General features: G+C 46.4%; 3 protein-coding genes, 3 non-coding genes and 2 pseudogenes across 7 annotated transcripts; 3 read left to right on the top strand and 5 right to left on the bottom strand.

Moving 5' to 3' along the window:
- The first annotated feature begins 5,084 nt into the window (after window positions 1–5,084).
- On the top strand, window positions 5,085–6,744 carry LOC125541030 (cytochrome P450 89A2 pseudogene; annotated as a pseudogene).
- Window positions 6,745–12,924: 6,180 nt separating this feature from the next.
- On the top strand, window positions 12,925–16,406 carry LOC125535758 (protein GAMETE EXPRESSED 1). Its single transcript, XM_048698833.2, has 6 exons — window positions 12,925–14,413; window positions 14,488–15,202; window positions 15,300–15,486; window positions 15,577–15,739; window positions 15,830–15,906; window positions 16,021–16,406. Exons 1-6 carry the CDS (start codon window positions 13,683–13,685, stop codon window positions 16,260–16,262), a joined length of 2,115 nt encoding a protein of 704 aa, XP_048554790.2. The 5' UTR covers window positions 12,925–13,682; the 3' UTR covers window positions 16,263–16,406.
- A 153-nt stretch (window positions 16,407–16,559) lies between these two features.
- Window positions 16,560–22,653, bottom strand: LOC125535759 (putative serine/threonine-protein kinase At1g54610). Its single transcript, XM_048698835.2, has 7 exons — window positions 22,174–22,653; window positions 21,774–22,058; window positions 21,349–21,666; window positions 19,995–20,222; window positions 19,349–19,449; window positions 17,325–17,442; window positions 16,560–17,201 (listed from the first exon to the last, which is right to left on the bottom strand). The coding sequence occupies exons 1-7, from the start codon at window positions 22,540–22,542 to the stop codon at window positions 16,920–16,922; spliced, it is 1,701 nt and encodes a 566-aa protein (XP_048554792.1). The 5' UTR covers window positions 22,543–22,653; the 3' UTR covers window positions 16,560–16,919.
- Window positions 22,654–40,820: 18,167 nt separating this feature from the next.
- On the top strand, window positions 40,821–42,095 carry LOC147983882 (putative wall-associated receptor kinase-like 16; annotated as a pseudogene).
- Window positions 42,096–43,530: 1,435 nt separating this feature from the next.
- On the bottom strand, window positions 43,531–43,611 carry LOC125541957 (small nucleolar RNA snoR77Y). The gene has a single exon (XR_007297747.1). It is a non-coding gene; the product is annotated as a small nucleolar RNA snoR77Y (small nucleolar RNA).
- Window positions 43,612–43,691: 80 nt separating this feature from the next.
- LOC125541950 (small nucleolar RNA snoR31/Z110/Z27) lies at window positions 43,692–43,778 on the bottom strand. The gene has a single exon (XR_015617842.1). It is a non-coding gene; the product is annotated as a small nucleolar RNA snoR31/Z110/Z27 (small nucleolar RNA).
- A 44-nt stretch (window positions 43,779–43,822) lies between these two features.
- Window positions 43,823–43,916, bottom strand: LOC125541976 (small nucleolar RNA snoR31). The gene has a single exon (XR_007297765.1). It is a non-coding gene; the product is annotated as a small nucleolar RNA snoR31 (small nucleolar RNA).
- A 253-nt stretch (window positions 43,917–44,169) lies between these two features.
- On the bottom strand, window positions 44,170–48,003 carry LOC125535760 (putative nucleolar protein 5-2). Of its 2 annotated transcripts, none has more exons than XM_048698836.2 (10): window positions 47,858–48,003; window positions 47,632–47,723; window positions 47,475–47,516; window positions 46,807–46,986; window positions 46,566–46,730; window positions 46,177–46,377; window positions 45,798–46,094; window positions 45,414–45,614; window positions 45,203–45,334; window positions 44,170–44,800 (listed from the first exon to the last, which is right to left on the bottom strand). In XM_048698836.2, the coding sequence occupies exons 2-10, from the start codon at window positions 47,707–47,709 to the stop codon at window positions 44,414–44,416; spliced, it is 1,683 nt and encodes a 560-aa protein (XP_048554793.1). In that variant the 5' UTR covers window positions 47,710–47,723; window positions 47,858–48,003; the 3' UTR covers window positions 44,170–44,413. The 2 variants fall into 2 exon arrangements, with proteins under 2 accessions (XP_048554793.1, XP_048554794.1); XM_048698837.2 differs by having other exon boundaries at window positions 47,853–47,960.
- Window positions 48,004–70,723: the final 22,720 nt, after the last annotated feature.

The raw sequence follows: 70,723 nt of genomic DNA on the forward strand, positions 1-70,723 counted from the left end.
ATATCGAGTTGATCTTCGTGTTAACCTCAAGCCTCAACAACTGTTTAATACGAAGACGTTCAGTATATGCTCTTTTGACTTATGTAGCATGCAGAAACAAACATCGCAGACATAACAATCTATAGTTTTCACCCTGCAAAAAAAAACAATCTACAGTTTCCTTCTCTCTTTTTTTGCCCGATAATCTTATAGTTTCCTTCCCTCCTTTTTTGCGGGATAACCCTATAGTTTCCTTCTCTCCTTTTTTGCGGGATAACCCTATAGTTTCCTTTTCTCTTTTTTGCCGGATAATCCTATAATTTCCTTCTCTCTCTCTTTTGGGGGGTAATCCTATAGTTTCCTATAATTTGATGCTTAACACAGTATGCTTGTGTTCCTTCGATTTCAGGTGAGATTAACTAAGGAAGCTATCTGTATTTGGGGCAAAATGTTGTGACATAAACCAGCTCCATCAACACTCGGTTTAATTCCCTGGTACATTAATCTCTCTTGCTTGGGAGGGGCGTTTTGCCTCCCGGGAGCATTTGCTTCTAGATGAACAGTGCCGAAAAAAAGTGGTAATATGTTTTTAAAAAATTCTAGATTTTTTGTGGATGTTCGCGTTAGTGTCGAAAACATGCTTGACAATTTTCATGCGAAACGGAGCAGTAGTGTTTCTTCGGTGATTAAAAACAAATTTGAGATGACATTTTGAGGTAACATTTGGTGTTCAAATTTGTTTTTTTGCACAGGCCAAAATGTTTAACCTTTTGCCTAAAGATTTGCATGTAGCATTTGGATGTGACTATAAATACATAAAAATATCTGTTGTGATTTTTTTGGCATTCGAAAATTGTTTTTCGCGCAGGAACACGTGATCCCGGGAGCCAAATTGGATTTCCGCTCTTGCTCTTATTTTCATGATAGTTGAATGATATATATATATATATATATATATATATATATATATATATATATATATATATAGTGTTACTATTCATCATCCAGGGTGCAGAATAAGTTATTCTTCACCCGAGGTAATCTTACGATCATTTCATAATTAAATTACGTTTAGAATTCAAATAGTTACATTCCTATTGATTCACTACGTAAAATTTGACATAAACAAATAAAAATATAGGTCATAAGACAAGAAAATTTGTAGTTTATGTGTATTTTAGACTATGTTTTTACGTTTGTAATTTTACATAACATAAAATATTTTTTACGGCGGTTATATATTTTCTTACGGTCTCTTTTTACGTCGGAAATAAGACAAAACTTACGGAACATAAAATTACGGTGCATTGATGGTAAAATAGAGGGGGGTGAAGAATAACTATTCCTCAACCAGGGTGATGAATAGCGCGACCCTATATGTGTGTGTGTGTGTGTGTGTGTGTGTGTGTGTGTGTGTGTGTGTGTGTGTGTGTGTGTGTGTGTGTGTGTGTAACTAACTCAAAATGGCCTAAAACTAATGTTTTTTGTTCTACCGCGACAACCCGTTTTTGCTGGCATGACATCTTCCACAGGAATCGAATTCCGTTGCCATGGTAGCATTTTTCTGTCATGGCATCCTATTTTCTCTCTGTTGCAGCCCACGAGCAATCTCCTTGTTATTTCAAAAATAACTTTGATCATTAGTTTCACCACATAACGTAGGTTACATGTCATAAAAGTTATACCATTGAATTAGTGTTGAAATGTACGGTACATTCTTTGTGACAAAATGTTTACATATTGTTGTGATGAAATTTATGATCAAAGTTTAAACATGCAAAACAAGAGCATTAGAGCAACCCTAGCAAAGTTGTCATATCAGACAATCGGCATAATAATCATTGTTATGGCGATTTTGGGCCAAAATAACACTGTAGCAGAGTCGCCATATGCCCCCCGATCGGCATAATTTATAGAGAATGCGTTGTATCCTGCCTGCGAGCCTCCATATTTGGAGGTTGTGAGCATTGGTTTGGAGCACTCGGCATCCGTCAACCGCTCACGTGGGAAGGAAGTTTCACCCTAGAATGTTCCTCCCATTTTTCACCAGAGCGTGCCCGTTTGCGGGTACATAAACCCCCATCCACCCCCTTCGCTAGCGCCACCACATTCACCGTCTACCCCCATCCCCGTCGTCGGCACACTAACCCCATCGACCCGCTTTGTCGTCTTCCACCCCACGCCATCTCTTCCCCCATTACCATATCGATTCCATTGCGCCCTCCCCACAGACCTTTCCCCGACGAGACCGAATGGGGGTGCACTGAGAGATAGTTTCGACAGAGGGCGTGGGACCTCTTCGAGTGCGTCGAGGATGACGCACGTCGTAAGGCTGGATCAACTGTCGGTCGCGCCCGCCTCTCCTCCTCCCTTTAGTACTTCGACCATATCAATGGCCGTCTGCCCATAAATGGAGGCCACACTCAGATTGGCCTTAAAAAATGATGGTGTGTCCCGCATCCAGGACGCACGGGCATTCGTTGATCGATGGAAGTCGTGGGATCCAAAATATTCATTGCATAATTAACATATGAGCATCACGACCGAAAATCCATAAACTGTTATTCAGTTGCATCTATAGCTAATAGTCCATCCAAGGCAAAGCACATTTGGCTCTCGGGTGTAGGTGCACCCTGTATGGGAAAAATAAAAAAATAAAAGTCAAAAAGTTACTCCCTCCATTATTATTTACTCCGCATATTGGATTTGACCTAAGTCAAACTTTATAAAGTTTAACCAAGTTTATCGAAAGCAATCTAAACTTCCACAATAACAAATATATATGGTATGAAAATATATTGAATGACGATTCTAATGGTATTGATTTGGTATTGTGGATGTTAATAATTTTTTGTATAAACTTGATCAAAGTTTAGAAAGTTCAACTTGAAACAAAGATAATATGTGAAGTAAATAAAAACGGAGGGAATATGAAACTTTGGGGAACAAACTTGACCTTCTGTTGTGTTCATATGAATGGTTTCACCAATGAATGACTTTCATTGTATTTTGGGTGGGAAAAAACAAAATCAACACTGCATAAGTTAGTAGTCACCCTTTTTGTCTTTGAAATTTTGATTTTTTTTAGGGAAATTTTTTGATTTTTCCCTGAAGTTGATGAGATTTTTTTTCTTTGCGGAGCTTTTTATATGAGAGGTCAAGTTTCTTTCCCAAAAAGTTGCGAATTTTTTGACTTTCCCGAATTAATATTTTTTGACTTTTCTGAATTGGTTGCACGTCTCTCTCTTCCCTCACGCCCTGTAGACTGTGTCTCTGGTAAAAAGTTTTGTCACATGCATGCTCAGTCTGTCTCACCGTCTCACGCGCATTGTCCCTAAAATGTTTTGTCACATGCATGCTCAGTCTCTCTTGAAAGCTCTCTCACATGTTGCACATGCTCGCATGATGTTTTCTTGCTTACATCAGCCACCATGATGTCATATATCTATCAACCCACATATTTTTAAGATATCTTCACTGGTTTGCTGGGTGTTCATATGGGATGCAAATCCAAGCGCTGTATTTTGAAGGACTTATATCAACCCACATATTCGTTTTCACTTGTTAACTTTTAGTTTAAATCTCAATCATTACACTTAATCAAGGGATTAGATAATTTTACCTATGTCTATCAGGGTGGTGGCTTGTTTTCTCTTATTTCATATTTTGGGCGGATGGAGTAGACAGATCCGTTCCATAATGTAGTATGTATAAAGTTTTTGAAAAGCATACTTTATAAACTTTGACCAAGTTTACAGAGAAAACTATTTATTTATATATATATATAATATTAATTATATAAAATACGAAACTACATCTTATAATCACTCTAATGATATATGTTTGGCATTTTAGATGTAAATATTTTTCTTCATAAACTTGGTCAAAATTTGTGATGTTTGACTTTTTAAAAATACACATGCACTGCATTATGAAACAGAGGAAGTACAGGGAGTACATAATAGGCTGATAATATTAAAATTCACAATGTATAAAGTTAGTACAAAGTTGAGTCACTTATTTTAAGACAAATGCAGTACTATATTTGAATATCAGGTAATTTACACTCGGCATTAGGCTATATAATGAATTTTCCTGTAGTGTACCATTCCCTTATAACGACCCATCTACCAAATATGAGTTTAAGAAGTATCCATAAACTCAGGGTACGGTGGAGTGTAGTACTTCAACGTCGACCCTGAAACCACTCGTATCTTTTTGGATGCAGTTGTTTCAACCCGGCAAGCTATCCAACACCGAAATTCATCAGTACACGTCGCAGTTCGGACCCTAAAGGCTTTGTGGAAGTTTGGACATGAGTCACATAGGACTCCGACACCCCGGCCCATTCAAAACTGAGGCGGATCCCGCGCCTTTGTAGTTGGTTGCACTGTTTTCGCGGCAAAATCCCTCTATCTCTTTTTCCATCCAACCACTCTTCACCTAATTCCCGTTCTTTTTTGCCCACTCTCTTCTTCCCTCCCGCCTCTAACGCATGGACTCGGAGGAGAACCTGTGTAAAAGATGTTGGTGGTGGAGGATCCTAGCATCACGCTCCTCCGGAGATGAGAAATCCGGCGGCCGAGAAGAAGCTCATGCTCAAAGAGAAGAAGGTCATGCTCAAAGAGAAGAAGCCATGCTCGACGAGAAGAAGGTGGAGATCGCAGCCGCTTCGGAGGACGCGAAGATGCTACCTTGAAGATGGGGATTTAGATAAGGACACAAGGATGATCGTGTAAGCCATCCATTTCAAGATGCTACAGCGGCAGAAGGATGAGTTGGAGAGGGCGGATGCGACAGAGAAGGACGCGACATCGTCCGAGAAGGCGGCAGCGACAGATTGAGCATGGAGGCTCGAATTGCCAGTACAGCATGGTAGAGAATCTATTTTTTGTTGCATGAACCACCGGACTAGTATTTTTTCTATGATCGGGCATGTAAAAAACTAAACATATTTGCCTATTTTTATTGTGCTTGGGCGATGATGTGATCTTTTCGGGCGGATTTGAATTTCAAATTTATTTTGCTAGCGGGCAGTATGCAGATAGTTTTAAATGACTGGCTCCCGCATCCGTGTCGACGGCTGATCTCCCGATCCACAGCATGCTCGGTTTGTGGGCAACGTTGGAGATACACTGCAACATACAGACCACACCAAAGCCCAGTGTCAGATCCAGAGCTTCAATAATGGAGCTCACGAGCTGGCCATGGCAATCCCTGCTCCTGTTCAGCACCCTCTCTCTCTCGTCTTGATGCTGCATAGCCGTCGAAAAGTCAAGGAGCTCCCTCCAGGGCCGCCGGCCCTGCTGTTCCTGGTCAAGTTCTTGGCGCTCCGGCGGTCCATCTTTGACCTTCCCCAGCTCATACGCGAGCTGCACGCGCGCCATGGCCCAGTAATCTCCGTGCGCGTATTCCGCCCGCTCGTCTTCATCTCCGACTGCCACCTCGCTCACCGTGTCCTCGTCCAGAGCGGCGCGACCTTCGCCCACCGCCCGGACATCTTCGAGCCGGGACTTCTGTTCACTTCCGGCGCCCGCAACATCAATGCAGCGCCGTACGGTCCCTACTGGCGCCTCGTCCGCCGCAACCTCGCCACCGTGATGTTGCACCCGGCCCGTGTCAGCCTCTTCGCGCCGGCGAGGCGGCGGACGCGCGACGGGCTCGTCGGCGACCTCCTCGCAGTCGCAGGCTCGCGGCCCGTCACGGTGAGGCCATTGCTCCGTCGAGCCATGTTCGAGCTTATCGCGTACATGAGCTTCGGCGTCAGGCTTGGCCCGGAGGTGCTGGACGAGATACAGGAGCTGCAGCTGTGGATTGTGCGTAGCATTCTCAGCTACCCCATCTTCTACCTCTGCCCATCCCTCACCAAGAGGCTCTTCCGCAAGCGGTGGGCTGCGCACCTGGCCGTGCGCCGGAGGCTGTGCGAGATCTTTGTCCCGCTGATCCACGCCAGGCGGGCGCGGGACGAGGAGACGCCGGCGCCTTGCTACGCCGACTCCCTCCTCGCGCTGCGAGTGGCCGAGGAGGGCGACCGCCCGCTGACGGACGACGAGGTGGTCAGCCTGTGCTCCGAGTTCTTGAGCGCCGGGAATGACGGCACGGCGACCGTGCTGGAGTGGATCATGGCGGAGCTTGTAAACCACCCCGAAATGCAGGCCAGGGTCTACGAGGAGGTCAGGAGCAAGCCGGAGCTAAGCGAGGGCGACCTGCAGGCACTGCCGTATCTGAACGCCGTGGTGCTGGAGGCGCTCCGGCTGCATCCGCCGGTGCACTTCCTCATCCCGCACGGCGTGCAGAGCGACGGCGCGGAGATCGGCGGCTACAGGGTGCCCAGGGGCGCGGAGGTGAACGTCCTGATCGCGGAGGTGGGGCGCGACGAGACGGTGTGGACAGCAGCGCGGGAGTTCCGCCCGGAGCGGTTCTTGGACGGCGGCGAGGGGTGCGACGTGGACATCACCGGGAGGAAGGAGATCAAGATGATGCCGTTCGGCGCCGGCCGCAGGATTTGCCCCGGGTACACGCTCGGCATGCTTCACGTGGCGTACTTGGTGGCGGGCCTCGTGAGGGAGCTGGAGTGGCTGCCGCCGGCGGACGGGGAGCAGGTGGACATGGCCGAGGTACTGGAGTTCACCACGGTCATGAAGCAGCCCCTCCGTGCCCGCACCATCCCAAGGTGTTGAAGACTAGTCCGCTGCCCTATCTGCTGCACTACATTTACATTTACAATCAGCAGCGTCACTTGACGAGCTTACTGGAGAAAATGGAAGATCTAATGTAATTTTTATTATGTAAGATATTTTGTATTTCCGATGAATTTTTATAATAGATTTAATTCTCTTCGTAAAACAAAATGTACGTTCTATGTACGTACTACAATCAGCAGTAGCTTGAAATCTTTGCAGAGCATGTAGGCTGGTTGACCAGGTCTTTCAAAAATGGATTCTACGTACATGATGTTTGGTGTTACAAAAGCAAGCAGGGATATTTCTTCTTGGAAAGACACGCGAGTCTTTTCGAGGAAAGACATATTGAAGTAGAATTAAAAGAAGCACAACCCATAAATTAACATGTCACAAATATAGTTTGTAACTTTTAAAAAAATGCGAATATTGAAATTGCCTTAGCTGCATTACAAATCTAATATACTAAAATTTAACATTTCATTTGTATGCACTTCTACAACAATTGAACTTTGCAACTCTATGAATTTTAAGATGGTCCCTTTTAGAGGATCTCCAACAGCTTCCGAAAAACCTTCCCATGTGAGTGTTTATTAGAGCTCTTCCAAAAATGTATTGGGTTTCATATGTGTAACAAATTCCAATACAACTTCTTCTATACTTAGTCTTATTGAATTGATGCTCCAGCCAACTCATCCTAGTACAGTTCACTGGACTGCAGTTAAAAGAATCTTGAGGTATTTAAAGTTTACAATGGGACTTGGAATTAAAATTATCAAGTCGCCATCTATGCTAGTAAGTGCATATTCCGATGTAGACTGGGCAGGGTGTGTTGATGATAGAAGGTCTACAGGTGGATTTGCTGTGTTCTTGGGATCGAATCTTGTGTCATGGAATGCAAGGAAACAGGCTACAGTTTCACGATCCAGTACGGAAGCAGAGTATAAGGCTCTTGCTAATGCTACAACTAAGATCATGTGGATTCAGACTTTGCTTTATGAACTGGGAATAAAAACTCCACAAGCCGTAAGGTTATGGTGTGATAATATTGGTGCAACCTATCATTCAGCAAATCATGTATTCCATGCACGTACAAAGCATATAGAAGTTGACTTTCATTTTGTCAGGGAAAGAGTAGCTCGAAAGCTACTAGACATCAGATTCATTCCTACAGGGGATCAGCTAGCGGATGGATTTACTAAACCTCTCACAATGAGACGACTGGATGAATTCAAATACAATCTGAACCTAGACAAAGCTCCTTAAGTTTAGTTTGAGGGAGGATATTAGACGGATAGGTAGCTTGGGTTTAAACATGTAATCTCTTTCTATCTCTTTCTCTGTTCTCCCTCTTGTATCGGTCTCCTCGAACCAGGACACATCCTAGCGATCGTTCGTAACTTGTACGCCACGGCCAGCTATCGTCTCAATCAATATAACCCCGCGGTCTGCTACGGCAGGTAGATACGCTTCCATATTTTACAGGCCTGACATATATGCCCCCACTGGCCAGTCTCTAATCCCTCTCACTTTCTCTCTTACATGATAGAAGGCACTGATGGCGGCGATGAGGCAGGCTGACGGCGTTAAGGTGGAGACAGGCAATGACGAGGTGGTGAGTGTCGGTCCGTGGTGAGGTGAGGCATGCATGGGTGGGGAACGACGATGATGCAGCCGCCGTCACGACGGGTACGCCGAGGCTGCCTGCGACATGGCATGGACGGCGGCGAGGCGGGACGTCCACTGATAATGGCTGGCACGCGCAAAGGCGTGAAGGTTTAGGCGGTTGCCTCCCGCCGTCAATTGGATTATAGAGGAAGATGGGTTTTTTGTGATCATCAATTTTTTGGGGGTAAATAGAAATTAATACAGTAACCCCTTATAGGATTTATATATTAGCGGTGTGCCAGTAAATTCTCATAAAAGGTGTGCTAACTTACATATCACGGGTCTGGTAACTTGGGTACCTTCGGGCATGATAACTTTTAAACCAAAAAACGTCGTCGGGAGATACCAACACGACATCTAGTTTCGAAGATCTCGTCCTGGCAGATTTGATGATGAAATTGGATTTTGAATCGGACCGATGGTTTAAGCTATACAACATTTTTGGATTTTCGAAATGAGGATAATATAGGATGACGTTAGTTTCTTTTTTACTCTAGTGCATGCATGCATGTGCACATGGGAGAAGGTTGGGAACTTTTTTTATTGTCTGCTAGATTCTGTTTGAATAACATGGTAACTTACGTGTCATAAACATAAGGAAAACGTTTACTACCGGCGCACCGGCCGAAGCTTTCGGCCGGTCACGTCCAGGCGCGCGAAGCTACAACGACTGAAGCTGGGGATGGGCGGGTCCACCACGTTATCTTTTTCCCCACCTTCCATCTCCCGCATCCTTCTCCTTCCCTTTTACCTGGTCTTTTTTCTCTCCCCTCATCCTAGCTTCCATGGAAGTCCTGCTCGGCGATCTCCTCCGATGAGCCCTCCCCCCCCCCCCTCTCTTCTTCTCCGGCGAGTATCCCCGAAGCCAACCCCTGAGCCAGTGTCCTCCCCTCTATTCCCTCTCTCACCTCCATCTACTACTGCTCCGTGACGGCTGGAGTTGCAACGGACGTGGCCGGCGAAGTTGCGTCCATGGGCGGAGCTGCACCTGAAGAAGGTGCTACAACCAGCATCCGCCAGAGCTGGTGAAGGCGACCACAGGTGTTGCAACTAGCGATAAAAAAATCTTCAACCAGAAGGACGATGAAAGCTGGGTCGGTCCCATAGAAGCTGCAACCGGCGTCTAAGAAAGCTACATCCGTTGATGGAAAAAGCTTCAACTGACAACAGAAAAGGCTTCAACCGGTGGCGACATAAGCTACAAACGATGTGAAAAGCTACAACCGGCTACGGCGAAGCTGCAACCCATCGCCAGTTTTGCTACAACCAGCCTTTTGTGTTTTGCTAGAAACCAGCGCCCACTCCCCGACCATGGCCGACGACCCCCAAGTGTGCTACAACCAGTGACCAAAAGTGCTACAACCGATAAGAAAATTTGCTACGACGGGGCGAAGCTGAGGTGTTGCAACCGGTGACAGGCCAGAGCTATGAACTGCGACCACCGGTCCGGCGAGCAGCGACCGTGGCGACGATGAGACGATGGTTTTTTCTTCGAGCACATCTTGATTTTGCTACTACCAGGTAACGTTTTTGCTACATGCTTTGTACACAGAAAACTACAACCATCGACAAAAAATGCTACACCCTTCCATGAAAAAAGCTTCAACCGAAACCATGGAGAAAGCTTTTCAACCAGGCGCTGAAATGAAAATAGTTTCAATCGTTTATAGAAAAGCTTCTACCGTAGAGGGAAAAAGTTTCAACCATTGAGAGAGAAAGCTATAACCAGACTCTGCACAATCAGAAAAGTTGCAACCGTTGACAGAGAAAGCTTCAATCATATGTGCGAAAAGCTTTAACCTGGTGACCGGGGGTGGGCAAGACGAAGATGCTACATGTTGGTTTTTGCTGGAACCATACTTTTTTTGCTACAACCGGTGGACATTTTTTCTTCTACAGACAATCCGAGGAGAGATGCATCCTTTTGTGAGCTCGCCGTCTAGGCGTTGTGTCCGGCGAACCGTCGTCACTGGAGCGTGGCCGTCATGCACTTGAGTTGCGAGCGGTGTCACTGGAGCTGCAAGCCTGCAACCATGGGCGCATGCTGCTGCATCCACAAAGGGGAGAAACACATGAGGTGACACAGGTGAGGGCGGCAACCGGCGGCGAGGGCAGCAGCCGGTGGTGAGGAAGATGAGGAGACGCGGGAGGTGGTCGGCGCGAGCGGGGGCGGTCAGCGCGTGCGAGGCGGTCCTCTCCCTTTTCCAGCACGGGAGGTTGACGATGGGAGAAAGGCGAGGTCAGATTTGACGGTTATGCGCGTTTAGATCGTACCGCTCTGGGCCGACCACCGAGTAATTGGGCCGGCGCGGGCGCCCAGCGTTGCCCTAAACATAATAAGTTACGTAGCCCAGGAGTGATAGATTCTGTTCAAAATTTCCGTCTGAGAGATAAAACATTTTGAATATTTAGACTAGAAAGAATCTTTTTGCCGACATTGCATGCATGCCCAGATTCAATGTGCTCGCTCGATGGGAAGGGACGCGCGGGTTAGAGCATCTTCAGCCGTGCCCCCAACAGGCCCTCCCCAGGCGTTTTTGCCGCGCCGGCGCCGAAAAAACGGCCCAGTCGCGCCCCCAGGACGCCAAAAACGTCGGCTCGGGCCTTTTTTCCGTCCGGTGGTCACAGGACGAACCCGGCGCACTGGGGGGCAGTTGGGGGCTCCGACGCAAGGGAAAAGCGCAGCTGGCCCACGCCGTCAGGGGAAAAGTCAAGGTTTTCTTCCCCGACTCGCCTCCCACCCCCCACGCCCTCGGCCGCCAGTAGCTTTATCCCGGTGCCGCCCGCCACCTTTCACCACTAGATAGCCATTCCACGCCGGAAAAATAGCAGAGCTTCGCCGCGGCAGCCCCTCCAGCACCAGTTGGACGTTTCCGGCCGCGGATGGGCAGTTTAGCGGCGGGGACACGCCCACCGGGCGCAAGGTGTTCGGCGATTTGCCTGCCTCGGCGATGGACTCGGATGACGAGGAAGCGCTCGCCGCGCTGCTGGAGGAGGAAGCCGAGGCCGACGTTCAGGAAGAAGAGCATCTCATGGTGCTCGCCGCCCTCGCCCAGCTGCTGGCGAGCAATGAAAAGCCGCGGCGAGGTGGCTCGGCGCCGGGGAGGGTGAAAGCAAAGAACCGGCATCGTTTCGAAGGCTACTGCATGCTCTAATCCGACTACTTCACCGATGCTCCACTTCACGGCGAGAAAACATTTCGACGCCGTTATCGGATGAGCCGAAAGCTCTTCCTCGGGATTGTGAATTCCATCCGGGAGTTCGACAACTACTTCAAGTGCAAGATGGATTGCACTGGCGCACTTGGATTCACCTCCATCCAGAAGTGCACGACAGCGATGAGGATGCTTGCATACGGAGCTCCTGGTGATTCATTCGACGACTATGGGCGCATGGCCGAGTCCACCAGCATAGAGTGTTTCTACAAGTTCTGTCGGGCAGTGGTGGCAGTGTTTGGACCGTAATACTTGAGAACACCCAATGCGGAAGACACTGCTCGGATCCTAGCACAGAATGCAGCAAGAGGATTTCCTGGGATGCTTGGAAGTATCGACTGCATGCATTGGAAATGGAAGAATTGCCCATTTTCTTGGCAGGGGATGTACAAAGGCGGTTGCAGTGTGGTACTTGAGGCGGTGGCCACACGGGGCCTCTGGATTTGGCACTCCTTCTTTGGTATGTCAGGAACTCACAATGACATCAACGTGCTGCAGTGCTCTCCTGTCTTTGCCAAGCTTGTTGAAGGTCATTCTCCTTTGGTGAACTTCGAGATCAATGGGCGGCACTACAACAAGGGGTACTATCTAGCTGATGGCATCTATCCCAGATGGTCGACATTTGTGAAGACGATCTCAAACCATGTGCCAGGAGGCAAGAACGCCTGGTTTGCGAAGGTTCAGGAGGCTTGCAGGAAGATTGTCGAGCGGGCATTTGGTGTGCTCCAATCTCGATTTGCTGTTGTCCGGTACCCCGCTCAGACCTGGTCGAAAGATCAAATGTGAGAGATTATGACTTGCTGTGTCATCTTGCACAACATGATAATCGAGAGCGAGCAAGAAGACCTAGTGTTTGAGACTGAACCATACTACAGGCAGGGTCCTCTAGTCGAAGTTGATCCCCAGCTACCAGCAATCTGGACTGCCTATCTCAGTATGCGTCAGGAGATCCGAGACCCACAGGTGCATCATCAACTGCAGCAAGATCTGATAGAGCATCTATGGAGGCTCAAGGGCGACGCCGGGCGCTACGTGTGATGAAATATGAGTTTTTATTTGTTGAACTATATAATTTGTATTGAACTATTTGTTGTTGTACTATTTTGTTGTAGTATTTGATATTTCTGTGATAAAATATGTGATAAAAAAATTTATGTGCATAATTGAACGCCAAACAACGGCGAGCCACACCGAATATGGGCCTATTGTCGCCCATATGGGCTCTTTATTCACTAAGATGAGGCTGAAAAGTGTGCCAATTTCAACGCCTGAGGGCGACGACTGAGCGCGAAACCGCCCCCGGCGCCGATTGTATCGCCGGCTCGTCAGGGGGCGATTTTTATGCGTCCTGGGAAGCGAATGGCTAGAGATGCTCTTACATGTGTGAAAATTCAAAGTCAAGAAAAAAGAATCGCTCGAACCGACTCGCCTTCCTGTCTTGCCGCGAACGAAACGATCAAGGACGCGGAACCGCCATCGGCCAGGGCATCCATAAATACGGCCCGGGGCTGACGGCTCATTCGTTTTCCCCCTCGCCTTCTTCTTCCTTCTCCGCTCCGATCCGCCGCCCACTCTCATCTCATCTCCGGGCAGACACGAGGGATCGCCGGCAGGAGACGGTTCAGTTCGAGCTCGAGGCCGCGGCAGCTCGTTCGTGCCAACGTACGTGCCGGATGCCGTAACTGGTTTCTGTTCCGTACTACGTTACTGCTCTGTTTCTTGCTTCCTTGCATGATCGTGATGCAGAGCAGCAGAGGAGCCATGAACCGCGCGTTTTAGCCTTTTCTGAGCCCGCAAATCACGCCTGGTCGCCGCCGCCGCCGACTGGTCGGACGGGCAGAGAGAAGCACCGCCGGAGAAGAAGAAGAAGAAGAAGAAGCTGGATCTGGGAGAAGGGATCAGGAGCACCGCAAAATGAAATTCCACCGCTAATTATAACCTAACTAAAAAGAATCTGTTTAACTTCTGGATTCAGGGTTTGCTTTGCTCAAGCAAGATTTACATCTTTCGACGCATCAGTTCCTTCCCCTCTTTGCAGTTGATTCGTTTGCTCTGTGAGTAATGCATGCGACGGAGATGAACGTCACGACCAATTACTGCTTACTACTGCTGCTAGTGCAGGCATGCGTCTGTGTCACTGATGATTCACGGCTTGGATGGAACGGGCTTCAAAACTTGCCTGCTTTGGTCTATGCAAATGCAGCTCCGTTTAATCACAAGTTTACAGCGCGTCTGTTTTGTTTGCGTCGATCGAAACAGTAATAATCTTAACAAAAATTCGCAGTGCAGGCCTGAACATCACACTCCCAAAATCATTCAGAGTTCCAATCCATCCAGACTGGTACATTTCGAGATGAGAAGCACAGTCCATCCTCTTCTTGTTGTGGTGGCGGTGGCGGTGATGATCCTGTCGCCGTCGCTGTGCCCCGCAGCCACTGCATGGGGCATCTTCTCCTCCTCCCCTAAACCCACGGGCCAGACCGTCGCCGCGCCAACGCTGCCGGACGACGGCGGCGACGGCGGCGGCAGGATGGTGGTCGACTTCTCGATGGAAGGCGGCGGCGGCGGACCGAGGGGCGTGGAGCTGCTGGACGGCGCGCGGCGCAGGATCGCCGGCCCGGCCTCCTGCTGGGGCGAGGCGTACCGCGGCCTCTTCGCCAGCTGCGCCCACATCATGGCCGACAAGGAGCGCCAGTCGAGGCTCGCGTGGCGCCTCAGCGCCTGCTACCAGCAGGACTCCGGCCGCCCGCCGCTGCCGCCCTGCGACGACCGCTCGCGCATGGTGCACTGCCGCAAGCGCCTCTCCGAGCACGAGGAGAAGGTCTTCCTCGAGTTCTTCCTCGAGACCAACACCCTCTGCCACCAGCTCCAGTACGCAATCATATCCAATCCGCCATGATCGTCTTCTTCCTCTTCTTCTTGATTGATTTGTGAATCGTGCGCAGGGCGGAAGCGTTCAAGCAGAGCACGGAGCGGCTGGTGAACGACCTGACCCGGGCGGCAGCGGCGGCGAGCGAGAAGCTGTCGGCGATCGAGGAGAGGTCGGACCAGATCATGCAGGAGTCGAGCAAGCTCCAGGGCTCCATGTCGTCGATCGTGTCGCAGACCGAGAACCTGGCCGCCGCGTCCGACAACCTCAAATCCCGGATCGGCGACGTGCTGGCGCAGTCGGCGGCCATAGCCGAGCAGTCGAGGCAGATCGCGGCGGCGCAGGCGGGGCTGAGGGAAGGGCAGGAGGAGATGCGGGGCCGGATCGACGCCGGCATGGCGCGGGTGGAGGAGGAGTACGCGCGGCTGGGCGAGGAGATGGTGAGGCTGAAGGAGGAGGCGGCGGGGATCGAGCGGGAGGTCAGGGCCGTCGGCGACGCCATGGCGGCGCGGATGGAGGGCCTGCAGCGCACCGCGGAGGAGATCGGGACCGCCGCCGGGCAGTCGCTGGAGAACCAGCGGGAGCTGCTGGAGGGGCAGGCGAACGCGACGCGGGCGCTCGGGGAGCTCCACGGCTTCCTGAGCCGGGCGCTGGAGGAGAGCAGGGAGGCGATGCAGAGGCTGGCGCGGTTCGGGCGGCAGCAGCAGGAGGAGCTGCTGTCCCGGCAGGAGCAGCTCCGGCGCGCCCACGACCTCCTCATGCGCAACTCGGAGTCGATCCTCCAGGCCCAGGTCTTCTTCTCCCTCCTCTGGTCTGGTACTCTGGTTTGCAAGACGTGCTGAACCGCCATTGATCCGGAGCTCGATCGGTCGATGCGCATGCATGCAGGAGGAGTTCAGCGCGAAGCAGGCCAGCATCTTCGCGGCGCTGGACAAGCTCTACGTGCTCCACAACGCCATCCTCGTGGAGTCGCGCTTCATCAAGGCCTTCGTCTTCTACAGCTGCGTCGTCTTCCTCCTCTACCTCCTCACCAGCGCCAAGCAGACCTTCGCCATTAGAGGCCAGCTCTACTTCGGTAACACACATCTTCTGCAGACTCCGATCATCGTTTCCTTCGCTCCATCGGATCATTTCTTCATGCGTTTCTTGGATTTGACCAAACCAGGTCTGTGCATCACGCTCGTGGTGGAGGTCGCGCTCATCAGGCTGGGGGGCGCCGACGACGACCTCAGCAGGCCGTTCTGGGTCGTGTCCAAGGTGCTGCTGCTCCGGTCGGCGTTCCTCGCCGCCGCCGCCGCCCAGATCCTGCACGCCATCTTCGCCTTCAAGTACGGCAGCCCGTGGAATCCCGATCTTGAACCGCAGCGTCACAGTACCAGTACGTTGATCTCATCTGATTTTCCATTTTTATGCTGCAGGGATTACGAGGTGCTGAACCATGAGCTGCTCCAGACGCTGGTGGAGAAAGTCCGGGCGATCGAAGACAACGCCGCCGGTGAGCTTTTCATCCGCCGTCCCTTGCCCGCCAACTGGTGTTTGGATTTTGGAACGTAATGCTGGCGCCGAATCTGAACTACTAGTAAGTACTTATCATCATCCTCTGGTCCAGGAGACAAGATGTGTCCATGGGGGACAGGCAGTGATGATGAAAGTAGCCTCAGCGACTACTCGTGGGTCTTCGACGAGCTGCAGGACGACGTCGACAGCGAAGTCGACCCGGACTTCGTGCTCCGGGAAGATGACATCTGCAGGAAGGGCCACGGTTTCCGGGAAGAAATCGGCGAAAACTCACTCTCAGCGCCGATCGCCATGAGGAGATACAACCTTCGGGCACGCATTACCCCACGGTGACAGGCACGGAAGTAGAACATATATGTGCAGAAATATTGCCCGAAGTTGAAATTGTTAAATGTCAGCATTTTGCTGAAGAACTGAAGGACAATGCGACAACTTTTTTATAAACTAATGTCCAAGTTGTCTGAATCTACAACTTGTGAAGTCATAAAGGGAAAACAAAAAGCTTGGACAAAACATCAGATTAAAGAAATATTCAATCTAACATGAAACATAACTCGAGAAATATTCAATCTAACAATGAAACATAACTTGAGAAATATTCAATCTAACAATGAAACATAACTTAAGAAGTGTCCAATCTAACATGAAATATAACTGCAGTAAGAGTTAACAGTAAGTTGCAGTGGCATGCCAAGTAGACCTAAAAGTTCCATTACTCACTCAAACGAATCTAACATGACATATAGCTGCTTGTAACAAATGAAAAAGGACAACCTAATGTACAGAATTCGACTAACTGAGCTCCCTCTCTCCCATCTATACACTGCGGTTTGAAAAGAATCCGTACATGGAATGAATTCATGGATCTTGAAAAAATTCATCGCTGCTTGCCTTGGTCGTATAATCAGATCTCCCCAGCTTCCAGGAACTGTTGCTGAGTAAATTGTCCGTATTGAAGAATTTCTTATGCACCAAATATCACATAATGTATCACCGAGCACGGGCAGTTGATGGTTGTTTCGAAGAGCGTCCGGACTTGTGTTTCCGTTTCTGGTTGCCCCCAGGAGGGTCCACCAGCGGTCCAGACCAAGTAGGCACGGCGGTCTTGTCGTACGGAAATACGGTACTGAATGAAGACGGGTCTGGGGGCTCAAATGTAGGTTCCATGTGATTCGAACAACCCAACGGATAGCCGAGTGCACCATCTTGATGTGGTGGAGGGAACTTTTCGCTCTTGCTCTTCGCATTTGCATGCGTTATTAGCCTTCTTTTCTGTAGAAGGGTAAAGTTGAGTCCAGATTAGCATTTGCAACAGCGGACATGGCAAGCAGAAAAAAAGGCTCATGCAGAAATGAGAAACTGTAACTGGTAGGGAACCAAGATAACTTGACATACGTCGATATTTGCTTGAAGTTCAGCATTTGCCTCTGGTGCTGGAACAGCCCTTGGCCGATCCCGCGTCCTTGTCTTCCTAGCTCCATCACCATTAGGTCTACTACCAGCAGCTCTTAAACTGTTTTTCATCCAATGAATAAGCCAGTAAGCAATTTATACAGTGCAAAAGCTCAAGCTTATATCAGCCAATGAACAAGGTCAAGAGGTGGAGAAATAGAAGATATTTACAAATATTTTCGGAAAGAAGCTTTAAATATACACCAGAAAGGTGAGACAAATTGTTATATGACAGCATGACTCATGATGATGTCTAAGCAATTATTCCCAACAAGCTCCCAGGAATACAGGAATCTTGGCAGTTGGCACGATAGTCGAGACTTACTTTTTAGTACTACAAATAAGTATACGGCTAGCACCCACTGAAGTTACCTTTTGAATTAAAGAAATGTTATTTTTCTTCCTTATATCCTGCTGTGCTGTACAGTGTTGTCAAGTTATGCTTTCCTGTTATCAAGTTCATCGCAGCATTCTGCAGAAGTAGGCTCCTACGGCAAACTAGATTTTAGAATACTCCTGTAACTGTATTCCTAACTCTACTCTATAACTTCCAACAATTTCTTCGGCACTCTTTTCTCTACTATCTTATATAAATTGGAGTTTCTCTACTACTATCTTATAATTGGAGTTGGTGGTGGTAGAGACGAGTTCACCTCCCAACTCCATCCCAATCCACCTCATCCATCCAGGGCCTACCAGATCCCTTCTGTCCAACAAGCCACCCTGTCACTCATGTTTTGCATAGTAAAGTACTCCCTCGGTTCCAAAATAGATGACTCAACTTTGTACTAAAGTTAGTACAAAATTGAGTCATCTATTTTGGAACGGAGGGAGTATTTTATAAGTACATGACATTACATTATTCTTTTTCGCGGCATGAACCAGCCAGTCAATCCACCAGAGGATTTTCTTCCTGCAGCGGCTCCTCCCCAATCCGCATGCTTCGACTGCTACTCCAAATTTCCATTGTCCTAACTTTCAAATTTCAAAATCCAACCACGGGTATGCCGCTGCAAATCTTACCATGGTGCTCCCATGGTCACTGTGGTTACGCAAGTGCAGCGTTGCCTGCTTGATTGAATTTCTTTTCTCCACATTGTTGCAAGTGCAAGTGCAATTATTTTTGTGGTTCCATAGCAACGCACGGGCGAATGCTAGTTTGTTTCAACGGCCCATCTATGCCATATGACTCTGACTGTGCATGCTTTCTAAAACCACTACGGCCCTGTTTGGTAGCAAAGTATTTTCTAAGTTTTCTGTGAATACTATAGTTTTTTTGATTATCACAGTTTTATTTACAGTGAGCTGTTTGATTGCCCCTAAAAACTGTGGTTTTAATACTACAATATCGGCAAAACTGCAGTTTTTTCTCTGCATAAAAAAAAGAACTCAAGACCTCTTTTTTTAAAACTGAGCAACCGAAAAGAACAATGCAATGCGTCTAGCTTGGCTGTGCGGTTGTAGTTTGTGCAGCTTTATGACATGGTGAAGTTGCTGCCGGGTGCCCTCTTTGGTAACCTACAAGCCCTGAGCGTTGGTGTTCAGTGGAGGTCACTTTGTGCTATCTTCCGTTCTTATGCATCCAGATGGCAACGACTAGCTAGCTAGAAAAATGGCTGCTCTATTGCTGTGTACATGGCCGTTCTTAGTCTGGTCAGGCATGCAACTACGCTGGTAAACTGAATTGTTCGCTAGCTAGCATTTTTAAGTCGCTGCACCAAACAGGTTCTCAGTATCGTGAATACTCTGAAATATTATGTTGTGTCAAAACCACGGTATTTGATACCTACAGGATAAATTACTGTAGTTTTTTGATACTTTGGTTTTTACAATACTTTACATGTTTACATTTCTATGTTGTGAAGAGCTTAATGACATTTTAGAGCATCCACAAAGATAAGGCAAACGCAAATGCAGAAAATCAACACAAGTTTCTAAGGGAAGGAAGGAGTGTTAGGATGACAAACCGTCTAGCTTCTTCATCTCTTCGTTTTGCATCCATCTCTTTGCTTGGTGGGTATTGGGGCAGACTTGATGGATCACAAGCACGAGGTTCCGTTTTAAAGAACTGTGTTGGTAGTGTAAATAGATGTAAGTTATCAAATACGGTGTAACAACAAGGAGCAGCAATGTAGATACTTCATAAAAAATTAATTAAATAACTAGCCCTCTACCAAAGTGTTGGCAAAAAACTTAAATTATATCAAAATTAGAATTCGGGTTCTGTCTTACAAATACCATGTTAAATATCAGAATCACATGATAAACTCTAGACAAATTTCGAGCATAATTTCATGGACCTATATGAACCTAAAAGTTGAAACTCTGAACAGAGGAAAAACAAGATGCGGTGATCTCAATGAGATTCCAATGAATTGGATTCAACTCTAACATCAAGAGGGCATATAACTAATCAAATATCAATATTGCAAGTTTAAACGGATACAGAAGACGCAATAATCTAATTTATTGACGCGGCGCATTGAAGTTCCATCTATTGCATGACTAATTTATTTGTCATCCTTGTGTCAATATCCAACGAGTTGAGAATTTCATTCTTGTTACCAATTCACATCAAATAGGAAAAGAATGGTAAATACTCAGAAAACTTACATCACTATTTAATGCATCAGTTGCTGTTAAACGATCGGCAGGATCAATTGATAGGAGTGTTTCAATCAGCCGAAGTGCTGATTGCGGGAAATCTTTGAATGTCTCTGCTATTCGCCTTTTGTACGGCTGCTGGGGCTTAAATATGGTTGCATGAGGCAGCTTTGATTTTTTCCAATATTCTTCAGCGGGGGATCCGCATAGCTTAAATATTTTATGCAACTGTTCTACCTGAAAAGAAGACATGATTAAAAAACATTGTAAGTATACAATTAAAATAATGTGGGGATAAAGTATTACTATATCACTTAAAAGTGTAACACAAATAGAATTGAAGTATTCATGACAGATATGAACTGCAAACATGCAACAAAGTATTAGGCACTGATTCGGTATGCTTTAGCAACAACAACAACAACAACAACAACAAAGCCTTTAGTCCCAAACAAGTTGGGGTAGGCTAGAGGTGAAACTCATAAGATCTCGCAACCAACTCATGGCTCTGGCACATGATAGCAAGCTTCCACGCACCCCTGTCCATAGCTAGCTCTTTGGTGATACCCCTGTCCACACATATTCGGTATGCTTTAGCATTTCCACTAAACTTTCTGAGACAAACTCACACATATGATTTTCAAGTATGCAGTCTAAATATTTGCAAAGATACTGGTAGCCAAAATTTCAACTCCATTCTTGTCCAAAATGACAGCTTTTATAGGACCAAAGGGCATATATGATAAAAGAGTAAAGGTTATAACAAAGTAATAAGAGCTAGAATAATCTTTAACATTTACTCCAGTGGTTTTTATAGCAGTGATAACATAAAAATTGTTCTTCACCATGTTCTATGTTGCCACATTTCGAGGAAAACTGTTATGCCCGATGACCAATAAAGAACAGGGGCGTACCCAGGTTCAACTACCCGGATGCACAGGACACGGGTGCAAGATTGTTTTCTTGGTAATTTTTGTGTATAGTATAGTGTGTGACACCACATTTTTGGATGGGAAATATGTGTGGTTTTACACTGAGACACCGGGTCAATTTCTCTCTGGGTCCGCCCCTGATAAAGAACAACATAATATGTGTGGTTTTACAGTGAGACACCGGGTCAATTTCTCTCTGGGTCGGCCCCTGATAAAGAACAACATTTGGAAGTAGTGCTTATTCTATCTGAACATGCTCTAAATTGTATATCATTTTCATCAGCAAGGCCATCTTGCACGAGACCTGCCTTAAAATGTTAACAAGGTTTGCATGGAATGGTTGACAAGCTATGAACAACCAGCAAAATCACACTTGACAGAATCAACTTTAGTAACATTTGTGGGAAAAAGGCAAGTGTTCCATAGCTAACCTCGGTCCGTCCCGGCATAATAGGCTTCCCAGCCAGCAGCTCGGCAAGGATACATCCGGCACTCCACAAGTCCACGCCCACTCCATAATCTGTAGCACCCAACAGCAGCTCTGGTGGCCGGTACCAGAGTGTCACCACGCGACTGGTCATCGGTTGCTTATGGTTCGGGTCGAAGAACGACGCCAGACCAAAGTCCCCAATCTTGAGCACACCGTCGTCATCCAAGAGCAGATTCGAGCCCTTGATGTCACGGTGCAGCACTCCCTGGTTGTGGCAGTGCTCCAACCCTGACAGCAGCTGATGCACATAGCACTTGACCTGCGGGGCATAAACACCTCGGTCAGACTCGATTAGCTACACCACAGCACACTCTAAGTAATATAATTTGTCACTATGTGGCTGCTCCAGCTAAGTGGGATCTTGACCTGGGGCAGTGTGAACTTGATGTCGGGGCTGGCGGCGAGGCCGGCGAGGTCGTGGACCATGTAGTCGAAGACGAGGTAGAGGCTGCAGGACATGCGGGAGGTGACGAGGCCGTAGAGCTTCATGACGTTGGGGTGGTCGAGGCGGCGGAGGATGAGGATCTCCCGGGCCATGAACCGCACGCTCTCGGGCTCCAGGTTGTCGAACCGCACCTTCTTGAGCGCCACGATCTTGCCGCTCAGCGAGTCCCGCGCCTTGTACACATTGCTGTACGTCCCCTGCCCGATCTGAAACACCGCCGGACTCGCTCGTCAGACCCAAAACAAAACAAAAAAAAAACACGAAATTCCTCCGGCGGGCGCTGCTGCCGCGGCACGGATCACGGGGGAGCGGGGGGCGCACCTTGTCGATCTTCTCGAAGGTGTCGGCGCGGCGCGGGGTCCAGCCGTTGATGGCCTCGCCGGCGACGGCGGAGAGCCAGGCGGGCCAGCCAGCGGCGACCTGCTCGCCGCGCGCCTTGTTGGCGAAGCTGCCGCCGAGGCGCACCTCCGGCCCGTGCCGCGACGACCGGGACCGCCGCTCCCGCTTCACCGGCGCGGCGACGGCGACGGCGGCCTTCTCGCCAGCCTGCTGCCCCTCCCCCGCTGCCCCCGCGGCCGCAGCGGCGGCATCGGGGGCGGCCCCCTCCTGCTTCGGCGGGGGGTTCCGGCGGCGGGCGGCGTCGGGGCTGGGGGTGGAGGCGGCGGAGGGGCGGCCGTGCACGCAGCCCATGGGGACGGACGGACGGGTCCTCACCGGAGACGGCGCATGCGGGCGGGCGGGCGGTGTCGCCGGGAGGCCGCGCGCGATCCGGGGGGGGAGTGGCGCCGGGGTCGAGGGGGGGTGGGGGGTGGTGGGGGTGGGGAGTAGTAAAGTCGGGGGCGCCTGGCTGCCTGCGAGTGAGGGGAACGGGAACGGAACGGAGCTGGTGGCGGTGGGGATGGAGGAGTGGAACCCAACCGGCTCTGCTTCTGGTTTTGGTTTGACTCGGACGGGTCTGCTCCTGCACCTGCGCCTGTGTCTCTCTGGATGGATGTTTCCTGCGCCCGTGTCACGTTCCTGTCCTACAGAACCGCCACAACGCCGTAGCCCCCATGCAGGATAGTTATAAGACCAACTCCACCGCGCGACCCAAACAGAGTCTGATTTGAACAGATTTTGTCTCTTTGAGACGACGACAATACGTTTGTCCATATCCGTATTTGTCCGTTGAGTCATGGACGTGCCCAGCGCGCAGCCGTACCCCAAATCATGTCCGGAGTGGACGTGATTAAAAAACAAAAAAAAACTTAAATAAAATGCTTAAAAAGTAAATAAACGCACTTAAAAAAACTTAAAACATATATAAAGTTCACGGCTACAAAACGGCCTAGTTTCATGCCGCACTTAAACGGTCCAGTTTCATAACTAACATAAAAACAAAATTAAAAAAAAAGCCGCCCGCGCTACTGTCGCGCCCGTCCATACCCTGGCCGTCGTCGTCGCCATCTTCAGTGGCCGCCGGTGTCGTCGTCGCTGCAGAGATCGACGTAGTCCGGCGGCGTTCAGAGATGGGGCGGCGGTCCGCGATGCACGGGGGCGGCGGGCTAGAAGGTGGCCGGTGCCTGCACCACCTCCTCCCGAGGCGAGGCGTCGGGCTCCGGCGACCGCGACAGCTTGGGGCAAGTTGCCCCCCACGGCAGCCGCCATCTGCTCCGCTGTGCAGGACCAGCTCCACCCCTGGCCAACCAGGCCCGGGTGGAAGGCGGCCACCGGCGGCTCCTCCGTCACCTCCTCCTTCGACAGCATCTGCAACTCGGGGATGGCGACGTCGCCGGCCGCAGACATGGCCACCGTCTCCTCGAGGGCCGGCCATTTGCGCTCATCGTGCGTGTGCATGGAGTCCTCCATGACACGCGCCATGAGCCGGGCCTCTTCCTCCACTGTCATGCGAGGAGGTGGAGGTGGCGACGGAGATGGGGAAGGCGACGGCGTGGACGTCAGGCCGCGCACCCGCGTCCGCCCGTGCACCTCCCGACGTGGCCGTCGTGGCCCCGACACCGTGCTGGCGAAGTAGGACGCGCGCCGCACGTCGTGCTCGTCCTGGAGCCAAGTGTCTCACGGAACGGAGTCGGGGGCGTACCTCTCGTCGTTGAATAGGTCGTCGGTGAGGAGGCGGCGGCGGCGCTTGATCTCATCGCGCCGGGCACGGCCGCTCGCTGGCACCGGCAGGATGGGACCCGATCCGCGGAGAGGTGCCAGTTGTTAGGAAGGTGCACGTCGCTCCATGAGACCGGCGTCCTCGTCTCCCAGTACAAAAAGGACGGCGATCCTTCGTTGTGCGGATGACAGGTGGGGTCATCCGCCCGTGCGCATTTATGTTGGCGGGTGGGAGGTAGGTAGCCGCCTGCCACGCGGACCCGACGCGGACGTTCGCTGTCTGCCGCGACCCAAATCCAGCGCAAGTTTACGCTTGAAATGGGTCGGACTGGACACAAAACGGACCAGATGGGTCCGGGCCGTCGCGCGCTGGCCCGTCTCATTTGTCCGTTTTACCCCAAACGGACGGGACCGGACAAAATGGGGTTGCGAGATGGAGTTGGTCTAAGGAAGAGAAAAATGCTCCCTCAAAGAAAAGAAAGAGGAAAATGCATAGTAACAAAAATAAGTTGACAAATACTCACTCTGTCTCATAATGTAAGACGTTTTTTGACAATTGGACGAAGGGAGTAAAATGTAGCAGTATTTGATTATTCGTTTGCGTTTCTTTTCCTCTTCTCGCGATTTCGTTTGTTTTTTACCGCCTTGGATCCGGATGGCATTTTTCGTGATGTTGACGTGTCCTTGAGAAGGGCATGTCGACCGGTAATCGGTGTGCAGACGGTTATATTTTGTTTGCAGAGGGGGTATAAATGTTATGGAAGTATGTTCATGATACGTCTTGTTTTGTAGTAGTAGTTTCTTTTCTTTATAGCATGTCGAACTTAGAATGCTCAGTACAATTTCAAAAAGGGCTTACAATTTCTTTATAGCATGACGTATCCTCGAGAAGGGCATGGTGATATTTCATGGTGTACGCGCGGTGTATGTACATCTGCGGTTGTAGACGTCAACGTACAAGATAAATGCCCACATACCCTTGACTGCGAGAGGGTTCTCGGTGAAAGCGATGGCAAATTCAGACTTAGTAGTCGCTATAGGTTGTGTGCATGGATCCGTCATGTTTTTCATGAATAAACTATGTGACGGTGATACGGTATAGATGATGACTCATTTGCAAATTTATGTTTTGGGGGAAGAAATCTTTTCGTCGAAAGGTCAAGAATTTTTGTTCTCATGTAAAATTCCCTCTGGATCCATTTAATGAAATCATAACCATGTTAAATTCTTGAAATGATCCCCACCCATGCTGAGCCATATACATTTTTCTATCATGGGATGATTGCTTCCTCCTTTTTGGATTTTTGCTTCTCCTTTTAAGGTATGTGTGGCAGCGCAATCAGGCGGTGTCGCCCGGAACAGAGGAAGGGGGGCGATTCCAAGGCGGCGGGAGGGGGTGAGGCGAGGGAAGGGGAGGGGGAGGTGATAGTGTTAGAAGTAGTAAAGTTGTGCTTGGCAACCTGCGAGTGAGTGAAAGCGGGACAGAGCAAAGATGGTGGGGTGGAGGAGTGGAACCCAACTAGTTTTGACTCCGACGTGACAAGTCTGCTCCTGCATCTAAATCTTTCGTGGATGTTTTTTGTGCATGTGACACATTCCTGTCCTACAAAACCACCACAACTCATGTAGGATAGTCAAGGAAGAAGAAAATTATATTAATAAGATAGTTGAATATATCAATATTGATCATTATTTTGTGTTTTCTCTTGACGGCTATTTCAGGTTGTACTGCATCGGATCCAAAGTATAAGTTTTTCGTGAAAATGACATACTCTTCGGAAAGGTATGTCCGCGAGTAATCCCTGAGTGAACGTATTGTCTTGAATGAAAATAATTCCACATGATAAAAGGATACTCGTGATAAACGCACTAGTATGAATTTGATAGTTTGGGCGCAATTAATTTGATTACGGATGATCAAACTTGGGAAACGTCTGCATAATATACAGTTGTGAAGGACTTTTTTGAGCGAAAGTCGTCAAAGAAAGCTCTGACGGTGAGAAATTACGGACTTAATTTTCAGATCAGACGTAGTATAATATATAAAAAATAGACAAAATGGTATTCGATGTGTATGTACATAGTACTAGGCGTCAACGTACACAATAAATGCACACATACGCTTGACTATGAGAGGGTTCTCATCGAAACCGATGGCACGTTGAGACTTGGTCGCCATAGGGTGCGCATGGGCCAGAGACGACGCCAAAAATATTTTATGGATGACTCCGTGACCAGTAGTGATCAGTAGAGATAACGACACATTTGTAAATTTATTATGTTTTCGGTGAAGACAATTTTGCATCGAATGGTCAAGGAATTTTCTCATGTAAATTTTCCTCCTAATCCACTTAATAAAACCACATGCATGCGTAAATTCCTGAACCCAACCGTCCTTGTTAGACCATAGTATAGTAATATAGTATAATTTTCTATCGTGCATGATTGCTGGCTCCTTTTTGGATTTTTGCTTCCCCTTTTGAGGATCTTGTGATATTCTTTTCCCTTTTTTCTAGGGAGACTTGTCCAGCCAACAATAAGCCAAAGGCTGGATAATAATGAAATGGAAAAAATAGCATAAAGGCCTATTGCTTGCAATTTATATTAGGTTGCGGAGATCACGCTAGGGAGGAGGCAATAAGGCATTAGGATTAGGGTGATGCATTCCGGGCTTTTAGGTGTAGCCGAAAGCCAAAAATGCTTTAAGCCTTTAACAGCCTTACATACAATAATAAACAAGTAAAAACATCCACTTGTGCTTAGCAGGAGCTTGACTGCACACGTCGTTCTCGCCCGGCATTTCATACGCTTTTCTGCACATTGTCAACATGAACAACGGGAAATGGACAAGAACCACGTATGTACTATCCTAATCCAACTTGGCACGTAATGGAGTACTTGACAGATACATATACTGTTTTCTTTCCAATAGAAAATTGGAAATTGGAAAGTAGCAGTAGATGCCGAATTGACCTGACAGCAAAATCCTTGGCAGTGGCTTGGATTGTGCTCCTTCCATGCCACGATGTAGCACGCCTAAATTTTTTGAGATTAACTTTGACAATAAATTAGACTAATAGTACATAAATTATTTTACTGAAAAATTATACCTTTGAAAACTTCTTTCGAATATGAATTCAAAGGTATTTGTCATGCTCTCGCCGCAGTCATCCATGTTGTTTAAATTTTTGGTCAAAGTTAAATCTCAAAATACGTGAGCACACTATATTATGAAATGGAGGAAGTGGTAATAGTAGCCATTTGTAGGACGGGCTTAGAGTGAACGACGACGGCGACCCGTAGCAGAATGCTCTATCTGTCTCTCTCTCAAATTACACTACTACTACCTCCGTCTTGGCTTATTGATTCTCTTCGTATTTTGTGTCAAAATTTAATCATAAATTTAACTAACAAAATATTCATGTATATCATAAAAAATTATACTACTTATTGTGACATGCATGGAAATTTTGTTAATTAAATTCATAGTCAAAATTTGGCATAAAATACCAAGGTGACCAAGTAGTACTGTTCATCTCTGAAACTGTCCGTGTGTGGATCCCAAAGAAGTGAAGTCGTCCAGAAATGAAGGAAGGAAGAGTTGCCTCGGGAGGGAGGAAGATGTATGCACTGGACACCACTGGTAGTACTACTAGCTTCCTTGAGTTGAGTTGGGGCTTGGAGTTGGAGTACGGAGCCAACCCTTAGAGCATCTATAGCAGATTTCTTACAAACGCGGAAACTGTAAAATCCGGCGACTATACGAGTTTGGCCATTTTTTGGGCCAAACCAGAGCCCGTATAGTCGTTGAACCCGTAAAAGATTTTACGGTGGCTCGCAAGCTCCCCCCGCACGTGGTATATCTACGGGTTTGGGGCGACTATACGGGGCGAAACCCTTCCGCCGCTGCGACTTCCTAATCCCCTCTCCCATTTTTCGCCACCGGTAAGCTAAATTCGTCGTCGCTCCCACCATGTGGCGCAGGATGTGGAGCTCGGGCCGCCGCTCCGGTGGTAGCGACAACCCCGAGCGACAACGGTGTGTTAGAGCGGACGACGCAAGGAAGTGAGCCGCGAAGAAGTACACAAACCGCTGCCTAGAGTCGCCGCTGTCGCTCCTCCGCCGCGAGACGGAGGAGTACGACCGCAGGCAGACGCGTCAGCCCTACGGCGCGGGCAGCTCCTCTGCCGGGAGGTTGAGCTCCCGTACGCCACTCCTCATGCCGATGAAAAGGGAGTCGGAGGAGCTCCCGCCGCTCCGGGTGGTGAAGAGGGAGCCAGAGGAGCCGGTGCGGCCCGGCAGTAGCGTCATCGGCCCGGAGGATTTCCTCCCCCCAAATGAGGCGGACATCTTCGAATGGGCCATCGTCGCGCGCAGTACGCGGGAGGAGGAGGAGATGGAGCACCGCCGTCGAACTCTAGGCGAGCTCGACAACGTCTTCCTTGAACAGGGACTCACCAAGGCGTAGGACTTCGACGCCAACCTCGAGGGATGGCGCCGTGAAGCCAAGGCGCGATACGACATCTACGTCGACCTCGTCTCCTCCTCCGATGACAACTGAACTCCTCCGCCGCTGCAGCGTCGCCACTGCAGTGTCGCCGCCACCGAATGGCTTTGGTGAGCCAAATTTTGGCAGTAGGGTCTACGGTGACTGCCGCTCCTTCGATCTACTTTGTATAAAAATGCTATGTATGATATACGTATGATGACCAGATACTATGAACGTTGCTAGTTCTACTGAAGTAGTTCGATTTCTACCACGAAGTTCAGATTTCAAAAATTTACAGGTTCATTTGATGTTTCTGTTCTATCAACACTGTTTTCGGCCCGCATCCAACGCATTCTGCGATTTACAGGTCCGCGTTTTAAGAGATGCTCTTAACGACGCGGGACAGCGATGCCCCTTCTGCCGGAAATCGGCTTGGATCCTCTTCTCTTCTGCTCAGCTGTACACTGTTCGTTTGTACTACTACTAGTAAGAGCATTACTAGTAGTACCCCTAAACTCTCAAACCTTAAAAATAACCGCTTTTTTCTGGATTGCAATAAAAAAAATGTAAAGACTAGAATTCCTAAACCCTCAAACCCTAAAAAAGAGTAAGGGTCCAACCCTCAAACTCAATTCCAATATGTAGAAGTGAGGGTTGGAGAGGGGCACTTGACCCCAACCTGCACTCCCTTCCCCCGTCGCGCGGGAGGGAAATTTCCCGTCCCCAACCTCCCGCCTCCTCCCTCCCAAGCCGCTGGCCGTCGCCCGCCGCCAATCCGGCCGGCCCCCGCCTCCCCTCGACGCACGCTGGCCGTCGCCGGCTGCGCCACACTTCCCGTCGCCGGATCCGCCGTTCCCCGCCGCCTCCCGCCCCGCGCCCCGGCCCCCAGCCGCCCCGCCCCCGGCCTCCCACCCCGCCTCCTCTCTTCCACCTCCCCCAGCCGCCGCGCCCCGCCCCCCGGCCGCCCGCCTCAGCCGTCGTTCCCCGCCCCCCCCAGCCGCCTCCCGCCCCCAGCGGCCTCCCGTCCCCCCAGCGGCCCCCCGCCCCCCAGCAGCCCGAGGCAGGCCGGCCTCAGGCCTCCTCGAGCTCTCCTAGCCGCCGCGCCAGAGGCCAGGCGAGCCAGAGGCAGCCGCGCCGCCGCCCCGAGCTCCTCGCAAGTATGCCTCCTTTTCTTTCTTTTTATTTTATTTTTTCCTTTCTGATTCATTGTTGGCACTCACAATTTATTGTTTGTTGTATTGTGTAGATGGAGGTGAACAACGACGCCATGGACTCGTTGTCCGATTCGTCGGGTTGGTCGTCATCCGACGATTCGGACATCGGCGAGTTGTTGCAAGACGACGACGTCGAGATGATGAGCCTCCTCATCGACGTGCAATCGTTTGAAAACCACGTGAAGCTGATGGATCAGAGGAGAGGGTCGAAGATGGGGCGAGTCACCATCTACCGGAACCGCGCTCTCGGACACGAGCATTTGATGGAAGACTACTTCACGGAGGTACCTACATACCCTCCTCGTCTCTTCCGCAGAAGGTATCGAATGCGGCGTAGTTTGTTTGTGAAGATTGTCACCGGTTGTGAGGCCGCCTCCTATTACTTTAAACGTCGTAGATCCGCCGCTGGTATCATGGGGTTTAGTGCATATCAAAAGATATCGGCGGCAATGCGGGTACTCGCTTATGGCATACCCGCGGATTATACCGACGAGTATCTTTGCATTGGGCAAGATACAACCACGGAGTCAGTCCGTAGGTTTGCCAAGTTGGTCATCCAGTTGTACGGTGAGCAGTATCTTCGGGCACCAAACGAGGAAGATACAAATAGATTAATGGAAATGAATGAAAAAAGGGGATGGCCGGGGATGCTAGGTAGTCTTGATTGCATGCATTGGAGGTGGAAAAATTGCCCAAAGGCATGGCACAGAATGTATTGCGGTAAAAGCCGTGATGCTACCATTGTGCTTGAGGCCGTAGCATCTCAGGACACATGGATTTGGCATGCATTCTTTGGGTTGCCGGGAACACTCAATGATATCAATATCCTCAATAGATCTCCTTTGTTCAAAAGATTAATTTCTGGGGATGCTCCACAATGCAACTACAAAATCATGGACAATGAGTACTCAATGGGATACTATCTCACCGATGGCATCTATTCCGAATGGGCAACTCTTGTGAAGTCCATCAAGGAGAAAAATGGGGTGCCCTTAACAAGAAAAGAGGCTCATTTCACCAAGGCACAAGAGGCAGCCCGCAAGGATATTGAGAGAGCTTTCGGTGTTTTGCAAGCAAGGTTTGCCATAGTTCGTGGTCCAGCTCGGTTTTGAGACAAAAAACCTTGGTGAACATCATGAAATGTTGTGTGATTCTACACAACATGATCCTAGAGGATGAGAGAGGGTTAAACCTCCCTTGTTTCTATGACAATGTTGGTACCCGTGTGCAACCGGAAAGAAACCCTTCTCGCATACACGCTTTTCTTCAAGCACATCGTGAGATTGAGGATGCAACCACTCATGGTCGGCTCCGGAATGATCTAGTAGAGCACCACTGGCAGTTGGATGGGCGGCGCATTGGCTCATGATGTATCTTTGTTTTACTTTTCTATGTCCTATTTGATTCGAACAATTAGTGTAATTTGCTCAAACATTGTTGTAATAATTTGAATGATTATTGTTTTATTCGGTGTTGTAATAATAACTAGAATGATTATTGTTTTATGTCAAATGTGATGGAATTTGTGATATGTCATATGATGAAATGTGTGATATATGAAATGACAGTTTTAAAGGTTGGGATTGAGGCAAAGACTAGAACCCTCAAATCCAATCCTTAAAGCAGTTTAAGGGTTGGGTTAAGGGTTGGGTTTGAGGGTTCTAGTCTTTGCCCCTGTTTTTCAACCCTTAAAAATGTCAAAAACTGGCACTTTTCAACCCTTAAAACTGCTATAAGGGTTTGAGGGTTCTACTAGTAATGCTCTAACTGATACTACTGCCAACAAGAATCAGCAATGCCTGAATCCAAGAAGAGTCTGTCTATTACTAGTAGTGTTCATTTTCAGAACAAAAGGAAAAAGAAGATAGAAGCCTCCGTCTGAAAAGTGAAAACTACTTGCCCCTGAGCCATGTCGAGAAAAGAAGCATGCTCCATAAACCATGGATTGCCATGCAATTTTTTTAATTTTCTTTAAATGGATGATTGTTCAGTACTATCATGAGCCGTGTTATTTTTTCTTTTCTTTTTTGGCTGACCTGTATGAATGAGTGAATGAATGAATAATGGTCCTTTCTCCCTCTCATTTTCTCGGTTTCCACACGGGATTAATGAAGGTATGTGAATGTGGCGAGGAGACATGTTCAGCCGAGTGTGCAGCGGGCGGCGTCCTCGGCCGGTGCGCCGCTTCAATGGCGGAGGCAGCGAGAGGTCGTCCGCCTTGAGCCATCTTCAATGCGGAGCGACGCGCTCTACAGTGGCATTAATACGGGCAGCTGGCGCCTGTTAGGAGCGTTAGAAGCGGGCTTGGGAATTTTGTCTTTGGTTTACGGGAGAAATCGCGTCCGTTCCGCTCCACGAACCGATACATGTTGGCGTTGGATGACTCCCATGATTCGGACTGCGTGGTCCGAACGGTTGCAGGAGATTTACGAGTCTGCCTTAGAGATGCCCTAAAAAGTATTCCCTCCGTTTCTAAATATTTGTCTTTCTAGACATTTCAAATGGCTACCATTTACGGATGTATGTAGACAAATTTTAAAGTATAGATTCACTCATTTTGCTTTGTATGTAGTCACTTGTTAAAAATATTTAGAAAGACGAATATTTAAGAACGGAAAGAGTAGTAGTCTCGAGTAGCAAAATTGACCTGACAGCAAAATTCTTGCCGGTGGCTTGGAATGTAGCACCCGTTTCCATTTGTAGGACGGGCTCGGGGTGAACGGCGACGGCGACAGGCAGCAGCATGCTCTCTCCATCTCTCTCAAAATATTGTTCATCCCTTTCTCTGAAACCTCTCTCAAAATATTGTTCATCCCTTTCTCTGAAACTATGTGAGCGTGCGGATCCCAAAGAAGCCCATCCAGAAAAAAAGAAAGGAAGAGGAAGAGTTGCCTTGGAAGAGAGGAAGATGTCTGCACTGGACACCACTGGTAGAGGCTTGAAGTACGGAGCCAACCCTTGACGACGGGGGGACAGCGACGCCCCCTCCGCCGGAAATCGGCTTGGATCCTCTTCTCTTCTGCTCACCCGTGCAGTGTTTGTAGTACTACTAGTAATAGTAACCGGCACTGTACTACCAGCAAGAAGCAGTTCCTGAATCCAAGGAGTAGGAGCGCTTATTCTTCAGAAGGAAAAGGAGAAAATAGAAGCCTCTGCCTGAAAACACTTGCCCCTGTGCCGAGTTAAGAAAAGAAGTACTCCCTTCGTTTCACCATGTAGTGCGCATAGATTTTCTGAGAATTCATCTTTATACTTTGACCAAGTTTATAGAGCAAAGCATGTACTCGGTGATCTAAAACGTCTTATATTAGCTGATAGAGAAATATCTTATTATATACTACTACATCATAAGACGTTTTTTTTCATATTATATATATTTCATATCATAGTTATAAATAGTTTTAGTATAAAATAAAATTGGTCAAAATTACTAGTAGTAAAGTTTGACTTTTCAGAAAATCTACATGCACTACATTATGAAACAGAGGGATCGTCATGCAAAAAAAATTAAAAAAAATTGAATACTGACACGTATGAATGATGATTCAGTAGCACCATCATGAGCCGTGTTAGGATTATTTTTTCCCCTGACAAGCATGAATGAGTGAGTGAATGAATGAACGATGGTCCTCTCTCCCTCTCTCTCACTGGGGCATATCCTGTGGCACCTTGAATGATGATGGCCACCTCACACTGGCAAGTGGCGAGGAGGAGGGGGATCCAAGGACTGAGTGTGAGAGGAACCGCACAGTGACTGCCACAACGGACCCACACAGACTCATCACTCCCTCTCCCTCTCTTTAAGTTTGATTCTGATCTCCTCTGCCCATAGTTGACCGACTGACTATTCATCAGGGGAGGAGAAGAAAAGGATCGAGTCCCCGTCCCCGACTGCTGCAGCGCAGTGAGTGAACGATTCTCCGGGGCACTCGTTCCTCTTGTCATCTGGTGCGCGGACAGATTCAGTCTCAGTTTCAGTTACGCTCCACTGACGCAGTAGCATGTACTAGGACTAGGTGCTAGCTATGGTTAGTTCTTAGTTGTACGCCTGCATCATGGATTGGTTCACTGGTTGCTGCAAGAGGTTCAGGTAGATTATCTGCCTGAACTGAACCATGCAGTGATGCTGCTTTTGACTTTCTAGGATCTAGTGCCTTTTCCTATCACTGGTCTAGGTCAATCTCTGGCTGATTGGGGGTGTTGATCTTAAAATATAATGGCGGCAGGTTAGTGCTACATTTGAGTTTGACTGACTGTTAGCAAGCCCCCCAAAGTGGTTTTCTTATCTCTGGCTGATTGAGAGTGTTGATTTTAGAATATAAAGTTAGAGGTGATGCACGCAGCAAAAAAGAATTGGCTGGCGGCGGCAGCAGGTCACCGTTACATCTGACTGACTATGAATCACCAGGCCCTGAAAGTATTTTAATCACCCATGGTTTGTGATCCAAACAATGCGACATTAGAGGTGATGCATGCATTGCATGCAACAAAAAAGAATGTCCAGTTGAGTCTAGTCTCCAACCCTGCACAGCAGGTGCTGATCGAACCTGCTCTAGATAGTGGATACAATGAACAAAAATGGCAATTAACGACAGATAGATATACTATTAGTTACTACTCCCTCCGTTCCAAAATAGATGACTCCACTTTGTACTACAGAATGAACATAACAGATTGCTATAGCAGAATGACACAGCGCCGCCGGCATCAACCGCTGGAGGCTCCTCGCCGTAATTGGATTTCTTCTTCTTTGACTTCTTTCTCCTGCTCGCCATCCTGTTGAGCTGCCTCTGCAGTAGGTTCTTCCTCTTGGTTTTTCCTCTTCTTTGAAGCCACTTCTGACCTCTTTGGGTTCCTCCCTCTCCCTCTCTTTAAGTTTGATTTTGATCCAAGGAGTGAGTGTGAGAGGAACCGCACAGTGACTGACACAATGGGTCCACACAGACTCATCACTCCCGCTCCCTCTCTTTAAGTTTAATTTTGATCTTCTCTGTCTATAGTTGACCGACTGACTATTCATCAGGGTCGAAGAAAGAAAAAAAATCCAGTCCCAAAAGTGTGTGGACAGATTCAGTTTCAGTTTCAGTTTCAGTTATACACTCCACTGACGCAGTGGCATGTACCACTAGGTGCTACGGAAAGACCGTCTATTTGTTTGTTTACCAGGTTCAACACGAAATCATAAATAAGCTTGACCGATGCATTTGGAGCTATGGTTAGTTGTGCGCTTGCATCATGGATTGGTTCATTGGTTGCTGCAGCTGCTTAGATCAAGGCCTCCTTTGGTTTTGGTTTGTAGGAAATTTTATGAATTCTATAAGATAGGATTTACAAAGAAAAAAATTCTTTTGAAGCCCTTTGGTTTGTAGGAATGGATTTCTATTCCTATTTAAGATACGAATCAATCCTTCACATTTTGGAGAGAAAAAAAAACATTAGCTTAGACTAAATGAAAAAAAATTATATCCTATATATGCTCAAATGACAATCTTTTTTCTCCATAGGAATTAAGATGCATGTCATCTCATTTCTTATGATTTTTCTATTCCTATAACATTCCTATCTTATGAACCAAAAGAGGGGGAGCTCAGGTAGATTATCAACCTGAACCATGCAGTGATGCTCCTTTTGACTTTCCGGGGATCCGGTGGTTTTTCTTAGTTATCACTGGTCTAGGTCAATCTCTGGCTGGCTGATTAGAGACGTTGATCTTAAAATATAGGGGCGGCAGGTTACAGATACATTTGACTGACTGTTAGCGAGCCCCAAAAGTGTTTTTCTTATCACCGGTTTTGGTCAATCTCTTGCTGATCAGGAGTGTTATCTTATCTTAAAATATAAAATCAGAGGTGATGCATGCAACAAAATAGAATTGGCTGGCGGCAGCAGGTCACCGTTACATCTGACTGACTATTTCGTACTCCCTCCGTTCCAAAATAGATGAACGGAGGGAGTAATTATCAAGCCCTGAAAGTATTTTAATCACCTATGGTTTGTGATCCAAACAATGCGACATTAGAGGTGATGCATGCATGCAGCAAAAAAAGAATGTCCAGTTGAGGCTATTTTCAACCCTGCACAGCAGTGGCGGAGCTTGAGATGAAATTATGGGGGGGCATGGGCTGAAGGGGGGGCAAACATGATTGCTTTAGGCTGAATTTAGTCGAAAATTAGACTAAATATTAAGGCATATTTGCATGTTTTCCTATGAGCTGGGGGGCCATGGCCCAGGTTGGCCTCCAAGTAGCTCCGCCACTGCTGCGCAGCATGTGTTGATCGAATCTGCTGACTGGATAATAATGAACAAAAATGGCAATTAGCAACAGATAGATATATTAGTTACGTACTACTCGACAGAATGACTATAGCAGATTGCTATAGCAGAATGACACAGCGCCGGCATCAACCGCTGGAGGCTCCTCACCGTAATTGGATTTCTTCTTCTTTGACTTTCTCTTTCTCCTGCTCGCCATCCTCTTCAGCTGCTTCTGCAGTAGGTTCTTCCTCTTGGTGCTTCCTCTTCTTTGAAGCCACTTCTGACTTCTTTGGCTTTGCGTTTCTTCGGTTGATTGTCAAACTTGTCGAAAGCCTTCAGCTCAACCACCAGTTATACAATCAAGCAAGTTATGATCAATGATACAGTCTACAGTAGCATCCTTAATATGAACAAACAAAAAGAACAGCACAGCCAATGCGCAAGATCTCAGCAAACAGCGAGCCACATGCCAAATTATGGAATCTCTTCCTAATAATAAAGCATGAATTGACTCCGTGGGTTTACCGTCACAATACGCTTCTTTTCGTAAATTTACGCTTTCAGTTATTTTTAACTATATTATTTTCTACATCTGAGATGGTACTATTTTATTAAATTCAACGTGCAGTCCGTTCGTAGAGCCTGTGCCTCGCTCGATCTTTCGCACGCAGCCTGGTCCTCCCTTTACTGGGCCAGTGGGCTTCCACGATCATCAGCCAAATAAAAAAAAGGTGCTCATGTGTGATTCGAACACAAGACCTCCCGTTCCATCAAAAAGAATACAACCAGCCAAACTCCGTTCTATTTGCATTGAAAACCAAGGTTCCTTCCCAACTATTAGTCCCACCTCGCTTCTTTGCACTAATCATCACCAATTTAAATATGGACGAGTTAAACAAGTCAACAAGTAGCCTCGAGACTTGATACAGAGAGATAATGTCGAAGAGAACTAGGAAGGGCCCTGTGGAGGGAGAGGACGAGGAGGGCTGGGTGAAAGCACGGGGAACAAACACATGGTTGGCGACCATGTACATGGAGACGGCGAGGAGGACCATGCCACCCTGCAAGCAACAGCAGACGGGGATGCCGAGGGCTCGGGGATGAAGATCGAGTTGAAGCGGGCGGCGCTGGATATCTCATCCGGATAACACCAGTTTCGGCGGGGAAGACGCGACAAAACGCTTGGCTCTAGGTTGAGAGAGGGGGTCACGAGCGAGGTGGATGAAGGCGGGGCACTGAGCTCCATGGTTGCCCGTGGCAGCGACGTTCTCCGGTTTCTGTGAAGAGAGAGTATTCGTGGAACCGTGCCTACAAACTACGACTTTACAAATTTATGTCAAAAGTATCACTTTTGCATTAATCTTTGACTAAAAACTACCATGTATGAAAAGTGCCCCATTCCACTCGTTTAAACTCGATTATGATAGAGTTGGCCCACATGTCAGAACTAAAAAAGTAAGCACCGTTAAGTTTAACCGTCAACATATAAGGCCCACATGTCATTTTCCTATCTCCTTCATCCAAAATTCCCCATGGAGGAAGACCAGGGGTAGTCCCTGTCGCCGGCGGCGAATGATGGCAAGTGGGAGTCGCCAGCCGCTCCGGCCACACCAGCTCCTCCATGAACTGCAGAGGAGGCACGCGGCTCACTGGAGAAAGAGATCGAGGCGGCGGCGGCCTTCACCGGAGGCGGAGAAGATGAAGTACTCCGGCCGCGTGACCGCATCTGGAGGAGGCGACGCGACCTGCAGGCGAGGCGAGCGACCGGGCGGCGGCTTGGGGCCTCCTCGCGGCTGGCGAGCACGACATGCCCGTGCGGCCTGTGCGACGGGGTGGGCGGGCGGCGCGGCGGTGGCAGGGTGGAACAGGCGGCGCGCGCGGTGGCGTGGCTGCTGCTCGTGGTCTACTTGTGGCTCGAGGAGGCCGCAGCAGGGAGAGGCAGTGGGTGCTGCTCGTGGCCAGCGGGCTACCCGTCGGTCGTAGGAGAGCTTCGCGTCGCGAGGTGTGGCTGCTGGCCACGGCGGACAGCTATGGCTGGCTCGGCCGGATTCGTGCCTGCACGGTTAAATTAGCCTAAGTAGTAATTTGTATATTCATGATTAGATAGGACACTGACCCCTGGGCCCTATATGTCATAATGGTTAATTTAATGGTCAATGCTTATGTGTGGACCAGCCCTGTCATAATCGAGTTTAATTTCATCCAAATCAGTCGCTAGTGTTTTTTGTAAAAAATTATTACAAAAGTGGTAGTTTTCGGTATAAATTTGTAAAGTGGTAGTTTGTAGGTACACTTCCACAAATTGTGATAGTTTTTTGTTAAATACTCCTCTAAAAAGATGCCCACGACGGTGGTGCCGTGGTGGTTTGACCTCGGCGGCTCGGCCATCCCTGCTTGCTCCAGCATAGTGGCAGGCCAAGCTCTACCTCCTCCACATCGACCTGTTAATTTTCTATACGCCATGAACTTCGTGCTATTTTTTTATGTTCTTGTGTGTTCTCTTGATCTGGAAGTAGGAAAGTCGGATCGGTATTCGTTGCTTCCTGCGTTCCTTGCGCCAAGCATCAGTTCAATGAAACTAGGCTCATTTCAAATTACTGAGATATGTCATGCATGTACGTGCAAATTGCAAGCTGCTCAGAGATAGCACAGGGGGGAAATATCCTGTGCTCCCGGGGCACTAGTGCTACCGGTGCTACGGGCTTTCGAGCCGTTGGATATGAGATCCAACACAGGTGCATTCCGAGGGGGGGTCTGCCACCGTTTCCAGTCTGTCAGAGTTTTCAGAAATCCTTGCATGCAGAATGAGAGTTCAACTAGCTGCGGAGTTGCATGTGCAGAAGATGTTGAGCTGGATAAAGAATGGTGGTGGGCACGGTGAATGCTAGGGAGAAGAACCTAGCAGATGTTGGACCGGTCACTGAAGAGATTAAAGCCATGCTTAAGAATTTTCAAGATACAAAGATTAGCTTGGCACGCCGTTCCGTTAATGGAGCTGCTCACGGGTTAGCTCGAGAGGGAGTTTGTAGGGAATTAAACAATGTGTGGATTCATGATCCACCAGACTATATTTTGCAGATCGTTGCCTTGGGGATGTCTGAGTTTTTTGAATAAATAGATAAGTAACTAAGTTATCCTAAAAAAACAAAGTGTACTTATCCTTTTATATTCCATTGATAAATGGAAAGGTGTGTCAGGTGATTTGTTAACAATTTAGGCCTTCTTTGGTTTGGAGGAATCTTGTAGGATTTCTAGAGGATAGGATTTTTATAGGAAAAATTCCTATGAAGCCCTTTGGTTTGTAGGAATGGATTTCTATTTCTATATAGGATAGGAACCAATCCTTCACATTTTAAAGGGGAAAAAACATTAGCCTAGACTCAATGGAAAAAAATCCTATCCTATGAATCAAGTGACATCTTTTCCCTATAGGAAGTGAGATGCATGCCACCTCACTTCCTATGATTTTCCTATTCCTATCTTATGAACCAAAGGAGGCCTTAGGTTTTTGTTGCAATTAATTATGTTTCTTTTTTTAATATACTACTCCAAATTTTAAGGTTAGTGCAGAACAAATTTTACTCCATTGATAGATGGAAAGGTGTATCAGGCGATTTCTTAACACTTTAGGTTTCACTATTAATTATGTTACATTTTTTTCAAAATTTAAGGTTGATGTAGTAATTTTCTTTACTAAATTGATGAAATATTGATTGTGACAGAATTTTTATGGCATAGTTACCCCGGGCATTAGGGAGTAGATTGCCGAGGGCGGTCCTCACTTCTAGCTTGATGAGATTAGTTTTTTTAATGTTTTATATGAACATTCCCTTGCGTGGGTGTGGTTCGGGCAGTGTCGTGGATGAGCTCGTCGCCTTGGCATCGACCATGTCCGAATACATTGTGATCAAGTGGTGAACAGCCGACATGGGTTCGGTGTCATGTCAAAATACAAGGCACATGCATGTGCTTGTATGTGTGTGTGAGAGAAGAGGGGTCTTGAGGCATCACAGAAAGAGGACATGTGATATTTCTTTTCTCTCGTTGCAACACACGGACATTTGTGCTAGTAATGACCTACAGTACAAACTAAGCCCCTCACAATAAGCCGCCTAGTTAGTACTCATCTGATTGTTGATCCATCCAGCCGATCAAATTATACTAAATTTAATTTGTGCAACAATCGATGTGGCAAAACCATTAACTTGCACTCTGAATTCCCTCGGTGAACTTGCACGGGTAACATTTTTTTGAAAGCAAAAGAAATAGCGGTGACCTCTGGACCGAGACACGTGGCAGTCCCTGATTTAATTATAAAAGCCACAACTGTGCAATAACTAATAAGATCCATGAGAAAATCAAGACACAAGCTCGAATCGCTCAAAACCTTTCTGCTTTGTCTGACGAGCCAAAATCCTTCCACAAATCCCACAAACCAAAACCGCAGGTAGATAGATAGACGTATCAGAGCCACTCACCTCAACTTAGCTGATCTTCCCCTCGTCCAGAACCTTGAAGAGGACGAACCTCGCAGGTGTCTCGAACACCACCAACATCAACCAGGCTGCCGAGACACCGTGACGATCGCGATACACGGCAGTCTGTCGATTACAAGGAGTTGAGCTCAGTGGATAAAACCAACCATACTTGATTCAGTTTAACCAATAAACACAGGAAAGAGAGATTATTTTCTACTTAAGACAACAATGCAGAGTTCAGCTTCAGAGGATAAAACAGAGCATTCACCACTAGTGTACTTTACTGTAACAAGTAATGCAGCCCAAGAGAGAGCCCATGTCGACATAGCCAGCCTTACTGTTCCAATGAACCTATTGTTTTACCGCGTAGTAGATCACCAGCGCTACGTGTCATCTGCATTTTCAGTCTCATATGTCTGCAAACTAGCCACTTAATGGAGTGCATGGAACTTAACCCAGAGAAAAGACCAGATGCACGGCGTATAATTGACATGCTTGATAAAACGGAAAGTACTGACAAAACTGACACCAGTAGTTCATTAGTTGGGCTGCAGATAAGTTCATTTAGCGAACAGTCTCTTGCTGAGAGCCTGAAACTGCAGGAGGATGTCAACGAGCACCCTGAAACTGATGATGTTGCAGTACGTCTTGGAAATGAAGGTGAAGAAAACGCAGATCATTGGTCATCGCCGGAAGAGCAAGTTGATCGCAAAGGAACAAGCATTTCCAGTTATAACTCTAGTTTGCTGGACAAGTTGAACATTCTGAACATCTTCCGAAGTGACGCACAAAGGAATTTTGGAATAAATGGAGGCCGGGTACTAAAGAATGTAACGGGCCTGAGGATTTTCACAAAGAAGGAAATAAAAAATATCACAAGAAATTATGCAGAGTTTCTTGGTAGAGGCGGCTACTCAAGAGTCTACAGAGGAACTCTTCCTGACAATACAACAGTGGCAGTTAAGATCTTACTTATGGGCGTAGATGAAGATCAAATGGAGGAATTTGTCAAGGGAGTGGAGGTCCGGACACAATTGTTCCACAATAACATTGTGAAGCTCATCGGTTACTGCCTGGAAGCTGACGTTCTGATATCGGTTAATGAGTATGCTACTAATGGGAGCCTCATGGGCATTCTCCATGGCAAGAAAAATCGAATGCTCCCCTTAGACTAGCGTTTGGACATTGCGATTGGGTCTGCAGAAGGGTTAAGGTACATGCACTCTGTAGACATACGGCACGGTAATGTTAAACCATACAACATACTTCTCGATGAAAAGTTTACCCCAAAAGTCTCGTGCTTTCAGCTAACGCAGTCACGTAAAATGGATGAATATTCCACAAAGGATGTTATTGGACGGGTGGTTTACATAGACCCAGTGTTCATGAAAACTGGCATGTTAACGCCAAAGAGTGATGCCTACAGCTCCGGAGTGGTTCTCCTGGAACTCATTGCCAGGAAGACTGTCTATAAGTGTAGCCGCATCGTTGAGTACCGCAAATGTTATGAGACAGAAAAGAGTGGGAGAGCAATGTTCGACAAGAAGATTGCAGCAGAAGAAGACATCTTCGTCCTTGAAGAGATAGGCAAGCTGGAAATTGAGTGCCTAAATGTAGATATAGAAGAACGACCTGATATGACTGAGGTGACGGAACGGCTTGTGATGCTTAGGAGAGATAGAAGACTTGTGAAGGTGCGTAAAAGCTAGCTAGCTAGTCCTTGCCAATTTGTGGGGCACATCTAGACGTGCTTTAGCAAAACCTTTCAGTTATTTAGCCGGTGTGCTCTACTCTTGGTATGGTACTGTACATGTGAAATGGGCATGAATTATGTTTGTGCAATTCCAGAGTGGCCTTGTGAAGCATTTCCACTGTCAAGTAGTTTTGCAAAGTTCTTTCTGGCGGGATGCTTGAATAATGATATATGGCATCGGTAGTACTCCCTCCGTTCCAAATTACTCGTCGCAGAAATGGATGTATCTGGAACTAAAATACATCTAGATACATCCATACCTGCGACGAGTAATTCGGAATGGAGGGAGTACCTTGTTGTAGATGATTATATGTGAATATGTGATCATGATATTCGGATCCTGAACCTGAAACAAAACAACAGGGCGTTGCAAGGATGCTGAGACCTACACGACCTATGTATGCTGCTATGGAGCACATCAGTAACATATTTCGGACACATTTGTATAGCAAGAAGCTCAGTAGATGAAGAATAGTATGGATAGAGTTTGTCAGCAGGGGTAACGTACCTCAGTCTGAGAAGAGAAGTTCCCTAGGCATGGATAAAACCAGTGACAACGTTTTTGGACATCATCATGGTGTATGGCATTTCGTCGAACAGCTCAGGTGCAAAGGCCAGGACAGAAGTGCACGCTGCCTTCTTGGCGGCAAGGCGGAGAAGGAACGAAGGTCTTGCTGGAAGCTGTAGTAGGGTACCCGCCAGTTCGCAGGAGGTTGGTGGCCACCGTCGGCGACAGCGCCGGTGGAGGTTGCGGTCGGCGGTGCCGTCTCCGGAAGTGCAAATTAGTGACGACTATACGTTTGTACTCCCTCCGTAAACTAATGTAAGAGCGGTTAGATTATTAAAATAGTGATTTAAACGCTCTTATATTAGTTTACAGAGGGAGTACTTGGCTTGGCCTGTGTGCACTGCAATCTGAAGAGCGTTTGCTGTACTAAAGTGCTTCATAAAGCCTAGGAGAATGACAGACAAGAACACCGAGAGCTGTCTTGTGCAACGTAGTGAAATGATTCGCCAGGGCAATCGCTCTTCTTGGCAGCTGGTGCGTGGGCAGATTCAGTTTCAGTTACAGTTACACCCCACCGACGCAGCATTTGCTAGTAGTAGCAGGTAGTTGCATGATTGCATCTTGGATTTGAGACAGAGAGGGAGGTTACCTACCTGAACCATGCACTGTTTTTTTTCCTTTTCAGTGGTTTAGGTCAACCTCTGGCTGATTGGTAATGTTGATGATCTTAAAATATAGGGACACAAAATATAGGGTCAGCAAGGCCGGTGAAACAAAGAAACAAAACTAGAGCTGTTCCTATGGTCTGAGAATCCTCACTGGGATAATTAAAGATAGAGAAATGAACAATATAAACAGATGTAAAAGACATTAAGCTATTGATCATAAGCCTCAGAAAGCCGCAGAAATATCGTCATCAGGTATCTGACTGTAATTCCAGCATAAAGCTAATCATCATTGGCTTAAATTGCGGTACAGACCTTTACAATGTAAAAGACTAATAAAAACAATCGCATTACTAAAAAATGTCGGAAGAAAACAAGGCGTATCATCAGAATATAAATGCCTTCTCATCCACAGGAAAATAGGCAGGTGTCCTAAGATTGTTTCAAGGTTTCATCATATGATACTGACCAAACCAGGAAGAAACAAAACAACTGATAAAATGTTTTCTAATGGATTCAGTTGCAAAGATGGCATCATACAGGCAGCTCAAGCCACCCCTCGGATCGAGTGTTGGATTATGCATCAATACCCCCTCACAATCCAAACAGGTCTTCTACATTGGAAGGCAAGATGAAGCAAACAAAGAACAGCCAAGAAAGATTTGGAGAAAGATGCTCAGTGGTGGCAATGTTTCAATTGGTTCAATTCTGCCAGCAATGCCATGCATGCAACAACAAGAAACAATGTCTAGTTGAGTGTTTGTTGTGCAACAACAGCAACAACAAAAATCTAGTTGAGTGTTGTTCCCATCCCTGCACAGCAAGTGTAATGACTAGATAAGGGATAAAATTGGCAATTAACAACAGATAAATATATTACTACTCGACAGAATGAACATACTAGCAGATGTTATAGATGAGAGCACATCATTGGGCCTCTTAAAGTGTCTGCTCACCACTTGCAAGTTTCGAATTGTAGGGTTCGTCGCTGCTAATCCTAATGTGGCATTCCATTCTACATGAACGGCAAATCCCAAAACTTTCAGACAACGATGATAGTACAGCATTACACCACAAATTTCCACCGTATCTCTGTGCCGCTCACTCATCAGCGTGCTTCTTCTTTTTCTTCTTCTCCTTCTTGGCAGACACGTCGATCTCCATGGGTGCATCCTCAGCGTCCGATTTCTTCTTCTTTTTCTTCTTCTCGCCGTCGGCGTCGGCTGCAGGGGTCTCCTCGGCCTCCTTGCTCTTCTTTTTCTTCTTCTTCTCGCTAGCGTCGGTGACGGCTGCGGGGGTCTCCTCGATGTCCTTGGATTTCTTCTTCTTCTTCTTGGACTTCTCTTTCTCCTGCTCGCCATCCTCTTCAGCTGCCTCCGCAGTAGGTTCTTCCTCTTGGTGCTTCCTCTTCTTTGAAGCAACTTCTGACTTCTTTGGCGTTTCTTCAGTGGTTTGTCCAAGCACAAGATCTGCTGCTGAGTTGTAAGTCTGACAATGACAAACGAAATAAGGTCAGGCAAGTTTCAAACTCTAATTGTTCAACAGTAGTATGTATTACTGGGAAATACAAAGGCTGTTGGTTAAACACGTGCTCTGTGACAGAATATGCAGAATCCCTCTATTATGTTAGGTAACAAAAATATACAGTGCTCACTTGGACACTCTTAATTAAGAGCAAGTCTGGTTTTTGCTATTACATAACATATGTAATTGTTAGATCTGCCAGGATCTTGATCAATAAGAACAAAGTCAGTGTAACATCCTGATAATTATCTTTCAATTAAAAAAATAATCTTCTAGTTAAATGAGAATTCTACTGTTTTTGACAAATGACAATGTTTAATAACTGGTCTACACTTTGAAATATAGAGCAAGCCAGAAACAACTTACTTTAGCGGGAGTGATCAGAGCACCACCACCCTTCCGGTCCTTTTCATACGCTTCTATCTTGGGCTTTCCTTTCGTGGAACCAGCAGACCTCCCAAGCTCTTTACCCTCAAGAACTCGGAGCCGTGTTTCAAGCTGTTCAAAGATTCAAATATGAGAACAATATCTTATCTACGGTGTCAAGAAATTGCCTCTACAGCACGGTAACAAGTACCTTGATCCTGCTTTCAAGACCCATGGAGTTATCGTCACCGTCAGCAAGGGCGTCATATCTTATGGCAAGTGCACTCTTAGCAGCAAGCGAACGAGAGATCTTTCCCTTGTGCTTGGGAGCCGCCTGTCCAATTAATGATGCATGATAGATGAGACCATACTTTGGTGTAGCATGCTTTGTCTTCAGAGCTCTGAATAAGGCCTGCAGAAAAATATAACCAGTTTAAGTCCCTGGGGCTAAAGCTAAAGTTCAGTTGCAGCAAAAAAATGATAACTTCAACCACAAAAGCATGACAGTGGTCAACTACCAGACATCACGTTCAACTAGTCAAAGAAAGAGGAATTTAAAAATTCACAGAAACACACTGTATGTAATTCAACAAACCTTCTCTGCCCCCAGAATCTGAATCGTGCTGCCAGGCTGCTTCGCCAGATTCATCAAACTACCACCATGGGAAATAAGGCGAGCGCCAACAAGTTCACCAACAAGTGCAGTCAAGTTGGGAGCAATGGTATTCATTCTACTTTTTAGATAGTCATAGAGCTGGGCTCTGTACTCAGAAAGAGCCAGGACTTGATCACATAGTTCCCTAATGTTTGAGAGGTCAAGATCATTGACTTCTGTTCCCATGGAAATTACAGCTGCCTCCTTCAGCTCTGCTTCCACTTCTTCTGGAAGTATCTAAAAGAAGCAGAAGCAATCACTTAATACCAGGTTTCAGGCACATGCAGAACACAAGTTTGGACATGTGGACACAGTTTACCTCAGAGAAGTCAAGGTTAACTGCATTAACACGATTGCCCATCATCTTCACAGCTTTCGCATAATGGATGTTATCTGCAACAATTTTTGTGAGCTCCGGAAAGTGCCAACCGTACCATTCACGGACCCTCATAGCGTAAGTGTTAAGCTCCTTGTCAAGATCATCCAACAAGCCAATGGCCTGAATGATCATAGTATCAACCTACATAAATGGGCACAATCATGAATTAGTGTAGCTTTACTAGAAGAACACGCAGCCAAAAGAAGAGCATAACCAGAAGGCATGCTAGAAATATAAGAGCATAGTTTGTAACAGTGAGCACGAAGCATGAAAATAATTTCAGAGTAAGCATCACAATTCTGGGTGCTTTGCATCAGTAGAAAGCTCACCTTTTCAGGGCTGAACTTGAGTTTATACCTAGACAAGCTGTGGGACAATCCTAGGCTCATTGGACCTAGATCATGCTCAGCTAGTCCAGACATAAGTTCAGTGAGCTGGTTCCTCAGCCCTCTCATCAGTTCCATAACAGCAGAGTTGTGAAGGCAATCAATTTGCTGCAAAATCACAATAATATTATACAACAATACTGATCAACGCATGTGAATGGAACAGCTGAGTCTCCAAACCAACCAGCTTTTCTTTGATGGCATTCCCAAGTTTGGAATCAGCAACAGCCAATGTTTCACCATCACAGTGCTTCTGCAGGAACTTGCGCAGACCCTTGCTGGGCTTGCTATCAATCAGCAAAGTTGCGGCTGAAAGAGCATCAGAAGTATTTTCAAACTTGTTGAAAGCCTTCAGCTCAACCACCTGATATAAAATCCATTACGGCAAGTCAGTAATGAACAACAATACAGGAGAGAACCCTTAATATGAACCAACAAAGAGAACCCTACAAGACAATGCTGAAGAATCTCAACAAAACAACAAAGCACCATTGGTCATTCAACAAGAAACATGCGAAAATACATCATAAAGGACGCACAAACGAAGCCTCTCACATTAAACCTACACAGACCATCTAGTACAACAGTATACTAAATTAATCTTATGTATTAACTGGCTTGGAAAAACTGTAATTTTCACTGGTAACGTTTGGGGACCCAGTAAAGATTGTAACTTTAGCAAAGCAGCTACCACAATAATACTACATACACAGGTTTCTGCATTAACAGATTCTATATGACTGATTCCAAAACAGCCACAGTAGACTATAACTAACAAGGCAGTGGAACCGTGACAAGTTAGAGCAAACTACAACACCGATGAGTAACTCAAAGACCCATGAACCATCCCACCTTCCTTGCTTTGTCCGACGAGGCAAAGTCCTTCCACAGATCCTGCGAACCAAAAGCACGGCAAAGATGAGTCGACTAAACAAAACAAGCACCTTTGACCATACGCGCGTACGGTCGTACCACACGGGTGGGGAGACGGAGGTAGCGGATTCAATACCTCGACGCTGCTGAGCTTCCCCTCGTCCAGCACCTTGAAGAGGGCGAACCCCGCGGGCGTCTCGAAGAGCACCAACATCTCCTCCTCCGCACCTGCCGGCAAAAACCGCAACCACGGCACGAACGCGTCAGCACACCAACCACGCCGCCGGGACACCGCGAGAGTAGGGGAGATGGGAGGCCGCGGAGCCGCCGAGGCGGCGGCGCTAGGGATTCTTGTACCTTACCTGTGTATAGGAGGACGAGCGGTGGTGGAGGAGGCGCTGGCGGCGGCGGCGGCGGCGAGGGGGGAGGGGAAGAGAGGAGAGTAGGCGCCGCGCGGGGTGGGGAGAAGAAGGAAGGCGGCCAGGGTTTTAGGGCTCGACTTATATCGGCGGAGCGGCCGGGCAGGGGTTGAGAGGTTTAGCAGGGCCCACCCCGCGCGTTCCGTGGGCCGTTCTACCGTGGGCCGCCCTTGCTGGGCCTGGTATAACAGCCTCGCAACGACGTGGCCCATCACCTCGAGACCCGGAATGGGTCAACCCTAAAAAGAATGTACAGTGTCCAGCACGTGAACGAGCATAGTTTTTTTTTTCAAGTGAATGGACGAGCATAGTTATTTTTTGCGGTGAAAATGAACGAGCATAGTTGGTTTCAAAGACCAATCAGCCTTTTTTTCGGGAATCAGTCTTTGCAATGTACTAGTGTGCAAGTTGGTTTCAAAGATAGTACATGCAATTCGCTTAGAACAAACTCTTCATTAATTATTCACCCAATCAAAGTACCTTTGTATCGGATCAGTTGATTACGGATTTTCTTTTAACCACATGCAGAAGAGCCGCATATATTTCATTTAATAAAAAGAAGAGTGCAACACCAAGAAGGCACCGTACAACGCCAAAGATGACACGGCCCAAACAACAAAAACCACAACCTAGACAACATGGAGAAACTAAGGATCGGGCACAAGCGTCGGCAACAAACGACCTAGACATAACACTAGAGGTCAAACAAGTACAAGTAAGGACCACAAAGAAGCATGAAAGCAATGACCAGGCGCCGAAGGAGGTAGCATCTGTTGGGGAACGTAGTAATAATTCAAAATTTTCCTACATGTCACCAAGATCAATTTAGGAGATGCTAGCAACGAGAGAGAGGGAGTTCATATTCATACCCTTGAAGATCGCTAAGCGGAAGCGTTACAAGAACGCGGTTGATGGAGTCGTACTCGCGGCGATTCAAATCGCGGAAGATCCAATCAAGCGCCGAATGGACGGCGCCTCCGCGTTCAACACACGTACAGCTCGGGGATGTCTCCTCCTTCTTGATCCGGCAAGGGGAGAGGAGAAGTTGAGGGAGAACTCCAACAGCACGATGGCGTGATGGTGGTGGAGCTCGTGGTTCTCCGGCAGAGCTTCGCTAAGCACTACGGAGGAGGAGGAGGTGTTGGAGAAGGGAGGGGCTATGCCAGGGAAGGGGTGCGGCTGCCCTCCCACCCCCCCTCTATTTATAGGGTGAAGGGGAGAGGGGGCGCCCCCCTAGATTCATCTAGAGGGGGGGGCGACGACGGCCAAGGGGGGAGACTTGCCCCCCAAGCAAGGTGGGAGGCGCCCCCCCTAGGGTTTCCAACCCTATGCGCCTTGGGCCCTTGGGGGGCACACCAGCCCACCAGGGGCTGGTTCCCTCCCATATTCAGCCCACTAAGTCCCCCGGGGCAGGTGGACCCCCGGATACCTTTCGGTGGTTCCGATACAATACCGATAACCCCTGAAACTATTTTGGCGACTGAAACTGGACTTCCCATATATAAATCTTCACATCCGGACCATTCCGGAACTCCTCGTGACGTCCGGGATCTCATCAGGAATTCCGAACAACCTTCGATAACCACATACAATTTCCCATAACAACTCTAGCGTCACCGAACCTTAAGTGTGTAGACCCTACGGGTTTGGGAACCATGTAGACATGACCGAGACATCTCTCCGGCCAATAACCAACAACGGGATCTGGATACCCATGTTGGTTCCCACATGTTCCATGATGATCTCATCGGATGAACCACGATGTCGAGGATTCAATCAATCCCGTATACAATTCCCCTTGTCCATCGGTATGTTACTTGCCCGAGATTCGATCGTCGGTATCCCCATACCTCGTTCAATCTCGTTACCGACAAGTCTCTTTACTCGTTCCGTAACGCATGATCCCATGACCAACTCCTTAGTCACATTGAGCTCGTTATGATGATGCATTACCGAGTGGGCCCAGAGTTACCTCTCCATAATACAGAGTGACAAATCCTAGTCTCGATTCGTGCCAACCCAACAGACACTTTCGGAGATATATGTAGTGCACCTTTATAGTCACCCAGTTACGTTGTGACGTTTGATACACCCAAAGCACTCCTACGGTATCCGGGAGTTGCACAATCTCATGGTCTAAGGAAACGATACTTGACATTAGAAAAGCTCTAGCAAACGAACTACACGATCTTGTGCTATGCTTAGGATTGGGTCTTGTCCATCACATCATTCTCCTAATGATGTGATCCCGTTATCAACGACATCCAATGTCCATGGTTAGGAAACCACAACCATCTATTGATCAATGAGCTAGTTAACTAGAGGCTCACTAGGGACATGTTGTGATCTATGTATTCACACATGTATTACGGTTTCCGGTTAATACAATTATAGCATGAACAATAGACAATTATCATGAACAAGGAAATATAATAATAACCATTTTATTATTGCCTCTAGGGCATATTTCCAACAGTCTCCCACTTGCACTAGAGTCAATAATCTAGTTACATTGTGATGAATCGAACACCCATAGAGTTCTGGTGTTGATCATGTTTTGCTCGTGGAAGAGGTTTAGTCAACGGATCTGCGATATTCAGATCTGTATGCACTTTACAAATATCTATGTCTCCGTCGTGAATATATTCACAAATGGAGTTGAAGTGACACTTGATATGCCTGGTCTTCTTGTGAAACCTGGGCTCCTTGGCAAGGGCAATAGCTCCAGTGTTGTCACAGAAGAGAGTCATCGGGCCCGACGCATTGGGAATGACTCCTAGGCCGGTGATGAACTCCTTCATCCAGACTGCTTCCTGTGCTGCCTCCGAGGCAGCTATGTACTCCACTTCACATGTTGGTCCCGCCACGATGCTTTGCTTGCAACTGCACCAGCTGACTGCCCCACCATTCAAAATGTACACGTATCTGGTTTGTGACTTGGAGTCATCCAGATCTGTGTCGAAGCTAGCATCGACGTAACCCTTTACGACGAGCTCTTCGTCACTTCCATAAACGAGAAACATATCCTTAGTCCTTTTCAGGTACTTCAGGATATTCTTAACCGCTGTCCAGTGTTCCATACCGGGATCACTTTGGTACCTCCCTACCAAACTTACGGCAAGGTTCACATCAGGTCTGGTACACATCATGGCATACATAATAGAGCCTATGGCTGAGGCATAGGGGATGACACTCATCTTTTCTCTATCTTCTGCCGAGGTTGGGCATTGAGCCGTGCTCAATCTCACACCTTGCAATACAGGCAAGAACCCCTTCTTGAACAGATCCATATTGAACTTCTTCAATATCTTGTCAAGGTACGTGCTTTGCGAAAGACCAATGAGGCGTCTCAATCTATATCTATAGATCTTGATGCCTAATATGTAAGCAGCTTATCCATGGTCCTTCATTGAAAAACACTTATTCAAGTAGGCCTTTATGCTTTCCAAAAGTTCTATATCATTTCCCATCAATAGTATGTCATTGATACGTCCATTTTGCATCATGCTTTTTATACCGATATTTATTGCATTATGGGCTGTTATTACACATTATGTCACAATACGTATGCATATTCTCTCTTATTTTACAAGGTTTACATGAAGAGGGGGAATGCCGGCAGCTGGAATTCTGGGCTGGAAAAGGAGAAAATATTAGAGACCTATTATGTACAACTCCAAAAGTCCTGAAACTTCACGGGAGCATGTTTCAGAATATATAAAAAATATTGAGCGAAGGAAGTACCAGAGGGGGGCCACCCACCATCCATGAGGGTGGGAGGCGCGCCCTACCCCCTGGGCGCGCGCCCTGCCTCGTGGGCCCCCTGGCAGGCCTCTGGTGCCCATCTTATGTTATATGAGGTCTTTCGCCCTGAAAAAAAATTCATAAGCAAGCTTACGGGACGAGACTCCGCCGCCACAAGGCGGAACCTTGGCGGTACCAATCTAGGGCTCTGGTGGAGCTGTTCTACTGGGGAAACTTCCCTCCGGGAGGGGAAAATCATCGCCATTGTCATCACCATCGATCCTCTCATCGGGAGGGGGTCAATCTCCATCAACATCTTCACCAGCACCATCTCATCTCAAACCCTAGTTCATCTCTTGTATCCAATCTTCGTCCCAAAACCTCAGATTGGTACCTGTGGGTTGCTAGTAGTGTTGATTACTCCTTGTAGTTGATGCTAGTTGGTTTATTTGGTGGAAGATCATATGTTCAGATCCTTTATGCATATTAATACCCCTCTGATTATGAACATGAATATGATTTGTGAGTAGTTACATTTGTTCCCGAGGACATGGGAGAAGTCTTGCTATAAGTAGTCATGTGAATTTGGTATTCGTTCGATATTTTGATGAGATGTATGTTGTCTTTCCTCTAGTGGTGTCATGTGAACGTCGACTACATGACACTTCACCATTGTTTGGGCCTAGAGGAAGACATTGGGAAGTAATAAGTAGATGATGGGTTGCTAGAGTGACAGAAGCTTAAACCCTAGTTTATGAGTTGCTTCATAAGGGGCTGATTTGGATCCATATGTTTCATGCTATGGTTATGTTTACCTTAATACTTCTTTTGTAGTTGCGGATGCTTGCAAGAGGGGTTAATCATAAGTGGGATGCTTGTCCAAGGAAGGGCAGTACCCAAGCATTGGTTCACCCACATATCAAATTATCAAAGTACCGAACGTGAATCATATGCGCATGATGAAAACTAGCTTGACGATAATTCCCATGTGTCCTCGGGAGCGCTTTCCTTTATATAAGAGTTTGTCCAGGCTTGTCCTTTGCTACAAAAAGGATTGGACCATCTTGCTGCACCTTATTTACATTTATTACTTGTTACCTGCTACAAATTACCTTATCACAAAACTATCTGTTACCGATAATTTCAGTGCTTGCAGAGAATACCTTGATGAAAACTGCTTATCATTTCTTTCTGCTCCTCGTTAGGTTCGACACTCTTACTTATTGAAAGGATTAAGATAGATCCCTATACTTGTGGGTCATCAAGACTCTTTTCTGGCGCTGTCGCCGGGGAGTGAAGTGCCTTTGGTAGGTGGAATTTGGTAAGGAAAAATTTATATAGTGTGCTGAAATTTAATGTCACTTGTTACTATGGAACATAATCCATTGAGGGGCTTGTTCGGGGTATCTTCACCCCGACCAGTAGAGCAAAGAGTTGCTCCTTAATCTACTGAACCTACTGAAAATGTTTACTTTGAAATTCCTTCGGGTATGATAGAGAAACTGCTAGCTAATCCTTTCACAGGTGATGGAACATTACATCCCGATTTGCACCTAAATCTATGTGGATAAAGTTTGTGGATTATTTAAGCTTGCAGGTATGCCCGAGGATGTTATCAAGAAGAAGGTTTTCCCTTTATCTTTGAAGGGAAAGGCATTGACATGGTTTAGGCTATGTGATGATATGGGATCATGGAACTACAACTGATTGAAATTGGAATTTCATCAGAAGTTTTATCCTATGCATCTTGTTCATCGTGATCGTAATTATATATATAATTTTTGGCCTCGCGAAGGAGAAAGCATCGCTCAAGCTTGGGGGACGCTTAAGTCAATGTTATATTCATGCCCCAATCATGAGCTCTCAAGAGAAATTATTATCCAAAAAAATTATGCTCGGCTTTCTCTCAATAATCGCTCCATGCTCGATACTTCTTGTACTGGTTCTTTGATGAAGACTATTGAATTCAAATGGGATTTATTGGAGAGAATTAAACACAACTCTGAAGATTGGGATCTCGACGAAGGTAAGGAGTCAGGTATAACACCTAAGTTTGATTGTGTTAAATCTTTTATGGATACCGATGCTTTCGTGAATTTAGCACTAAATAGGGACTTGACTCGGAGATAGTAGCTTCTTTCTGTGAATCCTTTGCTACTCATGTTGATCTCCCTAAGGAGAAGTGGTTTAAATATAATCCTCCCATTGAAGTAAAAGTAGTTGCACCTATTAAAGTTGAAGAAAAGACTATCATATATAATGATTCTGTTGTTCCTACTGCTTATATTGAGAAACCACCATTCCTTGTTAGAATAAAGGATCATGCTAAATCTTCAACTGTGGTTCATAAGAGTAATACTAGATCACCTACACCCTCTGAGCAAATTAAAGTTGAACCTAGTGTTGCTATGGTTAAAGATCTCTTGGCCGATAATATTGATGGGCATGTTATTTACTTCTGTGATGAAGCTGCTAGAATTGCTAGACCCGACACTAAAAATAAACATAGACCTGTTGTAGGCATGCCTGTTATTTCTGTTAAAATAGGAGATCATTGCTATCATGGCTTATGTGATATGGGTGCTAGTGCAAGTGCAATACCTCATTCCTTATATAAAGAAATTATGCATGATATTGCACCTGCTGAGATAGAGGAAATTGATGTTACAATTAAGCTTGCCAATAGAGACACTATTTCACTAGTGGGGATTGTTAGAGATGTTGAAGTCTTGTGTGGGAAAGTTAAATATCCTGCTGATTTTCTTGTTCTTGGTTCCCCACAAGATAACTTTTGTCCCATTATATTTGGTAGACCCTTCTTGAATACTGTTAATGTTAGGAAAGATTGCAGAAAGGATGTTGTTACTATTGGTTTGGGGGATATGTCTCATGAGTTTAATTTTGCTAAATTTCGTAGACAACCCCATGATAAAGAATTGCCTAGTAAAGATGAAATTATTGGTCTTACTTCTATTGACGTGCCTCCTAATGATCCTTTAGAACAATATCTGCTCGACCATGAAAATGATATGTTTATGAATGAAAGAAGGGAAATAGATGAAGTATTCTTTAAACAGGGTCCTATTTTGAAACACGACTTGCCTGTTGAAATCCTAGGGGATCCTCCACCCAAGGGTGATCCCGTGTTTGAGCTTAATCCTTTACCTGATACTCTTAAATATGCTTATCTTGATGAGAAAGAGATATATCATGTTATTATTAGTGCTAACCTTTCAGAGCATGAAGAAAAGAAATTATTGAAAACTCTGAAGAAGCACCGTGCTGCTATTGGATATACCCTTGATGATCTTAAGGGCATTAGTCCCACTCTATGCCAGCACAAAATAAAATTGGAGAAGGATGCTAAACCGATTGTTGATCACCAACGACGGTTAAATCCTAAGATGAAAGAAGTGGTAAGAAAAGAAATACTAAAGCTTCTGGAGGCAGGTATAATTTATCCCGTTGCTGATAGTCAGTGGGTAAGTCTTGTCCATTGTGTCCCTAAGAAGGGAGGTATTACTATTGTTCCTAATGATAAAGATGAATTGATCCCACAAAGAATTGTTACAGGTTATAGAATGGTAATTGATTCCCACAAATTAAATAAAGCTACTAAAAAGGATCATTACCCTTTACCTTTTATTGATCAAATGCTAGAAAGACTATCCAAACACACACATATTTTGCTTTCTAGATGGTTATTCTGGTTTCTCTCAAATACCTGTGTCAAAAGAGGATCAAGAAAAGACAACTTTTACTTTCCCTTTCGGTACCTTTGCTTATAGACGTATGCCTTTTGGTTTATGCAATGCACCTGCTACCTTTCAGAGATGTATGAATGCTATATTCTCTGACTTTTGTGAAAAGATTGTTGAGGTTTTCATGGATGATTTCTCCGTTTATGGAACTTCTTTTGATGATTGCTTAAGCAACCTTGATCGAGTTTTGCAGAGATGTGAAGAAACTAATCTTGTCTTGAATTGGGAGAAATGCCACTTTATGGTTAATGAAGGTATTGACTTGGGTCATAAAATTTCTAAAAGAGGTATTGAAGTCGACAAAGCTAAAGTTTATGCTATTGAAAAGATGTTGTGTCCTAAGGACATTAAAGGTATAAGAAGTTTCCTTGGTCATGCTGGTTTTTATAGGAGGTTCATTAAGGACTTCTCTAAAATTTCTAGGCCTCTGACTAATCTCTTACCAAAAGATGTTCCATTTGTCTTTGATGATGATTGTGTGGAAGCATTTGAAATACTTAAGAAAGCCTTGATTTCTGCACCTATTGTTCAACCACCTGATTGGAATTTACCCTTTGAAATTATGTGTGATGCTAGTGATTATGCTGTAGGGGCTGTTCTAGGACAAAGAGTTGATAAGAAATTAAATGTTATCCAATATGCTAGTAAGACTCTGGACAGTGCCCACAGAAATTATGCTACTACTGAAAATGAATTTTTAGCAGTTGTGTTTGCTTGTGATAAGTTCAGACCTTATATTGTTGATTCTAAAGTAACTGTTCACACTGATCATCCTGCTATTAAATATCTTATGGAAAAGAAAGATGCTAAACCTAGACTTATTAGATGGGTTCTCTTGCTACAAGAATTTGATTTGCATATTATTGATAGAAAGGGAGCGGAGAACCCCATTGCAGACAACTTATCTAGGTTAGAGAATATTCTTGATGACCCACTACCTATTGATGATAGCTTTCCTGATGAACAATTAGCTGTCATAAATGCTTCTCGTACTGCTCCATGGTATGTGCTACCTCTTGAGCACCGCGTTGGTTTTCCCTTGAAGAGAAAAGGGTGATGCAGTAAAGTAGCGTAAGTATTTCCCTCAGTTTTTAAGAACCAAGGTATCAATCCAGTAGGAGATCATGCTCAAGTCCCACGCACCTACACAAACAAATAACAACCTCGCAACCAACACGATAAAGGGGTTGTCAATCCCTTCATGGTCACTTACGAGAGTGAGATCTGATAGATATGATAAGATAATATTTTTGGTATGTTTATGATAAAGAGAAATAAAAGATACAAAGTAAAATAAATAGCAATAGAAACAACTAAGTATTGGAAGATTAATATGATAGAAGATAGACCCGGGGGCCATATGTTTCACCAGTGGCTTCTCTCAAGAGCATAAGTATTACGGTGGGTAAACGAATTACTGTCGAGCAATTAATAGAATTGAGCATAGTTATGAGAATATCTAGGTATGATCATGTATGTAGGCATCACGTCTGAGACAAGTAGACCAAAATGATTCTGCATCTACTACTATTACTCCACACATCGACCGCTATCCAGCATGCATCTAGAGTATTAAGTTCAAGAGAACAGAGTAATGCTTTAAGTAAGATGACATGATGTAGAGGAATAAACTCATGCAATATGATATAAACCCCATCTTTTTATCCTCAATGGCAACAATACAATACGTATCGGTTCCCTTTCTGTCACTGGGATTGAACACCGCAAGATTGAACGCAAAGCTAAGCACTTCTCCCATTGCAAGAAAGATCAATCTAGTAGGCCAAACCAAACTGATAATTCGAAGAGACTTGCAAAGATAAACCAAACATACATAAAAGAATTCAGAGAAGAATCAAATATTGTTCATAGATAATCTGGATCATAAACCCACAATTCATCGGATCTCGACAAACACACCGGAAAAGAAGATTACATCGAATAGATCTCCAAGAAGATCGAGGAGAACTTTGTATTGAGATCCAAAGAGAGAGAAGAAGCCATCTAGCTAATAACTATGGACCCGTAGGTCTGAAGTAAACTACTCACACATTACCGAAGAGGCCATGGAGTTGATGTAGAGGCCCTCTGTGATCGATGCCCCCTCCAGTGGAGCTCCGGAAAAGGCCCCAATGGGATCTCTCGGGTACAGAAGGTTGCGGCGGTGGAATTAGGTTTTCATGGTGCTCCTGGATGTTTGGGGGGGGTACGTGGATATATATAGGAGGAAGAAGTACGTCGGTGGAGCAACGGGGGGCCCACGAGGGTGGAGGGCGCGCCCCCTGCCTCGTGCCTTCCTCCGTTGTTTCTTGACACATACTCCAAGTCTCCTGGATCATGTTCATTGAGAAAATCACGTTCCCGAAGGTTTCATTACGTTTGGACTCCGTTTGATATTCCTTTTCTTCGAAACCCTAAAATAGGCAAAAAAACAACAATTTGGGTTGGGCCTCCGATTAGTAGGTTAGTCCCAAAAATGATATAAAAGTGTAAAATAAAGCCCATTAACATCCAAAATAGATAATATAATAGCATGGAGCAATAAAAAAATTATAGATACGTTGGAGACGTATCATCATCCCCAAGCTTAATTGATGCTCGTCCTCGAGTAGGTAAATGATAAAAGAAGAATTTTTGATGTGGAATGCTTTCTAACATATTTCTCAATGCAATTTTTCTTTATTGTGGCATGAATGTTCAGATCCGTAAGATTCAAGACAAAAGTTTAATATTGACATAAAAATAATAATACTTCAAGCATACTAACTAAGCAATTATGTCTTCTCAAAATAACATGGCCAAAGAAAGTTATCCCTACAAAATCATATAGTCTGGCTATGCTCCATCTTCACCACACAAAATATTTAGATCATGCACAACCCCGATGACAAGCCAAGCAATTGTTTCATACTTTTGATGTTCTCAAACCTTTTCAATCTTCACGCAATACATGAGCGTGAGCCATGGATATAGCACTATATGGTGGAATAGAATGGTGGTTGTGGAGAAGACAAAAGAGGGGAAGATAGTCTCACATCAACTAGGCGTATCAACGGGTTATGCAGATGCCCATTAATAGATATCAATGTGAGTGAGTAGGGATTTCCATGCAACGGATGCACTAGAGCTATAAGTGTATGAAAGCATTGGAATATACATGCCAAGTTCTATAATGAAAAATTCCCACTAGTATATGAAAGTGATATCATAGGAGACTCTCTATCATGAAGATCATGGTGCTAGAGGAATGATTCCTCCCCTCCCCTAGGCGACTCCCTCCCCTAGGTGACTCCCTCCCCGCCGGTGGCCACTCCGGCCCCGGCGGCCACCCTCCTGTCACTGGCCACTCCGGCGGTGGCAGCCACCACTACTCAATGGATAGTCTTCTCCATTGGGACTTTTCCCCTGGTTTGGTGACCGAATCTCAGGTACGTGCCAAGTTCCAATCTACAGTGCACTTCTCATTGGCCAACCCCAGATCGAAGGAATTCTTCCTCGTGGTTTCATTCTCCTTGGCATCATTCACGTTAACGGAAGAATCTGTGGCCCTGGCTTTACAATCATGTATTGGTGGAATCAGTTCGGGTTTTAGGGTTTTGCGGCTCAGTGACCGCCGTTTTTGGTTTTCTGTGGCTTCCAACAGAGTTGGTCATTTCATCTATGGTCTTAAGGATCACATTTGGCCGGATTTCATCTGTCATTTCCATCTCTACCGTGGTGATCTTTCCTCTCTTGATTATTCGGATAATCAGTGGCATGTGGATGAACATCTTCCGGAGGTTCATAGGCAACCAATGGCGATTCGATCTACCTGGCTCAGGGATCAGCATCGGATGATGAATCCTACTACCCCAAAGCAGCCGGCGACGAGCTTGCATGCCTCGGTGGCGGTAGAGCTTATTCCGTTTGGAAAGTTTAATCTCCCATTATTTCCGGATCCTGAGTTACCTTTTCGGTTGGGGGATTTCGTTGTCAATCATAAGGATATCTTGCCTACTGCTAAATCCCTTTTTCAGGGCCCACGGTTCAAAGAAACATATTGGAATTCTATATTTGATGAAAAGCTTTTTCAAATCATGGATGGATGGCAAGCTGGGTATTCTGATCCTGAGGTTAAGTTGATGGTTCAGATTAAGGATGTCCCTACACAAGCTTATATTGATGCCAGACTCTTGAAGTGCTTGAATTGCTCTCGTCATGGTCATTTGCTTGAGGATTGCCCTGGTAAGTTTTGTGAGAGATGCGTTCAGGTTGAGCATCAATGCACTTGTGATGTGGCACGTACTTTGGATAATACATGCATATTGGGCCTTTCTAAAATATCTTGTCGTATTTGCTGTCGAAAGGATCACCAATGGTCCCATTGTCCGGGCCTTTTAAGATGTGACTCCTGCGGTTTTTTTGGACACTCAGCCCATGATAGCCGGCCACATTGGCCCAGATACCAGTGGCAGCCCATTTCCGCTTCGATGCCTGCTGGGCTCCCTTCCAAATCTGATAATAATCTTCTAATTTACTCCCATAAACAAACTCGTAAGAATCGGAACCCACCAGAAGGAAATCGGCGGCTGGTTTGGCAAGTAAAAACCCCCGTGAGGACGTGGCGGCCTCTCATTGCTTGGCGTTACGCCTCCCCCCCGCTTCACCTGTCAACTCCACCGCCAGCGGGACCCAATCTCCTTCAGTCTCCTCTGTTTCCAATACCACCTCTGCTTCCTGCAAACTCGCTCCATCTTCACCGCCCCAGACTTCATCGCCGTCGATCATCGACGGTAGCAAGATGTCGAACTTCCCGGTCCGTCCCTTCAAGTTTGCTCCGTTGGGTGCCAACATCAAGCGTGGTCCTGACCATCGGGTGCAGAGGAGTGTCATGGTAGTGGATGACCCGCCCTTGAACCATGACAGGTATGCTATCATCTCAATCTAGCCTCCTGTCCCTGATCACCAGAAGCGTTTTTGGTTAGAAGAGGTTTGCCGCATTCTTAGGGAGGATCTGGAATATCAGATTTCAGATGAGTTTGTTTATCCGCTGGGCATTGGTTGTGTGGCGTTTGAAGATATGCAGAGCCGTGATGAGGCCATTAGAGATGGGCCTCATGCCCTGGATGAGGATTCTAATTTCATCCTCACTCCCCACGATGGAGGCATTAATATGCGGATGTCTGCGTTCTAGTATGAAGTTTGGGTCATGATGCTAGCGTTCCTGATGGATTATTTGACTGAGCACTATGTGTATAAAGCTGTATCCAACTTTGGCAAGTTGATTTCATGGCCGCGTCCGAATGAAAGCAAAGCTCGGGTTTTGGTTAAGTGTCATATCAAGGACGTGGCACAAGTTCCTCATAGTCTGGTCGTATCTAGGGTGGGCATGCTTCCAGGTGTGGGCCGCTCATGGTCGGTACCAGTTTATGTTCTCAATGGCAGGGATCTTGTGCCAGGCCTGGTGGACAATGAGGATGCCCCACCTCCCCTCAATGCATCCCCACACCCTTATGCATTGCCATATTATACTCTGATGCAACAAGCCAGAATTGATGAGATGCAAGCACAACAAGCGGCCAATGATGCTCTATGGAATAACGGAGGACAGGTGCAAGATGAGGTTCAGGACAATGGCTGGGCAGCGTGGCCGGTTATCCCACCTCCATATGCTGGTTTCAGCTTCAGATCTTTTTTTGAGTATGATGGGCCCTCCCTCATGGATGGTGTGCCTCTAGAGCACAATATCGTGGATAATCTCTCTGATGTCTGGTCAGAATATTCCCAGGTGGAGGAGCTGGCTGATAACTTTATCAATGGTATTCCATCGGCTCGGTTTGCATTTGTCCGGGATGGTGGTGCTTCAATTTCTTTGTTGTTTACTGTAGATGCTGAGCTGCTGCGCTGGATTGGTGGCATGCTGAAACGGATCTATACTAGAGCACTGTTACCTGCTATGAACTCTCATGGAGCGTTCCTGCCGCTCAATCCGTTCTCTGTCATTAAGATGCAACTTAATGAGGTCTGCACAGCGGTTTTGAACTCTATCTGACCGGAGTCTGATGTCTTTGAGACAATCTTCTCAAACTCCTTTGCTGCTATCTTCATTGACAGAGAATGTTTCAGTGCTTTGGAGGAACTGCCTGTTTTTGATATGCCTCTTGTTGAGGGTTCTGCTGTTGTTGAGCAGGTCTTGCCAGCTTCTTCTGTGCCATCTAGCTCTGTCGCTGCACACATTGATTCTCTGCTTTCCAGTGAACATGCCCATGTGGATACAGTTATGCTTCGGCGGAGTGCAAGGACTAACAAGTATGATGGGTTTAAGGTGCCCCCGTTGTCTGACAAGAAGTTGGGTACGTCCACAGTTAAACCGAGGAAAGTTCCTATGGCACACTGCTCCTCTTCTGCCACTTTGCCACATGTCTCTGTCAGCAAAGACAAGGTACATTGTACGATTCCTCCCCCCACACCCATTTCTACCATTCAGTCTATTGGCACTAATCTGTGTGGCATGCGTCCAAACCAGCTAAGCAATCAGAAGCTGCTGTCGCCCATGGTGGCGCAGGAGAAGGATAGTGACGCCCCCAATCCAGATGCATAAGGCATGGAAGGTGCTGTGCTGGAACGTAAGGGGGATCAATTCAGATCAAAAACTGTTAGCCCTGCGTAATGCAATTAATAATAGTAGTAGTTCTGTTATCTGTCTGCAAGAAACAAAACGTGCCTCTTTTGATGTGTCTTTTGTGAGAACATTCTGTCCTAAAAGATTCGATAAATTTGAAGTGGTGCCTTCACAAGGGGCCTCTGGTGGTCTGATTATTTTATGGGATAGCTCGATCTTTGTGGGCAGTGTCATCTGTGCTGAATCTTTTGCCTTGGGAGTTAAATTCACTTCCTTGCATATTGCTAAATCCTGGAATATTTTTAATGTGTACGGCCCATGTGATGGAACCACTAGGGTTGCCTTTACTTCCTGGCTATTTGATCTTGAAATTCCAGACGATGAGGACTGGTTATTATGTGGTGACTTTAACTACATCAGAGCTCCTAATAATCGTAATAAACCAGGGGGAATGTGAATGATATGCTTACGTTCAATGATTTCATCCAATCGCAAGCATTAGTTGAATTGCCTATCAAAGGGAGGAGGTTCACGTGGAGTAACATGCAAACCGACCCGCTATTGGAACAACTGGATTGGTTCTTCACTTCGGCTAATTGGACCTCCAATTATCCAAACACAACAGTGGCCCCCCTCCCAAAACCTGTCTCGGATCATGTGCCCTGTGTGATTTCCATTGAAACAACAGTGCCTAAAACCAAAATTTTCCGTTTTGAGAATTTTTGGATTTCACACCCGGGTTTCTTTGAGGTGGTTCAATCCACTTGGAAAAAAAATTGTTTTGCACATAACTCGGATGCTCTGCTGTGTAAAAAATTTAAGCATTTTAGGTACGCTCTGAAGAAGTGGAGTAAAAACATATCTAGGTTGAACCTGTGTATTGATAACTCCAATTGGGCGTTACTGGAGCTAGATGGAATTGAGGATCTCAGGCCCCTCACAACCCCAGAGAATAACTTTCGTTCGATTCTAAAAGACCACTTGGTAACTCTCCTGGGATACAAACGGGAATATTGGAAGAAGAGGTACACAGTGCGCTGGTTTCAGTGTGGGGGAGATAACACAAAAATTTTCCATTCAGCTGCGAGCGAACGTTTTAGAAGGAATTCCATTGCCTCTCTCAAACTCTCTGATGGGACTATTGTCTCAGATCATGTTGGTAAAGCTCAAGAGCTTTATCAGACGTACAAAAATAGACTAGGGTTGACAGAACAGTATGAGATGAAATTTGATCTTGCTAGGATTATTAAGAGGATTGAAGGGATTGGGGAGCTGACAAAACCCTTCACTACCGAGGAGATTGACAAGGTGGTCCATGAGATGCCGCCCGATCGAGCTCCTGGTCCGGATGGATTCAATGGCTGCTTCTTGAAGTCCTGTTGGCACATTATCAAGAGTGACTTCTACAAGCTGTGTGCGGATTTCCATGAAGGAAAACTGGATTTACAGAGTCTTAACTCTGGGTTTATCACATTGATCCCGAAAACATACTCCCCGAAAACGGCAAATGATTATAGGCCTATCACTCTCCTCAACTATTGTCTGAAGTTGATAACCAAGCTGTTAGCTAATAGATTACAGGGTCTAATCCTCAAGATCATCCACAGAAACCAATATGGGTTTCTCAAAGGTAGATCGATCCAAGACTGCTTGGCCTGGGTGTTCGAGTACATCCACCAATGCCAAGCCTCTGGACGTGCCTGCTGCCTGCTGAAATTGGACTTTGCCAAGGCGTTTGATACAATTCAACATGAACCTATGATTGAGATAATGAGAAGCATGGGCTTTGATGAGAAATGGATTGGGTGGATTAAATGCATTTTCTCGTCGGGCACCTCGTCTGTCCTGCTGAACAGTACCCCAAGAAAGCAATTTCCATGTCAGTGTGGTGTGAGGCAGGGAGATCCTCTCTTGCCCCTCATCTTTGTCCTCGCTGCAGACTTGCTGCAGGCAGCGATCAATGAGGCGTCTAGGGATGGGCAGCTATCTATGCCAATTCCATCGCATGATGAATATTACCCTGTGATTCAATATGCGGATGACACGATTATGGTGTTCCCCGCCTGCCCTACTCAAGCTCTCGTCCTTAAAGGAATTTTGATGGATTATGCAACCTCTATTGGTCTGAAAATCAACTTCCATAAATCAACCCTAGTCCCAATCAATCTGGGACAGGGGTCGGCGTCAGAGTTGGCTGCAGTCTTCGGTTGTGTTGTGGGACAAATGCTGTTTACTTACCTGGGTCTGCCTATGGGGACGACTCATCCTTCAGTGACTGATCTAATGCCCATGGTTACATCAGTGCAGAGAAAAATCCCAGCGGCAGCCTCGTTGCTTGATTATGGATCCAAGCTAACCCTCCTAAACTCTGTTATTACCTCTCTAGCGATCTACGCTATGTGCTCCATCAAGATAAATCCCAGGATCATTGAACACTTGGATAAACTCCGTAGATCATGTCTCTGGCTCAAGAAATCCGATGATGGCACCAGGGGGAATTCTCTCGCTGCGTGGGATTTGGTCTGTAGACCAAAGAACAAGGGGGGGCTAGGGATCATAAACCTGAAAATTCAAAACCAGGGACTACTGCTGAAACAACTACACAAGTTCTACAACAAGCAAGATGTACCATGGGTTCAACTTGTCTGGCATTCTTATTACGTGGATCGTGTCCCGCATGCGACTGATCCTTGTGGATCGTTTTGGTGGAAACATCTGATGCAACTGTCTGACGTTTACAGAGGGGTTACTAAAGCTTCTGTGGTGGCAGGAGACACTATACTGTTCTGGAAGGATGAGTGGAATGATACATTGCTAGAAGAAGCTTTCCCGAGAGCCTTTTCTTTTGCCAGAGATCAAGATATGTCAGTTAAAAAACTGCTGTCTTCAACGAGTCTAAGGAATATATTCCACTTGCCTCTATCGATTGAAGCCCGGCTAGAAGTCACCGAGATGCAACTTGCAACAGCTGTTGTTGCACCGACTGAAGGCATTGACACTTGGAGTTGTGTCTGGGGTGGGGCTGAATTCAAAGCATCCAAATTTTATGAGCACTGCTTCAGAAATATGCAGGTTGATGAGGCCTTTTGTTGGATCTGGAAATCCAAATGCACAATGCAATGGAAGATGTTTGCCTGGTTGCTGCTGGCTGACCGCCTAAACACTAGAAATATGTTGAGAAGAAGACACTACAAGATACAAGATGATGACTACACTTGCTTGTTATGCCAAAACCCACCTGAAGAGGATGTAGAACATCTATTCTTCAACTGTCCCTTCAGCCGGAGATGCTGGGATAGCATAGGGGTCCAATGGCTGATGGCTGACGACAGGCTAGAATTGCTGCACGCTGGCAAAATCTCTTGGGGTGGGCCAATGTTTATGGAGGTGTTCACTGTGGCGGCCTGGGGGATCTGGAAGGAAAGAAATGACAAGCATTTTAGAGGGGTTCAGCCAACTTTGAGATCCTGGAAGATCAGGTTCAAAAATGACTTTGCTATGCTGGTCCATAGGGCCAAGCCAGAGTCGGCCACATTCATACTATCTCTAGTTGCTGCTTTGTAAGAGCTGTGCTCCCTTGTAATCTCTAACCCCCCCATTTCATATGTAGTTCCTGTATGTAGGCTGACTGGACTGTACTGAGACTGTACTAACCCCCTCTTAACTATTTAATTCAAAGGCAGTGGGATCCTCTCCCACTGTCATCAGTTCTCAAAAAAAGATCATGGTGCTACTTTGAAGCACAAGTGTGGAAAAAGGATAGTAACATTGTCCCTTCTCTCTTTTTCTCTCATTTTTTTGTGGGCCTTCCTTTTTTGTGGCCTTTCTCCTTTTTTCCTTTTTTATTTTCGTACGGAGTCTCATCCCGACTTGTGGGGGAATCATAGTATCCATCATCCTTTCCTCACTTGGGACAATGCTCTAATAATGATGATCATCACACTTTTATTTACTTATAACTCAAGAATTACAACTCGATACTTAGAACAAAATATGACTCTATGTAAATGCCTCCGGCGGTGTACCGGGATGTGCAATAATGCATGAGTGACATGTATAAAAATTATGAATGGTGGCTTTGCCACAAATACGATGTCAACTACATGATCATGCAAGCAATATGATAATGATGAAGCGTGTAATAATAACGGAACGATGGAAAGTTGCATGTCAATATATCTCGGAATGGCTATGGAAATGCATAATAGGTAGGCATGGTGGCTGTTTTGAGGAAGGTTATATGGTGGGTGTATGATACCGGCGAAAAGTGCGCGGTATTAGAGAGGCTAGCAATGGTGGAAGGGTGAGAGTGCGTATAATCCATGGACTCAACATTAGTCATAAAAAACTCACATACTTATTGCAAAAATCTACAAGTTATCAAAGCAATGTATTACGCGCATGCTCCTAGGGGGATATATTGGTAGGAAAAGACCATCGCTCGTCCCCGACCGCCACTCATAAGGAAGACAATAAATAAATAAATCATGCTCCGACTTCGTCACATAACGGTTCACCATACGTGCATGCTACGGGAATCACAAACTTCAACTCAAGTATTCCTCAAATTCACAACTACTCAACTAACATGACTCTAATATCACCATCTCCATATCTCAAAACAATTATCAAGTATCAAACTTCTCATAGTATTCAATGCACTTGTATGAAAGTTTTTATTATTGCCATGTTGTTCTTAAAGGACTCTCAAAATAATATAAGTGAAGCATGAGAGAACAATAGTTTCTATAAAATAAAACCACCACCGTGCTCTAAAAGATATAAGTGAAGCACTAGAGCAAACACTACTAGAAAAAGACCTATAGATGATATGGCCACTAATGGCGCACCAGAAATGTGGTGTGCCACTACTATATACTAATGGCGCATCATGAGTTGGTGCGCCATTAGTGTGGTAGACACTAATGGCGCACCGGACACACGGTGCGCCACTAGTAACAATTTTTTTCTTCTAAAAATACTAATGGCGCACCGGGGCACAGTGCGGCATTACTAATTTAACTAGTAATGGTGCACCTGCCACACAGTGCGCCAGTACTTTTTTTTGCAAAACTACTAATGGCGCACCGCGAGCTGATGCGCCATTAGTAACCAGGGTTACTAATGGCGCATTTGTGGGTGGTGCGCCATGAGTAACCTGCGCATTCCCCCTTCCCTCTCCCTCGCCAGACCCCCCTCGCCGCCGAGCATCCCCCGCACCCTCCCGCTCCACCGCCGCCGAGCACCCACCGCACCCTCCCCCCGCTCCACCGCCGCCGGCTTCCCGCGATACATGCGTGCGCGTAACGCACATGTGTATGCGCGAGTGGTGTGTGCGTTCTAATCCCGCACGCGTATGTGTGCCCGTGCGACCCCGCACCCTCACCCGCTCCACCGCCGCCGACGACCCACCGCACCCTCCCCCGTTCCACCGCCGCCGACGACCCACCGCACCCTCCCCCGTTCCACCGCCGCCGACGACCCACTGCACCCTCCCCCGCTCCACTGCCGCCGCCGACCCCTCGCACCCTCCCCCGGCCCGCTCCACCGCCGCCGCCGACACCCCGCACCCTCCCCCGCTTTTTGATGATATTTTTAAATAACAAATTTGATAATATTTTCAAATAACAAATTTGATGATATTTTCAATTAAAAATAAAAAACAAATTTGATGATATTTTCAAAAAAACAAATTTGATGATATTTGATGATATCTTCTGTTCTAGTCCTCATGAAAATAACAAATTTGATAAAAAACAAATTATTAGATGCAACAAGAAATAATAAAAAAGAAGTTACTAATGGCGCACCAGAGAAGGGTGCGCCATTGCTATCAGAAAAAAAGTTACTAATGGCGCACCAGAGGATGGTGCGCCATTGCTATCATTCCCCCTCTAGCTGGATACCCCTTCGCCCGATCCCCCCTTCCCTCTCCCTCGCCAGATCCCCCTTCCCTCCCCGCGCCCGCTCCATACTCGCTCCGGCTCCCCCGCGCCGCCGCCACCGTGCCCCCGCGCCCCCACCACTGCATTCGCTGCACTGCCGATGACCGCACGGGGTGCAGGACGACGACCGCTGCCGACCCGCGAAGCACGTGGCCGGCGGCCTCCCCACGACCAACCGAGGCGCCCAGGAGGACCGCCGCCGTCTTCCTCTTCGACTAAGAGGACCCAGACGAGCTCAGACGCCCTCGAGCCATCCCTTCGACGCCGCCGCCGCCGCCGACCCCGACCCCGACCCCTCCGGCGACCGACCGCGCCCGCCCAGGTACCTCTCCTCCTTCCTCCTTCCTCCCTCTCCACCCTTCCTCCCCATTCCCTCCCTCCCTCCCCTCGACCATGGTACAGGTCGTCGGCGTACTGCGCCGGCGTGTAGCGGCTACCGGGGTTGTAGAAGTTATTAGTACTATCAATCTCTGGGCAATTGCCAAGTCACCGTTTGGATTGGTAATGGGGACTGGACTGCGTTCATGAGTTGGCAGAAAGGAGCGAGATCATTCTGCAGTTTATTCAGTTCTAACCGAATAAATGCCTAACCTCACACATTCCTGCTCGTTCCAGCCTTCCAGATGACCACTTACTAGCTAGAGTAGATAGATAATCAGCCTAGGTACACTTCGCTAACCCATGCATCATTCGTTTTGTCTTGAGCTAATAAGCAAGTCCAACAACAAACACACATCTAGGTACACCTAGGTTTTTCTTGACGAACACACCTATTAAGTCCAACAACGAACACACCTAGGTACACCAAGTTTGCAGGGGCACCACCTTTTCATTTAGATGAAATATATACTTCCTCTATTCAGAAACACTTATCGCAAAAATAATAAAAACTGCAAAAACATTTATGAATAGTTCATCTGTTTTCTTTAGCCAGTTGTGCAGATAGAATGCTAACTAAGTTGGGCCTGTTTGATAAGTTATATAACTGCAACACCTATTATTGCTATTGATATCATTGGCTCATTGCTGCCTTTGTGCAATGCAGAACTGTTAAGAGTGATTTGGAGGATTCAAGATTCTGTGAAGCTCTTTTGACATTTAAAGCTCAGAACTGAAGGTACTTAATAAACTCAAAAGCATTCAGTCCAGACCTTGCAATTTCTGTGTTTTTTGTATTGCTAGATGAATGGTAACATCGTTTGACAGGTGAATGTAGTTTGGTCCTACTTTCCTAATTAAATAGCACATGTTTTGTTGAACATCTAGAGATTGTTGGCATGGATAGACATGCTGCTGATTGTCATAAGTACATTAAAAAGCAATTATAAGACCGACATCCATGATTTTTTCAGCTAAAACTATTAATGATTTTTTGTTGGGTGACCTATTAGATCTGGAATGGAAGCTCACATAAGTTGAGCTGATTTTTGTCCATATGAAAGCAGAGGACCATATGGTCTATGGCCTTTTCATCCATATGAAAGTAGAGGCACATTGTGGTGCTAGTTTGCTGGGTTTTGTCTCCGACCATCGTGTCGTGATGATTTTGAAGGTACCCCGAGAGGCCCTTGAGTATGCCGGAATGTCGATTAACTTCCGTTCCGGCAAATTCGGGTACTCCATATGTCCTATTTTCAGCAATGGTCATGCTGAAATTTTTCGTGAATTTTAGCATGACTTTGCTAAAAATAGGACATATGGGGTACTTGCGACTAATGCATGGGCCGGGGTATCTTAGTACTTAATTAAGTAGGACCAACTGCCTCTTGTGTTATACATATTCTATTTGGATGGCCTTGCTAACCCTTGACCATAAATACTTGAGATGGATGTAGCAGGCTTAAAGAAAGAAATGTTTTTAGGCAAACTCCACTGGGCCTGGCTGAAAATGCACAAGTGGCATGTTTTCACCACACTGTGGATTATCTTATTGGACCCAACGCAAGAGATGATGTAGTTTTGAATTATGAACGTAGGATATGTCGTCATCGGAAGACGAAAGTCTCCCGGGGGAGTGCGGCTAGTGCCACGACGATCGAGGTCTGTGCGACATGCCTCACCTGGACGATGATCGACGCTTGAACATTAAGCTCGAGAGACCTTCGAAGTTGAAACGGTACACAACGACGACAAATGTTATTTTCATAATTAAGCATGACTTCAACTATTTCAACGTGTAATTTTCATCTTTTACAATTCGAGTATAGATTATCCCATGCCATGCAAGACACTATGTCTTGGAGAGGATGGATTTTGAAGACCATGAAATTTCTGAAACAAAGAAAATTCACCTAAGGACTCATCACGATGTGGATTTTGAAGTAAATCTGTATAATTCTGGGAGCGTAAGCCATTTTGGTTGCAAAAATTGGGAAGCATTTTGCAAGATGTATGGTTTTGATGAGGGTATGCTTGTCACCATGGATCTTGGTGATCCTAAAATCAAGCAAGACAATATGGACATTTGGGTCCTTGTTGATACGCCTCCAATTCTACCGCTATGTGAGTTTCTCAAACATAGTTATTAGCTAATTTATATTGTTTATTTCAAAATAGTTGACAGCTTATTTTCATTGACATCTTATTTTTATTGTTCAAAGAATGTGAGGGAGATGGTAGACAAAACCCACTACACCGATGGCTTCGAATTAACAACTTACAAGGAGAAAAATCATCTGGTCGAATTTTGTACTGACATTCAGAATTACAATATCTACAATCAAACTCCTCAACATTATGGTCCATACGTGCCACTAGT

Source organism: Triticum urartu, chromosome 2A (assembly GCF_056163025.1).
Source record: "Triticum urartu cultivar PI428250 chromosome 2A, HENAU_Tu73, whole genome shotgun sequence".
NCBI classification, from domain to species: Eukaryota; Viridiplantae; Streptophyta; class Magnoliopsida; order Poales; family Poaceae; genus Triticum; species Triticum urartu.

Bases quoted from the DNA above. Each gene is read 5' to 3' on its own strand.
- LOC125535758 (XM_048698833.2), top strand. From the start codon at position 13,683: ATGATTCACGGCTTGGATGGAACGGGCTTCAAAACTTGCCTGCTTTGG. The intron at 14,414-14,487 runs GTACGCAATCAT...AATCGTGCGCAG, and splicing joins ACCCTCTGCCACCAGCTCCA to GGCGGAAGCGTTCAAGCAGA. The intron at 15,907-16,020 runs GTGAGCTTTTCA...CCTCTGGTCCAG, and splicing joins GATCGAAGACAACGCCGCCG to GAGACAAGATGTGTCCATGG.
- LOC125535759 (XM_048698835.2), bottom strand. From the start codon at position 22,542: ATGGGCTGCGTGCACGGCCGCCCCTCCGCCGCCTCCACCCCCAGCCCC. The intron at 22,059-22,173 runs GTGCGCCCCCCG...GCGGTGTTTCAG, and splicing joins CCTTCGAGAAGATCGACAAG to ATCGGGCAGGGGACGTACAG. The intron at 17,443-19,348 runs GTTTGTCATCCT...GATGAAAAACAG, and splicing joins AGAGATGAAGAAGCTAGACG to TTTAAGAGCTGCTGGTAGTA.
- LOC125535760 (XM_048698836.2), bottom strand. From the start codon at position 47,709: ATGTTGGTGCTCTTCGAGACGCCCGCGGGGTTCGCCCTCTTCAAGGTG. The intron at 45,615-45,797 runs GTTTGTTGAATT...ATTTTTCTGCAG, and splicing joins AGATTCTGGGGGCAGAGAAG to GCCTTATTCAGAGCTCTGAA. The intron at 45,335-45,413 runs GTACTTGTTACC...ATCTTTGAACAG, and splicing joins GTCTTGAAAGCAGGATCAAG to CTTGAAACACGGCTCCGAGT.